This window comes from Tamandua tetradactyla, chromosome 25, assembly GCF_023851605.1.
Source record: "Tamandua tetradactyla isolate mTamTet1 chromosome 25, mTamTet1.pri, whole genome shotgun sequence".
Lineage (NCBI taxonomy): Eukaryota > Metazoa > Chordata > Mammalia > Pilosa > Myrmecophagidae > Tamandua > Tamandua tetradactyla.
The window spans coordinates 2734394-2806482 of NC_135351.1; the positions used below are offsets into that span (position 1 = coordinate 2734394).

Here is a 72089-nt window from a genome sequence, read left to right on the forward strand (position 1 = left end):
CATTTACAGTAGCAGTGACAGATATATAATACATAGGAATAAGTTTAGTTTAGGGTCAAAGATGTACAAGTTCTCTACACTGAAAATATTACTGAAAACATTTTAAGAAAATTAAATAGAAATATATGTACTATGTTCATGAATTTAAAAACTCAATATTAAGATGTCAATTCTCCCCAACTGATTTCTAAGTTCAAGGCAATAATTCCCACAGGCTTTTTGTAAATATTAACAAACTGATTCTACAAATTCTGAAGAAATTCATGAGACCTAGAATAACCAAAGCCATGTTAAAAAAGAACAAAGTTGAAAATCTTACATTACCTGACTTCAAGCTATGCTTACAAAGCTACCATAACCAAGAAAGTATGGTATCTGGAAAAGGTTTGACAGTACATAAACGGAACAGAATAGAGAGCTCAAACAGACCCACATTTATATGATTCTTTGATTTTTTCCAAAGGACCAAAGCAATTCAGTGGAGAAGAGAACAATCTTTTTAACAAACAGCACTAGATTAATTGGATATCTTTGTAGAAAAATTGCACTTTGACCCCTACTTTATTCCATCTACAAAAATTAATTCGAGATCAATCATAAACTAAAATGAAACTTTAGATCAGAGCATAGGTGAACATCTTGGGTAAGCCAAGGTTTTTCAGACAGGTCATAAAAAGAAATAACCATAAAGTAAAATAAAATAATAGTTTAGGCTTCATTGAAAAACACCACTGAAAAATGGATAGACATGAAACAGATTGGATAAAATATTTGCAAACATATATATGATAAAGGAATGGTATTCAAGTTATATAAAGGACTCCCAAAACTCAATAAAAAGACCAAAAAAGTTAAAAAGCAAGCAAAATATTTCAACAGACACTCACAAAAGAAGGAATACACATGAAAATACATTCAACAACACTTGTCATCAGGGAAATACAAACTAAAACTACAATGAGATACCACTATGCGCCAATTAGAAGAACTAAGATTAATAGTAAATACTGATCAGGGTTTGAAGGAACCAGGTCTCTCAGGCATTGTTGGTGGGACTATAAAGAGGCACAATCAGTTTGGAAAAAGTTCTAGTCGTTACTTAAAAATCCTATACCCTATAACCCAGCAATGGCACAACTAGGTATTTACCCAAGACAAATGAAAGCATATTTCTACAAAAAGATTTGTACAAGAATGTTTATAACAGCTTTATTTATAATAACCACAGAATGAAAACAGACCAGGTGTCCATCGGTAGGAGAATATATAAGTAAAATGCAGTGTATTCAACCCAGGGAACGCTACCTAGCAATAAAACTGCTGATACATACAACACGTGAAATGTAAAACCATTTTGCTGAATGAAAGAAGCCTTATCCAACAGAATGCACACTGAATAGTTGATTCCTCATGAAGTTCTACAAGCAAATTTAACGTATGGTAGGGAAAAATTCAAAGCAGTGGTTGCCTCTGTTTTGATGATGGACATGGATGTTGACGGCACCATGGAACTTTTAGGGGCAAAGTCATGCACTACATCTAAATAGAGGTCAGGTATTTATTCGTGAATATCCATCTGTCATAACCCAGAAAATGAGACACTTAAGATTTGTGTTCCACATTGTGCAAATTTTGCCTCAAAATAGAAAAACTGAACATAAATATCAAGCTTTCTAAATAGTATGTAAGCTACAGAATTTGGGGAGGAGAACCCGGTTCTTTAAATGCTTTTAAAAATAAGATAGATTTATCGATGGATAGAGAGATAGATATGCCATAAAGCAAGTAAAGTAAAATGCTAATATGTTCACTGTGAAATGTATTCAAATTTGCCCTGTCTTTAACATCTTCATAATCAAGTGAAATTTTTTTCTGGTTGGGGAAATAAATTCCCTAAAGCTGTAAGTTTTTAATAACAATAACAATTTTTGACTCCAAAAACATGTACCTGTTTTTGTTTCTTCTTCCTCCTGCATACAGCATGTTGTCCAGTGGTCTGAGTCAGAGTGACTGCCACACAAATCCCATCATCGGACTGGCCACGTCTGACCCAGTGCACACCATGTTTGTGCTTGGGGGAACTCGGGTTTCAGAAATCTTTCCAGTACTATGTTGTACAGGGAGAAACAAGTTGCCAAATTTGACCCAATAATTTATGGGTAGGAGATTTATGAGCGCCAACAGGGATTGTCAGGTTTTTCTTTTCATTGAAAGCTCAACTATCACTAGAAAACAATTGTTTGCCAAGTTTTAAGTGAGATAAAACTATGAATATTAGAAGCAATGGACCCAAACTTCAGTTATCATAAATCTAAGTTAAGTTGGATATTGAGTAGACTTCTAAGTATGCTAGTTCAGTAAAGGATGTAGAGGAAGCAAAAAGTCCAATTTCCCTTGCAAAACACATGTGATTTGTAAGAGGAATTAAGCACTTATGTGACATACTTAGGGAGCACTGAAATGTCACCTGTGAGACAGGGGCTCAGAGCTCTGCGAGGTAGGCGCCCAGGGTGGACTTGCACATCAGTAGGATTTAGGCAGAAGGGCAATCGTTTGCTTACATTACACGGTGCTTTACAGTTTTCTAAGTGCTTTCAGATGTTTTCTCTTGACTCTCATAAAACCACTGTAAGATGAGCAGGACGTCATCAGATCTGTTTTTCAGAGGCAGAGCCTGAGATCGCATAGCAGGCACGTGATGGCAGGTCCAGAATGCAGGTCCTCCATCGTGTGGGGAGTGGAGCCCAGAAGGAGGACGTCCTGGGAGTGGCTTGGGTGCAATAGAGCTTAAGCATTATAAATTCAGACCAGAGCCTGGGCGTAGCTTAATTCTGAAAGGCCACTCTTTTTTTTTTTTTCATGAGGAAAGGCTGGGATTTGGGAATCAGACTCATTGTGGTTCAGTCTCAAACCCAGCATTATTATGTGGCTTGCATGCACACACACAGTCTCCTCATGTGAGAAATAGCAATCACCATGCATTTTTTTTCTGCAAAGTGTACCCCAAATCGCCTGAGCTCCAGGCCCCAGGGAATCTGGGTCTTTTTCTGTACTCGATAAATATCAGGTATCTGATTTCGGAATGCATAACACCCTTTCACAGGGAGTGAAAGGATATTGCCACACTGCAGAGGATGAAGTATGTTTAACCAGAAGCCCCGTGGCTGGATTGGGGGGGGGGGGGGCCTGGACTGCAGAGACTGTAGCTAACCCTTGTCTCTAATACTGAACTCCCAGCCCATGCATGGTAAGTGCCCCTATTATATATACCTTGTTCTAAGCAACTAGTCCATGTTTATTTATTTAATCTTCCAAATACCCCATGAGAGAAGTACTATCACTATCTCCACTTTAATCAATGAGGAAACCAAGACAGAGGGAGGTACAGTGAATTATCTGAGGCTACTCTGCTAGTAAAGGCAGAGCTGGGATTCAAGCTCCAGAATCCGCTTTTAAACAGCTAGCCTCTATTGTCGTTCCAATTATCAACAGATGTTAGCAAGTGAAAACAGCACTCATAGTTACATAGCTTCTCGATGGAATTACTAAGAGTACAGCCCATCCCTGAGCAGATAAGCTTGATGGAAGGAAACTTCTGAAACTTTACGGGCCAGAGTTCCCCAAGATTTAAACAAAATTTTCCATGTGCCCAATCTCCCCCAGGGCACACAGACATGCCGTGTCTCCTATGAGACAGCAGTCAGAAAGCAATCTTTCAAACTGGTTTGTGAATTTGATCCTACTTAGAAGCTAAACCAGCCATTCAACCGAGTGGAAACCAAAGGTCTTCAGGACACAACCCATCCACGGTCACTTGGCTGGAGTCACCATGCAGTGTAAATGAGCTTTTAAGATGCTACAGGCACCATGCTATAGGTGTTATTGAATCCCCATAATGGTACCTGGAGAGAGATACTATTACTAACTTCTTTTTACGTGCCAGGAAACCGAGGCTCAGATAGGTTAAGACACTTGGACAAATCACACAGTAACTGAGCAGGAAAGCTGGGTCGTGACTCCAAGTCATTGGCCTGAGTCGGCACTGCCCTTTCCATTCGAGTCAGAAGGACCGTTAGCACTCACATAAGCCTAGCCTATTTTTTGCAGGTGGGGCATGTTGCATAAAATGGCAGATCGTAACAGACCGGAAAGAGTCATGTGGAAAGAAAAAACCCTCTCCACTTGGCTCTCAGCACAAGGGGCCTTTCAGACTCTTTTGTCTGAGACCCCCTTCCCACAGTCCAGGAGTTGCTCCCTTACATGACTTCTCCTGCCTGTTATAACGGTCAGAGCTGGGCAAATGTCCCTCGGAATGTCCTTGGAAAAGCCAGTGTTCAATCTCATGACCCAACCTAAGCAAGAGGATATTTCCTGAGCTCCAGGCTCTTTAAGCTAAGCATAAGAAGTGGTTGTTTATATAGGTTTCTGCTTCTGTACAAATCTGGGCAGGCTGACAGTCCATCTAGGTCAGGAGGGTCAAAACAATAAGAGAACACCCTTCAATTAAGATCATAGTAATTGCTTAATGATATAGTGCATTGTATTATTCCATGGCTGGGGTTCCAAACCTCATATAACATAGCCGATCCTCCAGTCTCTTGTGTGTGGCCCCGTGGGTCCTTACCATTTGCTGACTGATTTCTGCAAGGAGTCTGGGTTCTCCTGCATCCACAGTGGGCATGGCCAGGCAAACTGGGGTGCAGAGAAACCCAACACCTCAAAGGATGAGCAGGCTGAATCTAGAGATGGAATGTGGGGGTAAAAACATTAAAATCAAGAACGGCCTTTTCATATTCTTTCTAAACAAAACATGGTTTCTTCTGTATTGCTTGGTCACTGAACAAGGAAAAAGGAACTGTTTCTATGCCTTATCATTTGCTATTTATTTAGTGCACAAAGGTAGAACCTGATGTCATGTGGAAAATCCTGTGTGTAAACTGGAAATTCTAGCTTCTAGAATAATCTGTTCATGTAATTTTACAGTGGGATGCATAGTTTCTTTTCACTAATTGTCAAAAGGCTGTTTAATGTTGCCAAGATTTTTTTTTCTTGCAATACTGTGTTACAGCATAAGGGTTAAGGTAACTTTTTGTCTTCTCTTTTTCTGTTTCCTTTATTAGTTTAGGAAAATACTGATTTAAGGGAAAGTTAAATGCAAGACCTCTAAATAAAAATGTATTCATGAAAATTTTGGACGAAGTTGTCAGCTATGTCAATAGGGAAGGAACATCAAAAAAGAAAGAAACATCTGTTTGAAAACATGAAGTTGGTCCTAGACTTTTTAATCCTCATCCTCTAGAAACACAAAGACTGAGTGAAATGTTTCTGTATTTGCATATATTTGGGGATGAAGAATAAAAGAAGGATTAAAAAAACTCATAGAAATAATGGAAACATCTTCAAATTAAAATTATTTTCCTAGAAACTAGCCTATTGGCTAAGTAAAGTTATGAAGCTGCTTGATTTTAAATGAGAAGTATACAGTCTAGATTCAAAGAGGATTAAAAACCCAGCTTCCTAAGATTGTATGCTATGAGGAATGAAATTCCCCCACATGAGAACATTGTGACCAGCCCGTTTTTTTACCTCTTTTTTTTCAGCATGGGCAGGCACCAGGATTCGAACTCAGGTCTCCAGCATGCCAGGTGAGAACTCTGCCTGCTGATCCACTGAGGCCTAACCTGACCAGTCCATTTTTAGACATGGTCCTGGACTAGGTGTGAAGAGCCTCTTGTCCTATTTCCATTCCTTCCACTAACTCATGTGCAACTCTGACCTTGAAGTCTTCAGGCTTGAGTCTTCTCACCTATAAAAAAGAGGCAGATCAACTAAATGGTCCCTCAGCCCACTCACAGAGACACCAGCCCAGAATCCAGGGTGTAAAAAAAATGACCATCTTCAGCAGTGTCAGTTTACTTTGTGTTTGCCTTTTATTTAAACCCTGAATGCTTGAGAAGAGGTCTGATTAAGGTAGAAAAATGCATGCTATTCATTTGTCCATTCAGCAACATTTTTGATCATCTTAGCAAGCATTCCATTGTCTGGCTTTCTGCCCTCTTCTGTCTAGGCATGGGAGCCTTTCAGTGCTTTGGCTTCCCTTTAAGGTCCCATATTGCAGGAAATCGTCTACTGTTTAAGCCAGCAGAACGAAATACTCTGCACAGAAAGAGCTACAATCTGAGGACAAATGTTGCAGGGAGAGAGTCCCTACCTGATATGGGGGCTGCAAAGGATCCCTGTGAACCTGGGGACACAGTCAGCTCTCTACTCCCTGGGGACCTCCTCATACACACCTAGCCATCTGACAAGGTAACTCCTGAGCACTGCCCCTTACCAGGCATTTTATCTCAGCCACCCACTCACCTACCCACCCACCCAGTCTATTACCACCAGCCAAACCTACTCAGAGAAGCTGGGAATTGTGGAGATGGAGAGGCCTGGTTGGAGTGGAACCATGAACACCAGTCTAGCAGCAGTTTAGAATAGATGGAATTACTGGGAATGTTTGCCCAGAAAACAGTTATCTAAGCAGACATCAGAAGTGGAGGGGACATTTGAATGCTCCACAAGTGTCACTCTCTCCACGGACGGGTCACCACACTCTCTCGGTGGACTCGTCTGGTCTTTGTGAAACCTGGAGTCATTCACAGGGACCATCTGCTGCTCTCTCTCGGGGCCACAGCTCCCTCTCCCTTTTCGAAGCTTCGGTGTCCTTCTGCCTCTTGCTTTCTGAGCTACCTATCCATCCTCTCTTCAAATAACAAATCTGGGAATGTCACATGGAAGGACAAGAGGTGTTTTGGCACCAGGGAGATGCCTGTCGGATTCTTGTTACATGTGGGCTTCTAATACTTCTGGGCCAAGAAGGAGTATTTCTTGGAAGTCTGTTTCACCTTTGCCCGAAATGTGTTTTCCTCTCTAAGGATAACAACACTAGCTCACATAGGCATGGTGTTCTACAGCTTATGAAGCTTATGAACCTGAGTGATCTCACCCAACCTTTAGGACAACCCAGGAAGGTGAGTTATCTGGGTGAAGATGCCTCTTGGAACCATCACTCCATTTTGGTGTGCAGATGCTGTATCTACTCACCCATTGACAATGCACCCACCACAAATCTGCACATTATATAAACCAAATCATTTACCATGATGAATTATAACAAGACACAAAGCATTTTGAAGAGCTCATGGAACTTGTAAGAAAATCCGAGTTTTATTACCTGGGAACAAGACTGGCAATGAGGCGGCAGGACTACAACCCTCCCCCCGGCCTCATGCCTCCCCGCTGGTCCTCCAGACACTGTGAACAAGCATACCTCTCCAGCGAGGCCCGAACACGGCCTCTCCTTGCAGGGCTTCTTTGGTGAAATATTTGTTTGGGAGAATGCCCAGCCTGTTTTCATCAATTGCTAAGACATTGGTTTGTAGTTTTGGTGCTGCAGATAATTCGATGGCTTGTATTAAAGCATGCTCAGGAATGTCCAGTCTGATACCTCACCATTATCTTTTCTTATACTTGCTGAGGATTCAAGGCCAGTGGATAGCATTTTCTACCTAAAAGTCCCAAAGGAAGTCTGACCAAGCCACATCTGAGCCTGTGGCTGACACACTTGACTAAACAGAGAACTCCCCAAAGTAATCCACATGATGCTATCAGGAGTTGCTGGAAGCACTAAGGGGACAGTCAGAGCATCTCCCTGTCAAATATGCTGCACCTTTTCACAAGGCCTCCCGCATCCTGTTCTGAGAGGCACTGCCAATCACAGATGCTTCAGGGAAAGGATCTTTTTTTTTCACTTCTACATGTGAATCATGGAATGCAAAAAGCTCTAACAGTTGGGGCGCCATATGTGCACCCTTTAGCTTCGGTGTCCCATGCTGAGTTGAAGCTGTGTGCTTTCTTTGTGCCTTCTCTTGACAGAACCCAGAGAGCTGCTGAAAGCTGGTGGCATCTCAGATCGACTCTCCTGTTGGAACAGTCTTTGAAAGATGCTTTCAGTGAGCCCTTAGGACCAGTGGGAGGCCGTAAAGAATGCAAATTAGGAAGGCTGGATATCCCGCATCTAACTCCTCCAAAAGGGCCTCTTTATTCTGCACAGTGCATTAGGTCTTGAGATTAGCTACCAAAATAAAATGTTTGAGTTCTTTCAAATCAAGAACACTTTTGGTTCTGTTTCTAGCTTCATCAGCTTTCATGGTATTTTGCTTTGTTTTGCATTTGATAAAAATTGAGAGTCCTGCTCCTCCACCTGTACAAGTCAGTTCTGAATTGCTTTGCTTGCCTAGGGAATAGGATATAAAATGTCTTTCATGTTTGCTTATTTCATTCCTAATTCCTACGTAGCTGGCATTCCTTGGAAGGAGCAGAGTTTTGCAGTGAATATATGAAAGGGATTGTTCAGGGCTAATCTTGTGTCTCCAGTCCCATTAACACCATGCTCCCACCAGCTGAACCAACACCTACTCAAGTGTCTGACCTACCCTAGGCTCAGCAAACAGATGCAGCCCACCCAGGCAGTACTTCCAGCATGGGTAAAACCACCATGGGAGAACTACTCCCCACCACACACGCATGTGCACATTCACTCACACACACATGCAAGCATGTGTGCACATATGGGTGCAAATACACACTCACAGAAAAGCACATGCACACAGAGCCTTGTGTACACAGTCACCCATGCATGTGCACACACAGACACACATGCACACATACACTCACACAGCCTACTCCCATTTTGCCCATCTTCATGGGCTCTTCCTCAATCCAATTTATATTCCCTCTCTACCCCCATTTGACTATAACTCATCCATTTGATTACAACTCCTGTGATGATATCCTTGTATACAAAATGATTCTTACTTTTGAGTCTTCCAAACAATAAGGTATGAACAGCTTCAACATCAGAAAATTATTTTTTTAACTGTACTAAAGCTATCTTCTTGTGACTTTAGGAGTTGGACAGAATCTAATTTCTCTTCCACAGAACAGCCTTCAAATATTTGAAGACAAATTAGTTTTATGTCCAACCTAAATATCTTAGACCCCCCAGTTGTTCCTTCGCAGGCATTGTCCTAGATCCCCCACCATCCTGCTCTCCTCTGGACAGGAGAGAACAACTTCCCTTCGTAAAATGTGACATCCTGGTGTCCTTGTCTTCTTGAATGCAATGTCCCAAACCAAATGCCAACACCCCCAAATTGTTTAGACTACCCCGGAAAAGAGAGGGGGCAGTTTAGCCTTACAGGAACCATCCTGCCTTAAGGTAGCTGAAGATGGATCAAGTAAACATATGAAGGTTACCTTCTACCCAAAGCCAGGCCCAGCCCTAGGAGATACCTTCTCACTTCGACCAGCATCTGTTGGCTCTAGTCATTCGATCTGCTAGGGAACTACCATTCTACTGACATCTAGCTCAATTTCTCCATTTTGTACACAAAGATATCATCCCAGAAGATCAGGTCAACTCACTGTTGACTGCACTATTAGGTGCAGCACTTCCTTGACTTACCAGTCTAGTGGCCTTGTCAAAAGGAAAAAAATAAATTTGCTTTAGTGTGACTTGTCCCTGAGAACTTTCCACTACTACTCTGCCATTTAGCAAACAGTGACTACTGTACCCCATTCCCTAATTGTCAACTCTACTTTAGAAAGGTCTGAAGAGCACTACAAATAAAAAAAACAATTAGATCATTTAAATGAGGGTGTTGTGGGTGAAAGCACTGGAAACCATCAGGGTCTCTAGGCTCTGACTAACCCAAGGTTCAGCTGGGCATATTCTCAGTAAGAGAAGTTTCTCGTGCCTTTGAAGTCAGCAAGAGGAGCAGAGAGAGAGCAAAAATGCTCCAGGACTCTGCCCTTCAGTGGCCCGCAAAGCAGCCTTTCTCTAAGGGAAAAGTCTTTGGACCTTTTCCATCCTTAAGATTCCTTAACTGCTCCCTGAAATGAGCCTCTGACCCTCACCTCCCCACCCAAGTTTGCCCCCCAATCTCCAGTAGCCTCTTCTTCCTCTCACCGGGTCCCCATTCATGCTAGCAGGAAGCAGCCTCCGTGTCTCTCTGGATTGGCTTTATGAATTTATGTTGTCCCCAGCAATAATAGAATAAAGCATTCCCAACAAACCAAAGATAAAATGTACAGAGCCTACGATCTTGCCCAACTAAAGTACCACTTGTCAGTTTGGATTCCAGAGAAAAGCATTTCTGCCCAGTAACAATGACGTAAGAACCCTCTGTGTTTGCAAAGTCACACATCTTACTTATCAGAGTGCCATTTAAAATCATTACGAATAGGCCACTAATCTCTGTCTTCAGCACAGTCGAGCTCACTTCACATATTTTAAATGGCTTATTACATAAATAGTATTTTTGCCATCTTTCTTCTACGTGTAGGTACAGTCGCCAGTAAGTAGGGAGAGTGATAAACGAGCCTCCAGGTGTTACTGTACTGCTCTTTAAAAATATATACCCTTTAACAAGTACTTAGGAGGACTGAGGTCATTTTCAAAGACAGCTATTAGGAAATGCTCCTCGTGCCGAATTCTTAAGGCAGGACAGAAGGAGCCGATTTACTCTCAAGAAGACAAAACATATGCTGAATCCAATGAATTGACTTCAATACAGTCAATTCTCTGCTCTCCTCCAGCAGGTGATATTTGATACTGAGAATGCAGATAACACTTTAAATACCTTGTACTTTCCAAAGCAAGAACATATACGTGATTTAATCTGATCCAAACAATTCATGATAAGCATGGAAGCTAACTCTTACTGTTTACAATTAAAGACTCAGAGAATTTGAGGCATTTAGCCAAGGTTACCCAGCTAATGAGTAGAAAGGTCTAGAACCCAAGTTTCATTAATGCAAGTCCAAAGACCTTTCAGGAAAGAGACAGCAAAGGAAGGTGGAGAAACAGGTCTGGATTCCAATCACAGCTCAAATACATTTAAACTAGACCAGGAGTTCTAATTTCTTCTTAGGTAGAATGGAAGTATTTCCAATCACAGGATGGTAGGGGAAATGGAAACGGCAAATTAAGGTGCTTGGCATATGCTGGTTATTATCATGAGACCACATCATTTCCCCTTAACTTAGTCTTTCTGAGCGTGCAACAGCATTTTCCAAAGTGTGTTCTGCAAAACACCCATGCTGCATGATTGGCCTCTTAAATAAGGTCTCCTTGTAAAGAGGTGTGGGAAGCTTGCCCATTTTATCTCCCTCTGTGAAATTAGCATTTTAAGATCACCACCGGACTTCACCTCCAGGATAGGGTTGGCACTTGTCTTGCCTTACGTTGCATTCCCAATGCCGAATACTGAGCCTGACACAAGGTAAAAGTGTGCTTCTTAAAAATGGTTAAGGGGCTGGATGAGTGAGTGAATGAAAAGCTTGAGAAGTCCTTCAAGAAAGAAATGTAGTTAACTTTATCAAATCCAGAATTCGTAAAACTTGTATCACAGAGTCCATTTTCCTCTGAATATCTGCAAACCACCTGGGCAGTGCTGTGCTAGAGGAGTCAGTGGGTTTCCCGCCCTTCTTGGGCTGTGGGGAGATAAGGTTGAAGAGGACTCAAGGGGTCTTACGTTCAACCCCTGTGCATTTGATAAAAGGCGAGACTGCCCTTTCCCATACCTAAACATGTAGGTGGCCTGCCTTTCTCCATTCACCAGTTAACTTAGAGAATGCAAATACCAATGTCAATGATAGCCTATGGGGGAAAAAAATAATTAGGATGGTTATCTTTGATGTGTTCAAAAAGGAAACAAGAATTTTGTCTTTTAGGCTTGAATGTATTAACCAATTCCCGGCTTCCACCCATCAACCTGATGCCAAGAGTTAAAATAACATTTAATTTTTCTGTGTGAGGAAAAAAGGGTGGCATTTCTAAACTCACAAAGAAGTTCCAAATGAAGCAATTTCATTTGAACAGAAGTCTTTGTAAAAGGGATTACTGCAAAGGAAAAGCGAACTCAATAGGGACAGAGAAGGAAACGTAGGAAGGAGAAGTCTTTGTTCCCAGTTGTCTTCTTTTCTTAAAGAAGAACTGAGGAACAAAAAGACATTCTCAGTATTCCCAGGTAGTATCTGAGGTGGAAATAGTTTCTTTTCCTTGTAGGTTATGCATAGAACACATACTACCAGCAAACAGGGGCTATGCCAATTGCTTTGGAGTTATGAGAGAGACAGGAGCTGAACAAACTTGGCACAAACTACAACAGTTATTCTTGAAGGTAGTTGCTGTCCAAACACAACCGAGGCTTGGCAGTCCAGAGGCAGGAAGAAATCTGACACTAGTAGTCCCTAACAGGCCTGGCCCGGAGGCTGCATCCAGCTATAGATTTTAAAAAATAATAAGAGAATAAAAATGAGCCCCTAAAGAAGTCAAGGGCACTAGTGTAAACGGTCTCTCAAGCATCACCAACCAAGCTTCTTTCCAATCCTTGCCACCCAGCCACTGACAGCCATTAAAAATGCCGCCTTTCCTCCAGCATCTGGAATTTCTGGTGCTTTTTGAAAAGTATGAATATTTCTAAAGCAATGGTTTCTGTTTAAACCTTGAATTAGCACTCACAATGGGGTAAGTACCCTGTTGAGATAGTATGGCTGTGGAAAGCTGTTTGGCATTTCATGACACACCTTGTAACTTAAATGGCACTTTCAGTATTGTCTCTAGCTGTAAAAGCATCACATTTTGGCAGAAGTTTTTGATGACTGGCATGCTTTCACAATATTTGCTCTGCATAATGTTTTTTCTTAAGCCACCTCTGCCCATAACTGCAACACAAACAAGTTGCCTGTGAGTCACAGAAGTAGAGCACCCGCTAAGTGCATGTAATAATCTTCATGTAATTTGCACCTTAGTCATTGCCTGGCTCCATTATGTAAATATACAGCATGCATTGCTTTGAAAATGAGGGCCTCTATAAAAACTACCCTTGTAAACAGACTGAGCCATAAAGAGCTCCAGGATGAGTTTCACCAAAAGGAATTTTTAAAAAATAAAAGGAGATTTGTTTTGAAGTCATAAGCATGAACTATCAAACAGGATTTCCCAGAACCTACCTTGAGCAGTGACTGTTTTAAAAATCATATAGGAAAAAAAAATCAGATTGGGCTCTCTGAGGTTCAGGGACAAATGGTGAAGTCCCTCAACTGCTGTCAACTCTGCACAGGAAAAGGGTACTTAGGCGCAACAAAGAAATATAGAGTTGGACAATCTAGCTTCCCTTCCTAAGCTTGACCTTAGCCATGGTTACTTGGTTTCCATAATGAAAAGACTGCTAACCCCCATTGCCCTGCAGGGAAACAGGCTCACCAGAGAAGCATGCATCTTCTTGCCAGCACATACAGTAAGAAAACGATGAGCCTTTATTTTTTCTTTTGTGCAAGGAGTGGAGCCAGAAACCAACGTTGCTTCCATTCTCAACACAGAATTACTCAAAGTTTTTTCCTTATGTATAAAACGGAGAGAGTTGAACCTCGCAAAGCAAAGTGGGAGTCTATCAGGAAGGTCCAATAAGAGCTCGAGAAAAAACATGTATTACCTCCAGGACATACACACATATGCCTCTACTCTCCTATACTGGACCCAGGGTTATCATACAAGACCTAAGCCCCACCTCTCCTCCTTCTAGAGCCCATGTCCAAGCTGTAACCCATTTTGACCCCACCCTTTCCCTGGAGTCCAGAGTTGACCCTCAGTAACTGTCAGCATTTGGGACAGCATTTGCCCACGTGTCTGAGCTGGCCTTCAGGCTGAAACCTGTACCTTAAAAGATTAAATTGAACACAAATGAATTTCACATTAGCAGAATATAATTTATATTTTGCATATCTGAGAAGGAACATTAATGTAAAGAATAGGTAATGTAAGGATTTTTAAATATTAAACGGATGTCTCAATGGCTTATTATTCAATAATAGCATTACTCCTGAAATGTCTCCAAATTGTGAGACAGAATGTTCTAGTGGGGGCTCTGATTTGGGACATGGATCTGTGTGGTGTCAATCCAGACTTTATTTTCCTGGCCTTAGAATTCAATGAGTTACGTGGCTCTCGAAGGTACAAAAATGAAATTGGATAACTTTGACACCCAAGGCGTTTGCGTAGCTTCTAAATCCCTCTTCCTCCTTCAAGAAGAAAGGAAATCACTTTCTTTCCAGTTAAGCTCCAAAGAATTGAGCAGCTATTGGACATCCTCTCCTTCCTTTCCTCCTCTTTGTCTGTGTATGTGTCTACCAATGTGGGATAGATAGGTATATGTGTTTCACAAGGAAAGGAAAGGAGGACAGGAATTTTCCAGTTGGTTGATGTTCTAGAAATTAAAAAAAAAAGAACATAGGCATATCTATCTTCCACCACAAGCTTCTTCAAGATTCAGGGGCTGCATAACTCCACTGCCCCTTTTGCCCTTGACAAAAGATGGTTTTACAAGGTAGGACAAAAACTCGTGAAGAAAATCAGAACCTTCCAACAATGCATTTGTGTCAAATGCTTTAAGAAGCATCACCCACACCATTCTTTTCTACCATGCCAGAGAACTGGGACACACCCAAAGTTATCCTTAGCATGGGACAATGTGCTAAGATATTTACTTTATCCTCCTTGTGAGGTCTTCTTCAGACACAAAAAGAGCAGACAAACATGTGTGGAAGTAAAGAGGAACAGTGACCCTTCCCGCAGCTACACCTTGAAGGGGGCCAGTAGGAGGAGAGATTCTGTAATTTCAGGATCAAAGGATCAGCCCCACTGGCATACAGTCTTCCTTCTGAGAGATGATGGAATCACACCCAGTGCCCAGGTGGCCAGCTGGCACCTGTGCCTTCCCTGCATCCCTGCCGGTCCTGCCTTTGAGTAAACAGACCCGACTTTAATGAATGCAATGTAAAGAGAACGGAGATATGGATTAGAACTCATATAAAATACCCTAGTTGAAGACCCAAGAGAGGATGACTTTGGTAAACATGGCCAAAACACTAGGCTTCCCAACATACATTCTATGGCATGAAAATTACTTGAGAAAAAGTTTCAGATTTGGTACTAATTCCATCTATTGCTGGATTCTTCCTTCTTATCATTTCCCATGGTGCATCCCCAACATTCAGAACCTGTGCCTGCCCAGCCTAGGAGGAGAATGTCCTAGGACACATTGTCCGTTACTCCAAGCCACCTGAGGCTAACTCCAGTCCTAAGAGTTAGACTAAACATCATTTCAAAACATTTAAATTTGTAAGTACAGTAAACGTATAATTTCTTCCACAAAACTCATGAGCAATCCTAACTTGAAAGTAGCATAGACATGTTTGAGTTGGTGGCAGGTCTCAACAAATAAGGGGATGTCCTCTTCCATGCCAGCCTTCCATCAGGTGTGACTCAAGTTTATGGCCTAAAATTCGCACGTCCTCATGCCAGGACAGAAGGGGTGCCCTACGAATTTCACATGCCCTGAGTTTATGCTACTACCTGATCCCCCAAACACCTTCTAATCTCCACACCTTCCTGCCTGTGGGCACTGTCCCAGCCCTTCTACCTTCCTCTGGTGAACTCTGGTGTCTGCTCATCCTTTAAGACTGGATGGGCTCAGGAGTGATCTCTTCCGGATCTCTCCTCACCTGGGCTTTCTATGCCCCACGCCCAACACCTCTCCACCCAACCAGAACCTGTTTCTGTAGTACTGACTGTATCATGTTGTATTGTTGGTAAATTTTCTTTCTCCATTAGCATTTGGAAAGTCTTTAATTTTTTACCCACAGTTTAGTTCCTCGTACCCATAGAACACAGACCTGCACCAATCCATCAACAAATGTGCAGTGCTCGATGGTTAGTTTCTTGTGTCAATTTGACTAAGCTATGGTGTCCAGTTTTGTGATCAAGAAATGGTCTGCTTGTTCATGTAAGGGTATTTCAAGATGCCATTTGCATCTACAATCAGTTGATTGTATCTATAATCAACCAAGGATATTGACTTCAGCAAATGTGGGCAATCACTTTGAGGTCTTAAAAGCCAGACTTGAGGATTTCAGCAGTCAGAAGAGGAAGTTGGACTTAACTCCAGCCTTGGTTTTTGCCAGAATTTCCAGCCAGTCAATTTCCCCTGGGAAATTTGGACTAAGGACTTCAGCCTCACCTTTATCAGTTTTCAGCTTACATTCTGCCCTATAGCGTTCAGACTTGCCAACTCCCACAATCATATGAGCTGATTCCTTAAAATAAATCTCTTTATATATAGTTTTACTTCCGTGGAGAATCCTGACTTATACAAAGTGTTTGTTGAGTGTCTATCATCAGGCACCAATTTGGAATGTCACTGTTGGAAACAAAGAATAAGTTGAACATCTTCCTTTCCCTCAATAGCTTATAATTTTGTGGGTAAAATAATGCCTGTGATACTATATCAGGCAAGAAAGTATATACTCTTAGATGACAAATTGTAGACTATAGACAAATTTCTAAGGTACCTCAGGAGAGATTGATGGGGACAATATTGGTTAGAGACGCTCCATGGAAGTAGAAGGTCTTGAGCACTGGAAATGTAAATGAGGGACAGGTTTCGGGTTGAAGAGGAAAGGTGACAGGTCGAAGGCTCAGTGGGAACTGAGAAGTGCTTGAATGCAGCAGTGTCACGAGCACTTGAATGTAAGACATGGGACCATTGGTCCTACATGAAATGCTTGTGGTATCTATTTACTAATCATGCAATCTTAGCTAAGTTCCTTAGATGTTTTCTACTTCAGTCTTCTTGTAAAACAGGGGAAACAATGGTAACATCTTCAAATAGTTGTGTAAGTTTTGAATGAGTTAATGCATGGGAAGCCCTTAGTCTAAGGCAGCCCCAAAGCTCTTTTAAACATTCAGAATCCAGAGGGCTAAGCCCATCTGCTTGGCACCTGTGAGAAGACCTGCAGAACGTGGGTGTTCACCCAGAAGTGGCTGAACATCAGGGCAGAAAGATTTGGGGCTTTCAGAAACCAAGGATGAACTGAAAGCTGATGCAGGAAGATATGGGAAACCTTGGGAGAGATTGCTTTAATAAAAACGAGAATAAGGGGCTTAAGCTGCCTTTCTGCTCCAGAACATTCTCCAGGTATCATGGTCCCTGGGTGGCAGCAATGACCTGCCTGCCTTTAACAAATTGGCACCCAGCACACCAACATCGCTAATAGTTGGTTCTAACAAATTCAATGTTTTTCATTCCTCACTAAACCTTCTACAGTTTTAATTACTAGGTGGGTTTTTGTTTTGTTTCTATGAACAAGGAGTGCCAAAAATAGTCTAAAATAATGAAATTTCTTCTTATCATTAACTCTGTGCAACTTTGTAACTTCAGGCAAGTAACACCACCTGTCTCAACTCCCTCCTCTGAGGTGACAGACCTGAGACCCGAGTGTTACAAAAATTAGCATCCATCAGATCGATTTGAATCTTTGGGATCTATGGGCCTAGAAGAGTTGTACTTAATATTTTATCAAAAAGGAAAAACTAAAATGGTTCCACCTCTCCATCTTGCAACCCCTGGATTTTCCTCTTTTATATTTTCATGTGTCTGATTATCCTTTATGGAGGGGAATGGCTTCCCTCAAACACCATTATGTATGCTGTCATTTTCTCTCCTTCTGCTCCCCACAATTCTTTTCATTTATTCCAAATCTCCATCCTTCACCCAAATCAAAGAAACTACCACACGGTCTCTTGTTAGCTCCCAGAAATCTTTTTTAAAGTTCTAATAGCACCAATTGTTACATTATCAAGAATCTGCGAACTGGTCCTAAGACAACTGGTAATTTCCATGGTGGGGGCATTTATACCATGGAAATCAATAAACACTAAAAACCAGGACTGGATTTATTCCTCTGTTGATTGGACTTCAGAACTTGATTGAGAAAATATTAAGAGTACAGATTAAACCTAAAAATGTGTCTTGTCTGTAGCCACTACATTGTAAATAGAACAAAATAATTGAGGAAATACATTCCAGTATTTGAAAACTATTGTCTGATTCAGCAAAGAATTTGCTCATAATGTCTTCATTTTTACTTCTGCCTCATTCATTAATGGAAAACAAAATCTTCACCAACACCCATATTGGAACCATATTTGGAGAAACCTTTGGCAATCACTTACCAGCATGCCACTGCCTCTCCCCAGATGCTCTCCCCAACACAGGATTTCGGAGAAAAGAGGGCATTTGGTGATTTCACTTCTACAGAGGCCAAGCCAGCCAGTCCTGTTCAACCCACAAGCTGGATTCTGCCACCAACCACACAATCTACTCTTCAACTTAGAATTTCCAGAAGCAAACAGGACCGCTGAAGAGGTGCTCTTGTGAGTAGTACGTACTCCTCCCTTCTTTGTTCGCAGGCATTGGAACTTGAGAATTTCCTAACAGTGAGATGCCTCAGAGGCTGAGACATAAATAGAAATACATTAAGAAAGTCATACATACACAACTGAAAGGAAAGTAACATCATAAAATATTTAAGACAAACTTCAAGGAAATTCAACTTGGCCTCATTTTTCTACACACTCTGTTTTGCACTTTCAGAAAATGTGTATCTGAGTGCAAATTTTTACTTGGAAACTAATGATACCTGCAGTCAGTTGGCTGAAGGGGTGAGTACCCAACCTGGAATTATACTTAAACAATGACAGTTGTAATGTTTTTACTGAGGGAAATAATCATTTTGAGATGGCACTAACATTTTCCAATCCTTTATAGGCATAATTTATTTATTCTTCTCCAGTATCTCTTGTGTTATTCCCATTTCACAGATGGCAAATCGAACAGAGTGAGCAAGTGGCTGAGGCAGTAGAAATCCATTCAGGAGCTCTGACTGCCACCCTATGACCTGGAAGAGGCTGTGTTACTTTAAACACACAAGTACGGGCATACCACACCTGGACTTAAAGCCAATCATAGCTCCCCTGTCCACAAGAGCAATGCCAAATCCTTCAGGAAGACATGCAGGCTCCTTGCTGTCAGGACCAATATGTTGTAACTGTCTCGTTCCTCTTTTTGCACCTTCCCAAAGGTACCCTAATGTTCCCTGACAATGACATTCTCAAAGGCGCCAGTGAGTTTTCTCAAGGGGCCTCTGCCAGAAGCCCTTCTCCTCTTCCTCACCTGGAAAATATCTGTGTCACTGAATTCAGGAGTGAAGAACTTCAGTCTCCAGGTAAAGTCAATCAACCCAACTCTGGCAAACTGTCACACGAATTATATTAGAATGGGACTGTCCCATAGGCCTGTGTCTGCAACCAGGGCAGAGCTGGAGTCCAGCTCATCTTTGTACCAGCCCCTACCCCTAGATGAAAAACTGAGACCCACCAGTACCAGGACGGCTCTAGGCATTTAGTTCTGGTCTCTGTGTCACCATGGTGGGGCACCTAAGAAGGGGGCCTCAGGCCTCACGGCCAGGGGCAGAGACAGGGTCTGGCAGATTAACCCAAACCTGGAAGAGAGACAGGAGGAGCCCTTCCCCCACCATATGTGTAGAGTAGGGGTGCGATTTCACATCCTGGAACACCTCCTCATGCTGCTTTTGTTACTTAACTTTTAGTAGCACAGTATCTGCCAGCTACATGAGACTTCTATCCATAAGGGACTTGATAAATTTTTCACAAAATCAGTCTGTGGTTTGAAGTTGTCTACCCTGACTCAAAGCACCACTGTTGAGCTTTGAGTGGGTCTCTCCATGACTCTCACCCCAGCATCAAATGGCACACAGCACAAACCACCAACAGCACCTCCCAAGCCCTTCCTTTGTCCATCAGGCCCTCTCTACCCCAGTGAGCAGGACTTGCCTCAGGGCAGGGCCTCACCATCATTTCCCTGGGTCACCACGGCCACTCCCAAACCATCCCCATCACCATCCAGCTCCCCTAAATCAATCCAAAGCTTTCACTTGCTCCCCATTTCATACTAAATAAAGCCCAAATTCCTAGATCTGGCCTTCAAAGACTTTATGACCCTCCCCATTTACCCGCCTCCTTTTTGCCCCCCATCATTCCCTGAGACGAACCCTCCTCTGTAGCTCACCAGGAGAGCATGTGTTTTCCCAACTAACTGTGTCCTCCGGTGCCTTGTGCCCTTGTCAGTCTCTGGTCAACAGAGTGCAGCCACCACCTAAGGAGACCACACTTATGCAAGCTTACAGCTTGGATGCTTTCACGCAGGCACCTCCTGCACAAGGAAGCCCTGGCTTTTTCTAAGATTTAAGAATTGTTCACTGAGAAAAGGAGTTCTTTAAAAAATTATGGCTCATCTAAACACATGTGTCAAAAGCAATTTCTGTATAAAGACCGTAAAAATACCTTCCTCCTATCATTTTCAGGGCAAGACCATCAGTTACTTTGTCTATCCAACACCCTCACTTTCAGGGTCTGCCAAAGTCCTCAGCTCTGCCATCACATTCCAGAGGAGGCAACTCCAGGAGGTGAAACAAAAACTCCAACCACATCATGACGATTTCTACCTCTCCAAGTCTACAGAAAGATCCAAACACCTGTAAACAATGCATCAACAAGGATGGTCAATGAGCCCAAGATTCCGTGACATGTCAGATGGCATAGTAACAAAGCATAGGCATTGCCATGTCTATAGACGCAAAGGTAGCTCAAAACCTCACACTGGAGACCAGATGTTGGGCTTGGCCATGCTCTGATGACCAGCTCTCTAGTCTGACTTCTGGGGGTCCCTGACTGTCAGTTTGTACCTTTTCCTTCTGAACCACTGACATGAGTGTAAGTGTGAGTGCACAAAGGAGGAAGCCGTCTGCTAATGGAGAGAGTATAAGCCAAAGAAGAGAGGCCCATTCTCTATCAGTCCATAAGAACAGCCTGAATAAACACTGTGGTGAGCACAATAAAGAGTGCAGCTCTGCACTCTACAGGTACTAAGTGTGCACCCATTACCGCAGGAAATGAAGCGATGGCAGGTCAGAAAAGTGGCCAGCCCCTCCTCTAGCCTGATGGAGGCCTGTGGGAAGGAAGGAGGCAGTGATGGAGCCATGGAGGCATGCAAGGAGGAACAACTCAGACAGGGAAGGAGGTCCTAGCATCCTGAGGAAGACATGCCTGAGCTGATACCTGCAAGGCTATAAAGAGTTAGCCTGATAGAAGGGAATGGAAGGTGGGAAGGGAGAGCTCAAAGGAGAGAGAAATGAGAGTACAGGTTACCAGAGGAAAGTGCAGGAGGGATGGGGGTAAATGCAGAATGGGTGCAAAGTTTCAGTTTGGGGTGCTTGGAAAGTTTTAGCAATGGATGATGATGAGGGTAGCACAACAGTGCAAATTTATTAACTTCACTAAATGGTATGTTCGGGAGGTGTTGAGATAAGAAAGCTTATGTTGTATATATGTTTCCAAGATCAGAAAAAAAGAGAGAGAGAAACTAAAAGACAATGACATTTAAATGTAATATATGATCCTGGACTAGATCTAATAATGGAAGAGAAAATGCCCAAAAGACATTATTACAACAATTGAAAAAATTGGAATAGAGATGATAACGTTTTAAATCAACATTAAATTTCATGAATTTAATGAATGTACTTAATGTGGTTACATAAGTGAATATCCTTGTTCTTAGGAAATATACATGCAAATATTAAGTGTTAAAAGAATATGATGTCCGGTGTTTGCCCATGTGAAAAAAAAAGAATATGATGTATGCAATCTACTATCAAATGCTTGGAAAACAGATAGATAAGCTGACACATGTAGAATAGTATAACAAATGTGGCAAAATGTTAAAAGTTGGTAAATATGGGTATCTGGGTGGGCATAGACTGGAGTCATATGTATTATTTTTGCATTGCATTTGAAACTTTTGTGTAAGTTGGAAATTATTTCAAAATAAAACATTTTTTTGAAAACAGAGAGATTTGACAGGCGAGATAGGCAGAGGTCAGCACCAGGAAGAATCTTGCCTACTAAGCAGTTAAGGAGCTTGGCTGTAGTTGCATTTTTGTTTGGGCTACAATCAGTGAGTAGAGGGCTCTTAGGGGCAAGAAAACATGAGACCGGCCACCCAGTTAGAAAGCTGAGACTGAAAACCAGGCAGAAGAAAATGATTTCCTAAACTAGGGTATTGCTAGTGGGCCATGGAGAAGTATACAAATTAAAGATACTTAAGAGATCGCACCAAAAGTATTGGGGACCAGACTGGATTAAGTCAAGTCCACTGTTTTGAGATTTCAAGGAACCTCTCTGGGCAGCCATAACACATTTGGTCTGTTACATTTTTTCCATTCCACTTTAAGTTCTATAAAGGCAGGTCTTTTTGCTGACTTCTATACCCAGTATCAAGAGCTTTGCCTGCCATAGGGTATTCATTACACAGCCAGCAGAGTTGCTGGTGATTGGCTAAATTAAGCCATGAGAAGAGCTCACGGGAAGCAGGGCAACTGACAAAAGCTGGCCAGGGGGTCAGAGATGGCAGGTAAGAGTGGCCTAGGAAACATCCACTGGATTAGAAGCAAGAAGGAAACATTTTGAACGTTAAGGGAGTGTTAGAACCATAATTTTGAGCATCACTGGGAGAAGGAAAAAGTTGGGGATAAAGTTGGAGTGTCAACAAATCCACCCAAATCAGTAGCGTAATGGGAAATAATGGGGAAAAGCTGGAAGAAGAATGCTAGAATCAGCCATTTTCTTTAAGATTTCAATTCTAGGTAATTAGAATATGGATTGACCCCAGAAAATGGTAACTTAAGTGAGACCGAGATGAGAGTCAGTTTTGAGGAAGAGATCAAGGAACTGACAGCCCTCTGGCTATTTACATTTATGTTTGAACTAATTGACATTAACTGAAATTAAAAGTTCTCAAAACTGCATTCCAAGTGTTCAAGAGCTAAATATGGCTGTCAGCTACCATATGAGGCTGCACAGGTCCAGAACATTCTGTCATGGCAGGAAATTCTGTTAAACAACCCTACTCTGGAAATTTGCAGAAGGAGAAGACAAAGAGGCTATCTCAGCCTTTTCTTCTGTAGCACCTCCATCCAAGGAAAAGGGCTCAGATTTACCTTGCTCAATGCAGGGCTATAGAACAGCTCATCAGAACAAGAGTTCCTGAGTAGAGCAAGTGTCACTTCTCTGGGGAAGGAGGATGTGATCATAGCAGGATAGGGACAGAGGAGATTTCATTTGAGAAACTCCTCCTAGGTGTAGCTGAAGTACTGTGGCATGGAGGGATTCAGAAGACCTGAGGACTCTAGATTTACCCTGGAATGAAGTGGGAACACCATTTGGACGTGCTCAACAATTGGTCTTAGGTGTAAGAGCTGAAGCAGCTTGGGCCTGCAGTGAGATGACTATTTAACACAGAGATTCTCAACCCTGCCTACACAAGAGACTGTTTAGGGTGCCCAGGCTCCATCACAACTGAACTGGAATTCTGGAGAGGGCCCAGGCATTGATATTATTTTGTAGCTCACAAGTAATTCAAATGTGTCATTTGGACTGAGGACCACTGGTTTAGCACAGTGAGACGTTACACCTCTTTTGGTCTTCATTTCCCTTCCAAATTTCTCCACAGGCACACAATGGTAATAAAATTAGTAGAAAATCAGAATTCCTTTTTCCTAATTTAATATGCATTCTTGGTCAAGTATATTGATATAAAAATGATAATGGATTTTTACAATGTGGTACATATACACAATAGGATAGTATCCGGCCATAAAAAGAAATGAAGTTTTGATACCAGCGATTATTATGCTGAGTGAAATAATTTAGACACATAAGAACAAATACTGCATGATGTCACTCATGTGAAATATCTAGAAACAGCAAATTTGTAGTGATGGAAAGTAGATTAGAGGTTACTAGGGGATTGGAGGGAGAGGGAAAGAAGAGTTGTTGTTTAGTGTATATACAGTGTTTGCAAATGTTGGAATTTTTTCAACTGATTTGCTAAAAGTTGGTGCTGCTGATTATTCATAAATTGCTCTCAGAAACATCTTGTTGCCACATCTATAGCAATTTTCTCCAAAAGTCTCTGGAGTATAGGTGAAGAGTATCCACTTCCAGTTTCTCCCTGCTTCAAGGCCTTCCCCATGCATTCACTATTTAAAGGCTTGATTATTATTTCCTTTGTAGTCAGTTTTTGCACATATATTTGATGTGCAATTTGCACACATGGTTGACTTTATCACCAGAATTTCCCAGCAACCATTTATCAGAATTTATTCATGCTTAAAAAGCTTTACTAATTTTTATTCCTCTTTATGGAAACTATATCATTTTAAGTATAGCTGAAATGCATAACCATCAAAAAACTGACCTGTGCCCCAATATTGGGCCCATGAGCATTCAGCTGGGGAGTCATAAGTGTTTTGGAGCTTGAAGGAACCTTGGAAACCATAAGCCAATCACTTTATTTTACAGAAGAGGCCCTGGGCGATGAAGGGTTTGTTCAAGGCAAACTGACTAAGGTCAGAGCTGAGGCTAGACCACTAAGTGTCCCTACCTCCCAGTCAAGAGCTGCTGCAATGAGTGGGCCATGGTGGCTCAGCAGGCAGGAATGTTTGCCTGCAATGTCAGAGGACCCAGGTTCGATTCCTGGTGCCTTCCCATGTAAAAAAAAAAAAAAGAACTGCTGCAATGCAGGAGGAGGAGGAGACTGAATTACTGAGGAAATTTGTATTATTTCAACACTTTAATTTTTAAATTGAAATCATAAAACTTTGTACTGAGCCATTCAAATGCCCAGATCCTTTTAATGCAAATAATCATTTAGGATAGAGATATGTGTGTATATCTCCCTTTCACACTAACCAAAGCTCTGGGCTGGGACCTTGGAGCCCTTCTTTGCCCCCTGCTCAAGATCTTAGCTCTTATCCCCACAGGCCAATGAAAGGGTGATAGGCTCTCTGAATCACCTGCTGCGTCTTATTTCACCCTTCCTGTGATCCTCCAAGATGGTTACTATTATTCTGTCCATTGCACAGGGTAGGAAGCTGAAGTTAAAAAAATATCATGCAAATGTACCCAAGATCATCCAGCTTGGAAGAGGCAGAGCTGATATTTGAACTTTGACCTGCCTAATTTGAGTCCAAGCACTGAACCACCATGATGCACTGGCTTCAGGTCCATCCTAGAATGTGAACCTCCATCCTTTGGCTCGGGAGGCCTCCACTCTCCTTCACATGCTTCCGTGTACACTTACAAGCCCCAGTCACTGCCAGCAGGGCCCTCTGCTTCCCACTTGATGCCTCCTCTTCACAAAAGCCTGCCGTGTCATCCTCTGTGATCCACTTCATGTCTTATGAACTATTTAAAGCATCAAATTAAATCACTACCCAAAGAAGAATCCACAGTCCTGATTCAGAGCCAACCTACATAGTCAAGCCCATTAATTAAATGATGACGTGCCCACCTAGCTAAATTTCGTCCAAATAGCTGGGCCACATCTTGCTGCACTTCCTTGAACCTCGCAATGATTAGGTGTTCCTCTAATACAAACCCTTGTTCGCTTAACTCAAAAGCCAGCTAAGCAAATTAAGGCTCCAGTTGATCCCCTCCAGGAGAATCATCAACAATTAATTTGGAGAAGTTTCCCTTTCACCCGTCTTTGTTCCTCAAGTTCAACTCTAAGATAATCCCCAACACTCACTAGTTGTGTTTTGACAGAACTGGTTTAACGCAGTCTCGAGAAGCATGAAGGTTATTATTTTTAGTCATTGCATGGTTGTTCTCAACATGAGACAGATATTGCCCTGAATACTTTCGTTACCACAAGGAAACAAGATCCTTCCACAACAGGTCAGCAGTCTTGCTAAATATCGTTCCTTTATAGCTGTTGGGACACCGTTCCCTTAAACTCCCTTGGTAGAATAAGGAGCTAAATAATACGTCATACCTTTAAGAATGTTCCCAAAAGACTTTCTATTTCAGGTCAGAAAAATGCAAAGTGAAGCTCTCTCTAGGGATCTTGCTGGACTATTTTGAGTAGATCAGCTCCCATAACAGCTTCCATCATCAAGAATATAGCCTTTTGTTGAACAGGTCCCGTGCTGTGCTGTAGACACAAGCACATGCACACACACAGAGTGCTCCAGTTGATGCTTAAAGAGGGCATAGTCTGGCAGGGAAAGCAGACACAAATCTGATGGTGCAGTGCTAGAAGCACACAATGCAAGCATGGGTCCTATAGGAGCAAGAACAGAGATAATGGATCCAAACCATGAGAAGCTTCCCAGGGGAGAAGGTAGCTGAGTTGCACCTCTTGCAGCTAACACATGAGGGAAATAAAACCAAAATTTAGTTGGTGAAATGGATGAATGGATGACTCAGTCAATCAATCTGTCTACAGAGGAGTAATGTGCTAGGTATGCAAAAACAGTGACAATAACTATAGTAGGTTTGCCTAAGATGCTCTGGGATCATATGGTTGCCACACCCTGAGTTCTGCAGGGCGCAGAGAGGACTCCTTCAAGGTCCACCACTTAAACACAGATAGGAGGAGGAAGACCAGGAAAGGAAGGGTGTTTCAGGCTGCAGAGAGTACCTGCATAGGGGGACAGGGACAGGAAGAGCTCAGTGTGTTGGGGAGCATTGGACTTGGCTAAGCAGGGCATAAACTGGAGAGAGGGACCAGGCTGTGGAGGATGGACGTGTATCTGAGGTCACTGAGGATGGCCACATGGATGTCGGAGATTCAGAAAGGGCCATTTGGTGGTAACATGGCAGGTGGCCTGGAAGAATCTGTCCTTCAGAGTCCATTGCGTCAACTCCAAGAGAAACAACAAGGTCTGCGGTTTGAACCCTGATGTGCACAAAGAGAGACTGGGTCATGTTTCTCAGTTATCTATGTTTAAGGGAAGATTAACTTGAATGTGAGTGGTGGAGGGAGAGATGAGTCTAAGCTCTTTCTCAGTACCCTGGCTGGGTAAAGCAGGTAAGAGAGGAAATCCAGAAGTAGAAGCTGATTAGGAAGTGAGTTGGCTCAGTCTGGTACCTGCTGAGTTTGATGCTATCACTAGAAATGCCCAGTGTAGGCAGCTGGCTGTCTGGATTTGGGAGAAAGCTGTGAGCTAGAAATCCTTCTGTATAATTTTTTTCCATCCCAGAATTTAGTCACTCCCAAAGTATCCAAAGCTATCATCTTGAGTTTAGTGAAAATTTAAAATTTTAGGTAAAGAAGAATTTATTTCAAAATTCCTGAGCTATTGAACAATTCTATCTCTCTCTTCTGTCTTAGTCATATTTCACTGTTACTTTGGGAAGCCACTGCCTTCCTCTGATTTGACTGGTGATTACTGTTTCTCTCATGTCTCTCTGTTGTCTCAGTTTTATGAAATACAAACCTAAACCATAACTCTCAGAGGTGGTGACATGAAGACTTTTCCAAAAGCAGATGAAAAGACTTGGAGCCCGGAAAATAGCTGCAAATTTGAGGAGTCTTCCTTGTGGGCCCCCTCCAGCTCAGTAGGATGGCAGAACAGACCAGCAGCTGGGGCTGCTAAGACTATCCCAGCATTACCCCTTGACCAGCAGAAAGGTTTCAGCAACAGTGCCCCAATTTTTGCCCCTAGGTCATCTATTGTGAAAACGGACACCATTTTTCAAACACTTACATTTTGTCAAGTTTTGGGTTCAGTAGTTTATATACACCACCACCACCCCCAATTCTGTGCAAAAACCATGGGTAGATATTAGCATTTCCATGTGGCTGATGAAGAAATGGAGGTTTCTAGAGATCAAGTGACTTGGCCAACATCACCAAGCAAACATGGGATTCAAACACACGCTCAATATAATTCCAAAGCCTTTGTTTAACCACCACAAGATACCACTTCCCCAAATGTTGTCTTTCCGGAGTCCTGTCCCTTCATCTCTCTCTCTCTCATTCCACCTGAATGAGTGCCATAGAAGAACAAAGGACCTTGCCCAGCCACTGCCCAGTCATCCAGATTTTTGGCTCTGGGGATCAGAATCTAAGTTACTGAAATTATACTACCAGAGTTTCATATGATACCTGCCAAACCCCACTTCCTGCTGAGGCAACCAAGGTTCAGGGACAGTGTAACAGAAACTGACGTTAGACCTCTAAGATTTGATCTCCCTTATTCCTTAATAAAACTCTCAGTTTTTAATTGGTCCAAAGCTGCCCACAGTAAGACTACATTTTCCAGACTCCATGGATGAGCTGTGGGCATGTGACTAAATTCTGGTCGATGGGATTCCAGCAGCTCTGGACTGCCCAGTGGAGGTCTAACTAAACTTTTGGGGTTTAAGCTACTGTTAATTTGAGTTTTCTAACCCTAATAGTTAACTTTATTCTTGAGTTAAAAAGGCAACAAAATTGCGTCTAAACCCCATTTTCTCTAAATTAAACATTTTCACCCACTGAGTGATTCATCCTGCCTTAGAACAAAAAAAAGGCTGTGTATGCATTAGGGGACATTTATATTCATCTTCATACCATATTTTTGTCATATCATGGGGGAAAGAATAACCAGAATAGAAAATAGCACATTCCGCAGCTGAATGAGCAAACTGTCCAATCCCAACCATTTGTGCTCTGATTTCTCAACCTCTATTTTCGTCTTTTGTTCTGCATAAATACCAATGCAAACTCAACCAATCATCTGACCCACACAAAGCTTAGAACCCTTGCCCCCATTGAGGCAACAGAAGCCTTCACATCTTATATATGTCATTCAAGTAGCAAAGCTCTGGCCAACAAAGAATCTTCTTTCATTTGATGCCCTGACCATACAAGCTAGCTTTTTCCTTCCTGGTGACAGTTTCCCAAAGCTTGTCTCTTTTAAACCAGAAGAGAGAGTGCCTGGAAAGTAGGGTGGACGAAGCCCCAACTTGCCTGGCAAAGCCTCAAGGATGCAATTCAAACTATTCTAAGTTGCCCTTCTTTAAACTATGCTACAGTGTCTTTTTAACTCTTTTATTTTTCCCATGGCTACTACCTTATATAAATTGGGAGCTGCCATATTTGCAAGTGCCATTTGGTATTAATTGAGTACCTACTATGTGTTCCAAAATGTCCTGGATACTTAGGGCTATGGAAGGAAAATACAAAGTGATTTCTGCTCTGAAGTTTGCAGACAATAAGCATGTGAGTTTTCTTACGATTTTATGAAAATCATAATTTATATTTAAAACATGGGTTTTAAATATTGCTATTTATTAAACCAGAAATTGGAATCATAAACCCGTTTAAATGTGAATTAAAATCAAGGGACCCTTTTTTACCCATGGCAACAAAAAACATGGCTATAAGTGAACATGTTGACAGTGATGTTGAAGCAGCTCAGATTTACCTGAATGTCTAGAAAGATGCAGGTAAAATGATAAAGTTGACATCAAATTGTCGTTTTCCTGAAAACAGAACTTAAGGCAGTACAGTGGTATTACAGAAAGTGGACTAGACCTGGCAAGAAGACTGAGAGTCTAATTTCAGCTCTACCACTTACTTAATTAGCCACCAGCCCTGGTCAAGCCACTTAATTTTTGAATGTCCTTATTTCAGAAATGGGATTAGTAACGCTTACCCCGGGGTGCTGTTCTGAGTGTGAAGTGAGGCAGCACACGTGGAAATGTTGGGCCTAGTGCATAAGCAGGGCTTGAATCGGAGTCTAAACCAACAGTTAAGAATGAACAGTTCTGAGAAATGCAACATCGATGGTCAACCATATGCTCTAGAAATCTATACAAAGGAACCTATTCTGGCACTGAATGAAGGTTAAATAACCTACTTCAGGGACAGAGTTTCAAAGTGGAGATAGTAGCTAATAGTAACGATGAAAATAATAACAATAACATCAGTACATGCCATTGTGCACAATTTATATAAATCATCTCATATACTGTTCACAATGGCTTTATGGGAAGCCATAAATAGTCCCATCTTACAGAGATGGATAGAGATCTAGAACCAGTGCTGGCAAAGCCAGAGCATGTGGGTCTAGAAGGAAGTGAGACAAGCCCTTGGACCACGGATGGAACTGGGAGCCATCCCGTGAGAAGCCCTCCCTCCCGTGTGAATGGGAGTTTATGGATCCCTCAAATCCTGCCTTCATGCAGCATAAATCTTCATCAGCATAAAACAAAAGGAACACGTGCCAGATATTTAGGAAAGAGTATGGAAGTGAAGAAGGCTACTTTTTTATTCACACAGTGATCTAGACAAAGGCAAGTTGGCAAGGAAAAGTCTTTCAGTGTGCCCATGAATTCATTTTCTATTCCCACCTTCTTTGAATCCTCCAGATCAACACCCCATTTCAGGCTTCCGACCAGGTATGAATTTCAGTATCTGTAGAAGCAGAAACATTTTATGTGAATTTTGTGAGCATGTGCGTCAGTGTGTTTTGATGAGGGTTCACAGGTCAACACGTCTCAAAGGGATATATGACCTGGAAAGACAGAGTCCTGCTCCAGATCCATCTTGCTGAGAACCAGATGATGCTTCTGTGGGGAGGCAGCTACACATGAGGCCACCACCTTCACAGCCTGTTGAAGTTCCTTCTGACTAGGGTGCAAGGGTGCACCGAGCCATTCACCATGAAAGCAAGTCCCACCAGCTATAGAACTTACCTTCTGGGAAGCCATGAAGGAGACCAAAGGTCGACTTCAGCCTCCCCAGCATAGTCACGTACTCATTTGTAGTGAATCATCAGTGTAAGAGAAAGACAAGAAGGCCTAAACATGAATATAGCTTTTGGTCCATTGCTTTGAGGCGTTCTATCCACACCTGCCTCCCACCCCCACCCCAATCCATTCCCCCTTTCCTCTCTGGAGGTTTTCCTTGCATTGTATCTTATTCCTTCCAGTGTAGTTCCAATCTCCCTTTAGGGTCAAGCAATCTTTCTCTGTTGCACAGAGGAATCCAAAGTATACCATGCAACTAGAAAATATTCCTCTGGATATCAGGAATCAGTTTATGGAGTCATGGGAAAACCTACCCGCCCCCCACCTTTTTTTACTGAACAGGAATAGAATGGAATGGAATGGAATGGAGGGACTAGCCTAGAAGATGTGAGTCATTGTATGGTAAGGATAAGCTTTGCTTCTTGAAACTTTTGTTTCAGTCTATGTGTGTATGTGTGTGTGTTTTGTGTGTGTAAGTTCACAATAAAAAAAAAAGTGTCTCTGTCAGAAAACTTTGAAAGAGATCCAGGACAGCCCACGGAGCTCGGACAGCTTTCTACAGAACTGCAAAGTCACAGAGTAGAAAGAAAACAAACGCATGCAGAACTTGGGAATGGAGGAGCTGGATTCTAGTCCTGGATGTGCCAAACCATTACATGTCTTTGAGCCTTTAGCCCTGCTCTTCAAACCAAGTCCTGCTCTGCTTACCTCCCAGGACTGCTGTGAGCTTCCATTGGAACAATGTTTGCTAAACTCTGAAGCATCGAAGGATAAAGGCATTTTTGAAATTTTGAATTATAGTGGGAAGTTCAAACCGGGAAGGGAAGTGAGGGATGACAAGATCATTTGGAGCTATTTGGGGGTGGTACACAGGAAATTTATAGATCCCTCAAATCATTCCTTGGAGCCATCCTCCAGGTTCCCCCACAGTCTGGTTACATAAGGCAGTCCAGGCAATCCCTCAGCAGTTTTCCCACTGCAAGGATTCTAAGTAACTCCAGCAAAAGACTTTCAAGCCTGCTTTGCTTTGAAGCATCACTGGCCCTGGAGCTAGTATGTGGAAGCACTAGCATATCTAGCGCTGACCAGATATTTCTGACTAGCCTCACTTCTGTGGAGTTGTAGGAAACTCCAAGAACTTCATTATTATTGCTGAAGTAAGGAATCTTTCAGTGCACACCTCTTCCTGGAGTGAGCGTTCATGTGCTTTCCATTTCATGGAAAGGTCTTGCAAAACGTGGGTTTTAATGTCTTCTTGCACAAGCCATAGACTAAAGAATGAAGAAACTTCTGAGTGACAAACAAGGAAAAAAGAGAAGGAAGAAAGCAATGATGATGGATTCTTGGAACACAACCTTCAGTAAGTTTACAAGAGCAAAATCAACATGTAAATCTCGGTTTAGGGTATGTTTATAAAGGACAAAAAAAAAAGTCCATTCCTTTTTTTTTCTTGATCAAAAAGATAATACATGCTCACACAAAAATCAAACAGTAAAGTTAGTTCCAAAGAAGAAAAATGTTTCCTTACCCAGAGGCAACTGGTGTCAGCATTTTAAAGTACATCTTTTCAAACCTGTTTCTTTTACTGAACAAACAGGTTCATACATAAATGAGGACATCTATACATTATTTTTGCAACCAATTTTTTTCACCCATCACTATGTCAGAGAACTTTACACATGATGGTCACTAAAGACATAAAACACTGCTGTTAGTATTTGTATAGCAAATTTGTTCACCAGTCTCACCAAAGGACATTTGTTCGCAACACTTTGCTTTTATAAAAAATGCCAGGATAAACATTCTTATCTATTCATCACTGGGCACTTGTCCAATGATCTCCTGGGGTAAATTTCTAGAAGAATTATCTGTACCTTAAATGTTGACGCATATTTCCAAATTGCCCCACAGAAATGTGGTAGCAAGTTCCATCGTTCCCTGTAATACCTGAGAGAACCAGTTCTGCCCACACCTTACCAATAGCAAGTACTGTCCTTTTTTTCACCTTTTTTCAATCTGATTGGTTAACAAATAAGATTTCATTGTTGAGAGATTTCAATTTCTTTGATTTTTGCAAGATGTTAAATTATTAACATTGTACAAATGCACATATCCCTACTGAGAAGTAATAATAGCTAATGTGCATTGAAAGCTTACTATAGATTACTGTGCTAATCACTAATTATTTCTTGTAATTCTCACAACCCACCAAGGTAAGTACTATTATTATCCCCATTTTACAGAAAAAAATGACAGCTTAGAGATGTCAGATAATTTACTAAAAATCATGGAGCCAGTAAATAATTATATCCAGAATTTGAGCCAGGCTGATCTGATACCAAAGCCCATATTATTACCCATTATTATATTTCCGTGAATTATACAGGCAAGTATGGACACATGCCAATTGTGTGCTTCTTCTATGTACATTTCTATAGGTGGGTTTTAAGTGGATTTACGTCCTTTGCCCATTTTTCAATTTGAGTGTTCATCTTTAACAATAACTCTGTACACTGTATCCATGTCATTTTTTGCCACCAACATATCTTCTCCATTGAATGTATTTATACCCAATTTACATTCTCCATTTCGATCTATAATTAGTGCAATGAGTAATTTTTATAATATGCCTCTAAACCTGATATAGTATCCCTAAAGCAAAAGAATGTCAGTCAAGGTGATGGATGGTGTCAAATCACCTGAGCTGGGAGCCCAAACACAGGCACTACGGGGTTGGCTAATAAGGGCAGTGGGAGAAAGAAAAGGGATAGAGAAGCAGATTGAACTGCAAAGAAACAGTGCTCTCCTCAGTGGCTCTCTAGATGAACAGTGGTCTCTTTCTGAGCTTTTTCCCCTACAAAGACTTTTTCTGCTACTTCACTCACACTTCTGCCACCTTTCCATAAGATGTGGGTTTTATTACGTAGTACAGCTTATAAGAGGTCTAAGAGCTGTTATTCTCCTTCCCAAATCTAACCATCCTGTATCAAAGCAAAGAGCCAGCTTTATCCAGGTGTCATTTTCTGGAAAACAGGGAATCTGCAAAGGGTGTGGTGGGGCCGACCCTTGCTATATAGCCCTATGTCACTCATTCCATCGGTTTCCACACTAGCAAAATGGGGATAACAATAATGAGGTCATAAAGCCTCTCAGAAAGTTCATAAGAAATCCTTTAGAAAGTGCCAGTGCCAGTAGGGTGCTGCGTACTCAATAGCTGACCATCCGCGCTGCCCCAAGGTTCTTAGTGAAAATGCCCCGGTGCCTTTCCCTGCAGAAACGTCCACATTGTTGTGACTGCCCTGCCCTGCTATCGAACTAGAACATCAGTTTATATCTCCTCAGAATGATCCAGGAGATACGGCCAGTCCTAAACCACAAGAAAAAAGGGCCCTATCACCTGAATTTAGTCTGCTCCCCCTTTCCTGTGTTCAGGTATCGGAAGCATGTCGTTCCCTGCCAAATCCCGTAACCTACTCTTATGTGCCTTGAACGGTTATTTCTGAGATATCTCAAGGGCCCAGAGCCGCTACTTTTGATGTTGACTATCCAGGAGGGCAGAGCTATAATTTAATGGAAATAATACTAGTATTTACGTTGAGAAAACTCCCCAGAACATCAGAACTTCTTGGAAGTAACAGGTAAGGAAGTCGATCCTCTTAATGTATTACAAGGACATAAAAACAATCCCCTCGTGAACTATTTATTTGGTAGTTCAAGGCCACTCCTGGCCATCTCCACCCTGCCCCTCCTGTGGCCTCAGGTCAGCTTGTTATAATAATGCTGTTCCTTTGTAAAGCATTGTAGGCTTAAAGGAAGGGGGCCTGTCATGGGTTGAGCCTTTCTCTTGGCCAAGCACTTTCAGGGCCATCTCCTCCCCATAACAACCCAATGAGGTCAGTGTTATTATTACTATTTAACAAAGGAGGAAACTGAGAGTGGAGAGGTTGAGAAGTTCCCAAAACCGCATAACTGGCCAGTGACCAAGATGCAATTCAACCCTCTGTGTCTGCTCCTCTAAAGCAGCACAGGCTTCAAGAAGCTACAGAATTCGTGACCAGCACCACAAATGTGACAAGTAGGGGCTTTGGACCAGAAACCCAGGTTCCAGCTTGACGTATCTCTGGGAAGACACCCATCCAACTCAGTCCTCTTTCAAAAGAAGACAAAAATATTCCATTTGGAAATACTTCTGGCTATTTCAGTGAGCTCCAAATCAAAGCTGGCCAACTCCTGGGAGGACTTAAGACCAGAGGCTCTGGGCTGCCCATGTTCTCAACCCCACTGCGGTGACTTTGGCTTCAAGAAGAGCTGCTACTCCTGCAGCCCTTTAGCCTCTGCTTACTGTAAAAATTTATCAATATAGCCAGCCCCAAGGGTCATATAATAAGAAGGCCAAGTTCAGCTCTGAAGGGAGAAACATAGAAATGCAGCCAAAACAAAATCTGCCTGAGCTGAAGGATTAGAATCAAACGACAACAAGAGCCAACTTCATAACACACTTGCAGCATGGTTTCCAAGGGCATGAGGTGCAAGGACCGCCCATGGAGAGAGAATGCATCAGAGTGATGTATGCTAACACTTTTGAGCATCCACACTGGAATCACAGACTTTTTAAGTTGAAAAGAATCTTTGGGATAATCCAGTCCAATCCCTATTTTTTGGCTGACAGACCTAATGTCCAAAACAGTTAAGTGACTTGCTCAAAATACCATAGTTGGTCAGTGGTGGAAACATGCCCCCAAGCATTTTTGAGCACTTGAGTTAACTTTCTTCCACTTCTACCTCCAATCTCTCCAGCAATGCACACACATGCACACACACACACGCAAAGTTCTCACCCTAAGTCTCAGACTATATAAACCATATTCTTATTACGTTCTTTTGGCCATTAAAGTAGGATTATAATTAAATAACAGGGCCGATCATGGAACTTACTGAGTGGGAAATTGTGTACCAGAAGAAATGTTTCACTTCAGCTTTGTTTAAACCTACTGTTTAATTGAAAATCAGGTCAATAACAGTATTTACCAATAGTACTGTTGAAATGACTGAGTACAAAAATGTTCACAAAAAGCTTAGCACAGTGTCTGGTGCATTACGGGCCCTTGCTAATGTCATACCCAGACCTGTGTCATTGCTTAGAAGACTTTGGTGGAAAGAACGGTGGCTGCTGGGTTAGACTGATCTGGGCAGAAAATCCTCACCCTGCCCTTGACGCTCAAAGTTGTTTAACCTCACTCAGCTTTGGCATCATATGGACTTGAGCTGTGGTAAGGAATAAACGAAATGATGCATGTAAGCCACTAAACTCCATGCCAAGCAAACAGCAAGTGCCTATAAACAGAAAGGCAACCAGGTTTGTGATTTGCATGATGTGGAGAAATGCACAGCCCTGACTTTTCCTTTCCAAAAATCCAGAGCTACAGTTTCCTCCTGGAGGGGAAAGTCTCATAATTTTCAGAGCACAGAAGCATTAGGTGGCTCATAGTAAGTCCTCAGTCCACCTCTGAATAAGGGAAGTTCCTCCAAAAACTTTTCAGAGCTCACCTCATTGGGAGGTCTTCGCCAGGTGACTCTGAGCAGACTTAGATGGGGCCATACTTGTAGAAATTCAAGACTGACCTCCCCAGTATATCTTGGTGCTTGTTGTGAATGCTTTCTAAGCATTCTCAAGTCATTTTCATCTCCCCAACTAGACCATAATGCCCTCGAGGGAAATAATTACTTCCTGTCAGCTGAGAGAACATTTTGACTCAGCAGGAACATAAGCTCCCATAGCTGGGATAACTTTTCTTCCACCCCTTGAGTTCCAAGAACTTTTGAGAGCTTCTACAAAAGTCATTGCTTCCCAGAGGCTCCATTCAACGTGCAGTTAGTAGCCCAGGAAAAGGAACCACGAGATCATTATTTCCCCCCTTTTCACACATTCAGCACAGCTTCTTTTCAAGTCCCAGTGTGTGAGGTGAGCGCTTCACCATGAAGAATGGGACAGCGCCTCAGCGCGGCCTGGTCTCACGGGCTCTGAATCACAATGACCGACCTAGCAAAGCGGCACATCTCTACAATCAGCCCTTACATCTGGTAATATTAGAAGCCTGGAGATGGGAGGAGGAGCCATAACTTGAGAGAGTCAAATGCGGGAGGCGTTAGTGCCCAAAAGACACCCCACCTCCATCCCACCTGTCACTGTTCACACACATGTCCTTTGCTGGTGTGAAACACACTGGGTCCATCCTGAGCATGTCCGAGCGCAAATCACGAATTTGACAGAAATGGCCTTAACTCACATGAGGGCTCTGGTCTCAGCAAATGACAGCTACTTGCTCAAAATCACAGCCCACTTACTCAGTGGGGAAAATACAGGAAGCTGCCAAGGATTCGACACACCCAACAATAGATGGCTTCCATATGTTACTCTTACTTCTGAAATCATCATTTATTGAACAGTTTATTCTAAACTGATTGTTATAGGAATATTGTCATATTTAATTTAATTCTCACTATAACTATTATTTTCCCAGTGAGAAAACTGCTGCAGAGAGATTAAACAACTTGACAAGATTTCCCTGCTGGAAAGGATAGAAGCCCGTGCTTGGATATCAGCTAGACCTAAACTCAAATGTCCCTGTTTTAGCTTCCTTAGCTGCTCAAGTACATATCATGCAATGGGTTGGTTTAAATGATGGGAAATTATTAGCCTATAGTTTTGAGGCTGGAAATCAAGTGCAAATCAAGTCATCATCAAGGTGATGCTTTGTTCTGGAGCTGGCTGCTGGTGATCCTTAGTTCTGGGCCTTCACATGACAACGCATATGGCAGCCTGGTCTCTCCCTTCTCCTGCTCTTCCTAGTTCTGTTGACCCTCAGTTTCTTGCTTCCTGTGGCTTTCTCTGTCTCTTTCTGGATTTTATTTTGCCTATAAAGGACTCCAGTAAATTAGACCCCACCTGAATGGAAGTAACATCATCAAGAGTTCTTATTTACAATGCATTCACACCCACAGAAATGGATTAAGTTTAAGAATATGCTTTTCTGGAGTACATACCTCCAAACCATCATAGGCCCCTTTGCCTCTCATTAGCTGAGTCACTTTGAACCACCTCTATGAGCATTCTTCTACCCATTTGTAAAATGATGAGTAATAAAATATTCCTCCACAGGACAGTATGAGTATTAAATATATCCAAATATATAAATAGCCTAACCTATTGACTGGTGCACAGTAGCTACTCAGTAAAGGTAGCTTCCATGATACTGGTTGTTTTCTGATACCCCATTCTACCTGTGCGGGCCTGTACTTCCTCCTCCCGATGGTGAGAAAACAGGAGACAGTTCTCAGTTCACACAATCCCCATACCTGATAGTTCCGGATACTCGTGGGCCAGTTTCCATCACACAGGTAAGTTGTCTTCCTGAGGTGTGTGAGAATGCTGCTCCTTTTGCTGGGACACGATCTTGATTGCTGGTTAGTTATTGGGCATAACTGACTGAATACATTTTAGTTTGAACAAGTCCTTCCATACAATTCTAGTAATCCTTTAGTAGTCACTTTTAAAAAAAGAGAGAGAGAGAAAGAGAATATTGAAAAGGGCACACAAACTGCCCGAATTGATATCAGTCCTGGGGTAAACCAGGCAGCCCCTGACAAGTGTCTTGTCTGAATGTTGACTCACCACATGTTCCCGTGGCCATGACCAGGTTTACACTCAAAATGCAAACCATCTATGTGGAATGCTTGAGAGAGCATTAACTGCAGTCCCAGAAATGCACACCCTCTTTTTTTGTCTTTTCTCAGGTGCCAGTGTGAATTGAAAGCTGGCAAACACGTAAGAAGATACTTTCATTTTCATTTAGAGGCACATAGGTTGACTTTTGTTTCCTCCACCTCTCCCCCAATAAAGCATCTGATGCTCTCGGCAGGCACCAGTGCCACCCTCTGGACCCCACCCCTCACTCCGACTTCTGCCCCAGGACCAGTTTCAAGCTTGTTCTGACCAGCTCTGAACAGGGCTGGCTGGGCAGCAGTTCACCCCCAGCCCATCCTGAGGATGGTGGAAGGCAATGCCTGCTTGGACCTCTGGGCACTCATACAAGTACAACCTAGAAGCACAGGGGTTTTCCACACTCATCCTGACCAGTAGAAGATGAAGCCACTGGACAAATGCTTCAGCCTTTAGGGGGAAAGCAAGCAGTTCCAAGATACGGTACATTTCTCAAACTCCTCAGGAGGTCTCTGCAAGATGAGACGGTCCCCAGCTAGGAGCAGACCTCTTCACAAGGTGCCCTCAAGGGCACTTTCCTGCCCTGGCTCACTCCCCTGCTCCCTGGGGTCAAATAAACAACCTATGTGCAAGCCTCTCACTCATGCTCTGTTTCAGGGAGCCCAAGCTAAGTCAAATAATTTCCCACAATAAAATTCCATGTTCATATTTTTTTTAAGATCAACCATCAGGACACATGTTTTCACAAAACATACTTGTTTGTCATTTCTTCTTCCAAGGAGGCAGTCTTAAGGACGTAGATCGAACACTGCAAAAGTGCAGAATTCCAGGGCATCTCAGTGGTTTGTGTGGATAATCAGTCAGGAAATCTGATATAAGGCCATTCCCCAAATCTAGCTGTTTGGTAGCCATACATCCATAACAAGGGCGAAAATTAAATTTAGCTTTACTTCTCTCAAAAAGGCAAGACAAAGAAATGAAGAATACCAATTTTAACTTGGCAATAAGCCAAGGACAAAACACGTCAATGCTAAAAGGTTGCCATGATACCTGAGTTTAGATGGCTGAAGTATTTGGGTCTCTTTAAAATGTATTTTCCAGAAATTAAGACCAAGAAGTCTCACATCATATAATTATTTTAACCTAAAAAGGAAAAGATTACTCTCAAGATATGCCTGGAATGTGGCAGACGAGGGAATACTAATATCACAACACTCTGAAAGCAAACAAGATAGAGCTTGAGAAACCAATGTTGTGTTTTACCAAATGTACAAGAGTTCCAAGAGCATTCCAGAAAGACAAGGGTTAAATTAGAAGGAGGAACCAAAACAGCTGCCCACGTAGCTCAGAACCGCTTTGGGGAATGCGCCTGCATGCATGACACAGTGGCCAGACCCGTGAAGACCAACCAACACACCTGAAAAATGTTCCAGAGTTTCCAAGGCACTGCAGGAAAATGAAACTCACAGCAAGAAACCACATGCAGGGCTGACATACAGTAACTAGTAAAAGGAAAATAACGATGCTGGGTCCTTTGCACAAGTGTAGTGAGTAGGGGGGCTAAAGAACTTTCCCACGCACAGTATTCTGTGAGTATGGAGCAAAGGGTGAAACTATCAGTTGACCAAGGTGAGAAGCCCTGGCTAACTAAGCTTCTCTAAGTCCCTGAGTCCTTCCATATCTTTGAAACTTAAGCTGATAAAATCAGAGAAAATCCTGAGGAAGAATAAAGGCAAGAGTATAACAGGAACTGCATTGCAAAAATAAAAACTCTACACCTACTAGTGTGATGGCTAGGGCAGACATTCACCTTTTCATTGAAAATCCTTATGTTCATAGCTAAGATATCATCCCCATAAATAAGCACAGAAGAAAATATTTAAACAAATTTAGACTACAAACGGCTACAGAAGCATCCTCATCTTAGGGCTGATATGAGAAGCCATTCTTATCTCTCGTTGATGGAGATGTAAAGGTATCTTCTCCCCTGGCAGCACCATCTGAGCTCGGCTTCAGTTAGAGATTAACCTTGAAAGTAACATGTATCAGATTGCTTTTAAGCCAAATTATAATTCAGACTGGCCTCCTTCCAGCTTTAAAAATTGGTCACTTTTTCCTTTATAATGGAGCTCTGATCTATCATTGTAACAAATATTTTGAAAACAAGTTCATGAATTTGCATTTGTGAAGTCTAAGAATTCAACTTAGAGGTCCAGTCTCTATCATAAATGAGCAAATTAAAAGAAGTGTTTTGTTCTAGCTATTGAGCAACAACTGCTGTTAACATTACAGAAAGGGAAACAATTAAATATTATGCACTTCTTGATGGAAAACACACCAGTGTCTTTAAATTAGTATTGAGAAAAAAAAGAATGAAAATCTGGTCAAACTTTCTAAACCCAATTATCAATTACCAGGAAATATATATGGATGAACATGTTAAAAGATACCATAGGAATGCAATAGGTAAAATTCAAAATGTGGGAAACAAATAATTCAGTTTTTTCAACAAATGAAAATATAAGGAAAAGAGATAGAAAAAAGAGAGGTAAAGGATAGCCTTAATAATTAAATGAAGATCAAATGACACATCAACCAATAGAAATGTATAGACTTCATTTGAATCCTGAGTCAAATACATAAATTGTTTAAAATTTTATGACTTCATATATGCAATGAAATGCAGTAGCATTTGATTATTCTGACATTAACCCGTTCACTCTTCTGGTAATTACTAAATCATTTTCAAGGGAAGGGAAGCAGGAATAAAATAACTGTGATGGAAAGAAACTTCCTGAGATGTGGTGAGGAATTGCTAAAATGAACTTCCATGATAGCATCTGCTTTATCGCAATTATTATACTGAGAGCTATCAGGAGTTAAGGCTTCTGGTTTTAAGCAAAAATAAAGTATTCTGATTGGAAGAAAAGACCGTACCTGTAAAATAGAAATATATATATATTTGTGTGTGTGTGAAATAAAGTAAGTCTGCATAATTCAAAAAATATTTGTGGCTTCCGCTTCTGGCCATGAAGAAAAAATTAGTATAGAATTTTATTCTACCCTTAAACAACTAGAAAATTGTATAATATACACAAAAATTTTCTTCACACTTAGGGTATTAAGTAATGCAAGACTGTGACCCCTGAGAGGAGGAAACACGAACTGAGTCCTACAATGGCCTTGAATTTCTGCCTGAAAACAACTTTAAAATGGCAGCAAAGGAAGAGGGGAAGCAGAAAGCACACCACAATCTCACTGAGTGGGGCTAAAACAGATCAGAATTCTGGGAATCCGAGCCAGCCAGAATTTGTGGGTCAAGGTACCAAAGAGAATTGAACTATGCAAAGAGTTCCCGAAGTCTGTGTTGACAGCTTCTTGAATCTTTGGCTTGAATATTAATCTATGCATTCTTAGGGTAAATATTCACAAGTCTGGACAAATAACTGAAGAACCAGAATCATAACATTTTACACGGGGCTGGGAGACATGTAATTCTACCCCGTCTGAGTAGACACACCTTCCTGACCATTCAGGGCAATCTGTAGAGATGCCAGAGGGTCACACCTCAGTAGTAGAGCTAAATTAGCCATAAATTACAGACTATTGTAAACCTTCCCTAAAAATTTCAAAAACAAGTCTGGTAAAAGATCAGCCTGGAACACATATAACTTAACTGTCTGCCAAAACACATTTCAACATTCTTTAAGGAAGACAACAAAACCAAATACTAAACTTTACGATGTCTTGCCTCTAATAAAAAATTACTGGACATGAAAAAGCCACAAATTATTACCTATAACATGAAGGAAAATCAATCAAAAGGAACACATCTATAAACGACAGAGATGTTGGAAAAAGCAGAGAATGATTTTTTTAAAACTACTATGAATATGTTTAGTATTTCAAAAGGAAAAATAAATGCAATGAAGAGAGAAATGAAAAATATAAAAAAGAATAAAATGGAAATCCTAGAGAAGAAAAATACTATATCTATATGGAAACTTTCATTGGATAATAATAACAGCTGAGCAGATGTTAAACAAAAGAAAGCTCAGTGAAGATGAAGGCATTGCAATAGAAAATACTCAAATAATGGACAGAGAGAAAAAGACCAAAGGAAAAAAAGCACAGAAACTCAGTAACTTGTGGGACAATACCAAGCAGTCAACCATACTAGTAATTAGAGTCCCAAAAGAAGGTAGACAGTAGGTGGCTGTTCTAGTTTGCTAGCTGCCGGAATGCAATAGACCAGAAACAGAACGGCTTTTGAAAAGGGGAATTTAATAAATTGCTAGTTTACAGTTCTAAGGCTGAGAAAATGTCCCAGTTAAAACAAGTCTATAGAAATGTCCAACAAAAGGCATCCAGGGAAAGATACCTTGGTTCAAGAAGGCCGATGAAGTTCAGGGTTTCTCTCTCAAGTGAGAAGGCACATGGTAAACATGGTGCCATCTGCTAGCTTCTTCTCCTAGCTTCCTGTTTCATGAAGCTCCCTGGGAGGCACATTCCTTCTTCATCTCCAAAGGTCACTGGCTGGTGGACCCTGCTTCTCATGGCTATGTCATTCTGCTCTGGTCTCTTTCAATCGCCTTCTTTCTCCAAAATGTTTCCTCTTTTACAGGACTCCAGAAACTAATCAAGACCCACCCAAATGGGTGGAGACATGCCTCTACGTAATCCAGCTTAACAACCACTCTTAATTAAATCACATCTCCAGGGAGATGATCTGATTACAGTTTCAAATATACAATACTGAATAGGGATTAGAAGAAACGGCTGCCTTTACAAAATAGGATTAGGATTAAAACATGGCTTTTCTAGGGTACACACATCATTTCAAACCAGCACAGTGGAAAAAATAAAATTTATTTCAAGAAATAGTGACAGAAAAATTTTCAACTCTAATACACAATAAATCCACAGATGCCAAGAAGTTTACTCATCCCCAATGGATAAGCACAAGCAACAGCAAGGCACATCATAATCGAATTGCTGAAAATCAGTAACAAGCAGAAAATGTCTTAAATGTCCAGAAAAAAAAAATTCATATAGGGGAAAAAAGAGACTAATTACCAACTTCTTGTAAAAACTATATAAGCCAAAAAACAGTGGAATTTTATCTTTTAGGTGCTAAAGGAAAATTTAGTCAACCTAGAATTCTGTATCCAAAGAATAATAACTTTCAAAAATGAAAATGAAATACCCTTTTAGAAAAATATAAGCTTGAGAATTTATAACCCACAGATATGCACTGCAAAAAAAAATGTTAAAGAAAGTTCGGTAGGCTGAAGGAACATGACACCAGATAGAAATGTGTATGTACAAAACAGAATAAAGAATAAAAGAAATAGGTGGGAAAATACTGGGGGGCTTCCCTTGTTTTCTACTTTCCCTAAGAAACTAGAAGCAAATATCATTCTTATTATAGATATCATATAGATGTCAAGCAAAATACCCTAAGAACAAAACTATTACCAGAGATAAAAAAAGGACATTACATCGTGTTCACCAAGAAGATAAAACAGTCCTAAATTTGAATCCACCTAACATTGGTAATGGAATAAATGCCTATTCAGACGGAAAAAGTAAAGCTCCACTCTTATGTCACAACATATACAACAAGTTAACTCAAAATGGGTCAGAGACTTAAACATGAACACTAAATCTAGGGCTGGCCACGGTGGCTCAGTGGCAGAGTTCTTGCCTCCCATGCCGGAGACCCGGGTTCGATTTCCAGAGCCTGCCCATGCCAAAAAGAGAAAAAGAAAGCTAAATCTATAAAGTTCCTAGAAGAAATCATAGGCAGAACATCTTTGCAACCTTGAGGTAGGCCATGATTTCTTCGATAGGATACAGAGAGCACAAATAGTAAAAGAAAAAAAATCACTGAATTGGACTTCCTTGAAATGGAGTTTCTACTCTTTGACAGATACCATTAGAAAAATGAAAGGGTAAGCCATAGACTACAGGAAAATATTTGCAATAATACAGTCAACAAAAGATTTGTATCCTGAATCTCTAAAGAACTACCAGAACTCAATAATAAACAGGCAGAAATCTAATAAAAATGGTGAAAATATTCAAACAGACCCTTCAAATAGAAGATAGGAATGACCAATTAGCACATGAAAAGGTGCTCAGAATGGGTAATCATCAGGACAACACAAACAAAAACCACAGTAATATACTATCACATGCCTACAAGAAGTGCTAAAATGAAAAGATTCTTAATACAAAGTGTCAGTGAAGCCACAGAGTAACTGGAATTTGGATATGCTGTCAGTGAATACTCACTCTGGAAAAAGACTTTGGCAGTTTCTTATAAAATTAAATAAGCACTTGCCACATAATCCAGCAATTCCATTCCTAGGCATTTACCCGAGGGAACTGAAAACATGCCCAGGCAAAACTCATACAAGAATGTTCACAGTAGCTGAAAATGAACCGCATGTCCATCAACCTGGATAAACAGTGGTATTCATACAATGGAATATTACTCACCAATAAAAAGGAATGAACTACTGATACAAGTTACAACCTGAATGAATCTCAAAAACATGTTCACTGAAAGAAGTCACATACCAAATACAGTATGATCCCGTTTATATGAATTTCTAGAAACAGCAAAATTAATTTATAGTGACAGAAGGCAGATTAGCTATTGCCTGGTGCTGTGGGGGTAAATAACACAACATTTTGTGTTGGTGGAAATGTTTTATACCTTCATTATCATGGTGGATAATTATAATTTACTCATATGAGTATATAATATTTGTCAAAACTCATTTCATTGTATGCTTAAAATACATATATTTCATTGTATGTAAAACATACCTCAATAAAATTGATCCTAAAACATTATGATATCATTGACATAATTGAAAGTTTGAACACTTACTGGGTATTTGATGATATTAAAGAATTATAGTTAATTATGTAGGCATGATAATGGTATTGTTACTTTTTTAAAGAAAAGAATTTTTAGAAACACATAGAGAAGTATTTACAGATGAAATAATATGATGTCTGAAACTTGTCTTAGAAAATTTTGGTGGCAGAGGATGGAAAGGAACATAGATTAAACAATACTGGCCAAAGTTCTTAGCTGTTGAATTTGGGTATTGAGTACATAGGGGTCTTTTATGCTATTTTCTCTACTTTTTTTTATTTTTGCACAGACAAGTACCGGGAACCAAACCTGGGTCTGCGGCACAGCAGGCGAGAACTCTGCCTGCTGAGCCACCGTGGCCCACCCTATTTCCTCTACTTTTAAAACTGTTTTAAACTCTCCATAATAAAAATATTTATAAGTGAATGATGTCATGTGAACCAAGCAACTATTTTCAGTAACATGCTATGGGACATACAAAAGAAGAAAAAATAATGGTCTCTACCCTCAAGGAACACATGATTTAATTCAGAATTATCAAACGCCAATTAATAGAAAGACATATGATGAGAGCTGTGTCAGAGCTGATATTAATGAGAGTTAAATACGGTTCCAAGTGGAAGAAATCGCCCAATAACAGAGATTTAAATAAGATGGGATTTTCATTTGTGTCTCGCATAAAAACCTGGAAAGAGGACATCAGAACTGGGAACTCTACCAGAATCATCAGAGCTGGTGGAACCCAATAGACAGTACCACTGTTCACAAGCGTTTATTCAACCTAAGAAAGCTCTACCTAAGGTCATATATGAAGGTCAGGGTCTGACCCTGAATCTGGAAGGTTTCCCAAGAAAAGTACTGTAAAGCAACATTCTTGTAGTTTCCTTATCATTGCTTTATTATCAAATACTCCATTAATTAGCTAGGATTAAGGAATTAAATGGAGGCTTTGTGGCAATTTTGAAAGGCATTTTTGAACACTTTAAGAACATCACCATTTTTCATTAAGCCCAATTGCATACATTAACTTGAGCATTCTTCTCTTTTAATAGAACATCATCAGTATTAATCTGATATTTATTAAGCATGATTTTAAGATAATTTTCTAGTCACCGATATAGGACTTAAGCTGAAAGAAAAGGAGAAGAGAAACAATCCAAACTCCCTGATAGAAAACTGAAATGGAAAAACTGCATATTGGGTTCCAACAGTTGCCTCAGAGGGAACTTTTGAAGGTTAGATGAGAATTGTTTGGTTATCATCTGGCTGAAGAGTAAAGCTGGTCCCACAGACTTTAAGTGAATAGGTAGAGTAGTGCGCAGACACAGGACTTTAAAGGTTAAGAATAAAAACCTCAAGTGAAATTCTATCTGTATATGAAAGTCATGGTAAAGATAGATCAAAGTTTCCCCTCCTGTGACTTGGAAAGTACTTGGTAAAGAAGTTACAGAAATTGCAGTAAGCTCAAAAGGGAGAATTACAGCAAATCATTATCACTATTATGCAAGACAAGTTATTTTCATTTTTGCAAGCAAATATAATGCTGATTCATTCTGTCTGCATTGTTGGCATGGTTTCTGAACATTATTTACAGTGTTAACATTTCTGCATAACATTTCATGAAGTAGGCTCATATATAATTCCAGGTAGTCAGACTACATTACAGAGTATACACACAGACTGGCATCCAGTCTACTTTGAGTAATAATCGCAGAACTCATCAGAAAGTAGCTAACAACTTCTCGAATGTACCAATCTGTCCTTGGAAAGATGAGATCAAACCCTACCCAGGCCAAAGCTGAACCTCAGCATCCCAGGATGATTCACAGGGTCATTTATGAAAGGGATAAAAGAAGTCCTCAGAACAGGTGGATTCTGGCTTAATACCAGAAACTACTGAAGAATTAATTGGCGATAATATAGGATTCAGATTTAAAACCATGCCTGGAAAGTAAGAGCCCTAGTGGTTTTAATGCACATATAGAAAATGTACTATTATTGTTATTGGTCCTCTAGTACCAGGGTGCCCATAGAATTTATTACCCAAACTCAGAACATTCTAAAGAGGGAAATGAACCCTACTAATGATGACACAGGGACAACAAGCAGAAACTGGGGCTTTCCTGGGCAAGGAAGATATGCGGTCAGAACATACATATGTGGTCTAAAACCAGTGTGTTCTAATGAACAATGAGTCCCACCATTTTATAAGGACCCACCAGTCCTTGCAACCCACACCATACATAGTCTTAATCCTCACTGGCTGGCTTCTTAATGCTGTGATGCCACATGTCCTTATAACATGTGTCTTCTGATAATGATAAAATAATATTCTACTTCATATGTGCATGCCATGTCTCTCAGTTTTGCTATTTTTACATATTTCCTTGCTTCTATTTTGTATGGAATAGCTAGGCAGTTTAACAAGACAGCTGGCTCTCCAAAGCCACTGACTCAAAAGACAAGGACATATGAGGGCCTCTATCCCAGCCTGTTTTTATGGCCCGAATTCCTCTTCTACCATGTTTGAAGTCATAAAGTAGAATGACAAATAAATACAGTTCCTTTAATGTTAGAATAGTCTGAGCTCAACAGTCAAAATACGACCTTCCAAATAGTAGCATCTCTTTAGGTTGCATGGAGTGACTGCCAAGAGATGATGTTAAATTTAGTAGAGTAAGCACAGAGAATACTCGTTGGTTGAATTGTGTCCCCAAAAAGACATGCTTAAGTCCTAACTTCTGGTCCTGTGAATGGGAACTTACTTGTAGACAGAGTATTTGAAGAAATTAGTTAAGAGGAGGAAATCTGGGCTCAGAGAGAGAGAGAGAGAGAGAGACAGCCATGTGGCACAAGCAGAGACTAAATTACGCCACCATAAGCTGGGAATACCATGGATTGATGGCCACTCATCAGGACCAGGGAAGACACAGGGAATGGATTCTCCCCTTTAAGAAGAAGCAAGACCCAGGTGACACCCTGATTTTGGACTTCTAGTCACTAGAACCATGAGACAATAAACGTGTGTTGTTCAAGTCAACTCATCTGGGATACTGTATTTCAGCAACCCTGAGAAACTGAGTCAAGGACTAACTGCAGAGAGTATTGCTGAATACGTGTGTGTTGGCTTCGTTACATTAAATTGAAGTACAATTTTTAAAGTTTTCTGAAAGTTACCTCTATGATAGCAAAGGGAATAAGGTAGAAGAAACAAGTATAAAAACTGAATTCTCCTGAATATACCACAGGTTAAAGCTTTGACTGTGAAATCATGTAAATACTACATAATTATGAAACAAACTGAAAACAAATGAAAGAAACAAAAAGCAAAATGTACATGATGCTAACTGAATAGCCAGTAGATGATTTAATCACTCACAGAGCAATATTTCAAGTGAGTTTAAAACTCAGTAATCTGAATATATAACTAGTGGGATATATCCCTGAGGGCAAAACAAACAAACAAAAAAAAGTAAAACCCAAACTGTTTCAGGAATCACATTATCAGTAATAAAATTGGAACTGATATTTTAAATAATAGTTTGCTATACATGTACATGCACACACACCCAAAAGATAAAGCAAAGGTGTAATTAAGTCAAAGTCGTATTTAGCATAAAAAAAGAGATACAGATAAGAAATCAAGAAAGGTTAAGCAAAAACCTTATAATACTATAGTTGAATTGTAAATATCATGTATTTTCTCTAAGAAACTTTTTTCTTCCAAACATTGTTTTGCCCCAACTGAAAAAGTTCTAGAAACAACAATATCAAAAAGACCTAGAAACAATGACCAATTCAAGAGCCATGAGTATCCCTAGAATCCAGATTTTCTTATCTCAAGAAAACAATCCAATTTAGTTAACAAATAAGTTGTGATGCAAAATTTAAATAGGGAAGGAATATCTTGTACTTATAAAAAACAAGGGCTCCTTGGAAAAAATAGATAATTCTGGATCTGAGACAAGAAATATAAAGATGAGCCTAGATTATCTTCTCATAGTAGAAAGCCAAAGAAGCTATGAATGACAGCTAGAATTGTTTCCAAAAGAATCAAGAGACTCAATTGAAGAAACTCCCTTGATCCAAAAAAGAGACAATTTGATCACTACCATCTTCATCTTCATCAAATACCACAATGGGTTTCAATACACCAAATATGTTAAAAATCTAACAGTTCATTATAACACTTTGGATGTGTGTACTTGTATCTTCTTTGGAGGATCCTAGGAGAACCAGCAAATTATTTTGCAAACAGGTAGATTCAGGGGATTAATTGAGCCTTCCTTTCTGCACAGTTGTATTCCCAAGTAACAAATAGTTAATAAGGCAAAGTTTTCCTTTCTGTAAGCATTCCAGTTTATAAATAAAGAAGGAATGATGGAATGAAAACATCACATGTTGCAAACCCTTAAGGAAATGAGAGCTGTAGGTAACTATCATCAGTGGCTGCTGTCTTATTTTGCAAGGCTGCCATAACAAAGTACCATAAACTGAGGACTTACAACAGAAGCGTATTCTCTCGCAATCCGAATCAAGGTGTCAAGAGAACACGCTCCCTCTGAAATGTTGTGGTTCTGGCAGTAACTTGCCTGCAATCCATGGCATTCACTGGCTTGAGACGTAACTCCATCTCTCTTCTCTGTCTTGTCTGGGCACAATTCTCCCCTTCTTACAAGGACTCCAGTCATTTCGGATAAGGGCCCACCCTAATCCAGTTTGGCGTCACCTTAACCAATAACAACCTCAAAGATCCTATTTCCAGAGGGGGTCACATTCAAGGGAACAGGGGTTAGGACCTGAACTTTTCTTTTTGGGGGATAAAATTCATTTCATAACAGCCACTGAAACTGTGAGGCGGAAAGTCAAGGGGGAATTTTATAACAGATGAACCGAGCTAACACTCAAATTCACTGATCAGCCTTAAAATATCACAAAAAAAGAGCGACAACCAGTCGTTATGAGCCTCCTGACAGAATGCACACCACCACCTCTGCCGTATGTGTGTATATCACATCCAAATACGGCAAAGCCTCCAAATTCACCAGAAATATGGGGGAGAGAAGAACACGTCAACCAACACCACGTATACAATCAACAAAATCCAAACTGTAGGAAAATTCTACAGGATGAACAATCCAATCTATTTAACAAATACGTTGCGATGCGAAATTTAAATAGGGAAGGAATATCTGCAGATTTAAGTTGTTAAAATAGGAAAGGAAAATCTATAGATTTAACAAGTTATATCTATCAGCCCAACGCAGTAATAGTTCCTTGTTTCGAGTTTGGTTCAATCAATCCCATAAAGAGACAATCCCACGTCTCTTTAAAAACAGAACAATCAGAGAAATTTAAATACTGGCAACTAGGAATTTGGTAATATTATGAAGACACTGATAATTTCCTGAAGTTCGATAATGGTATTGTGGTTATATTTCTACTTAAAGAAAAAAATCCATATCTTTTAGAGATATTAAAGTAATTGCTTAAGAAATAGTATAATGTCCTCAACTTGCTTCACAAATACCAAGTGGAAAGTGGGAAGTTTTGGGAGAATAAAGATATACTGGAAGCAATATTGTCCATAAACTGATAATTGTTGAACTGGACGATGGTAACCTGTGGCTTTATTATATTATTCTCTTTACTTTGATATATGTTTGAAATTTTCCATAATTGATGATAAGATAGATAGATAGCCTCTCTACCAAACTCTATCACAGTCTTTTTTATATGACTTGTTTATCTGGGTTTTACTCTCTCTAGGCAACCCAACTGTGCAATCAATTCCAGCTCACATTTCCAGAAAACGAAAAGAGGTTCCTGATTTTTTCTTCTTTCCAAGAATTATGGCTAAGGGATTAGCCATATAATAGAGTTAAATGTTCTCAAGAAGCTTCCCATTCACTCACGGACTTGAATGCACTTTTCTTGGGAAAGGAAGCCAGTTTTACCTGGAAATTTTGCTTTGTTAACTGGGCACTAGGGAATTTGCCCAGCTGGATTCACGGCGTTGGTCTAGCCCTACAAGATAAATGTGTGCACATGTGTGACCTCTCCACAGACGAAAGGGAATGGAAGCGACAAAGAGCACTTAATCTGGCTATGCACAAAGCTAGGTCCTGGGGCCGGGAACTGGGACTGCTGGCCAAGGTAGGAATGGTGCAGCCTTCCCTGGCTCCACCAGGAGGGCTGGGTCAGAGCCCTGCCAAGTGTCTCTTTTGTCTGTCCATCTGTATGACTGTTTATACAACCTGATATTTTATATCCAAAGATGCTAACTTAATCTCCTTTGTCACCTGTCCCTCTTTTGCCCAGATTTTTGTGACACTAGCAACAATGGAGCAATCCAAGGGCACAGAAGTCAGAGACACAAAGCTCAGCTCCCTTCCCAGAAACAGTGTCCTTCCATTAACAAACATAGGGTCAGGGTCTGGTTTTTAATTTACTATGGACATGGATAGCCTCAAAGGTAAAAAGGGGGGATTGGATACTTGACTGCAATGGAAAACTAAATTTTTCTGGTTCTTATTTTAAAATTCAAAGAACTGCTGGCAGTAGTGGGAGCTGGACTAACCCTGGGTGATGAGGGTCCCCAGCCTTGGTCAGCTCTGAAGGGACAGACTCCATTATCCCAATACCAAAGCCACCAGCTTGTTATAATGAGTCACCCTTGGGCTTTCTTCCTTCATTGTTAATTTTTTCATACCCAATTCTAGAGTGTTCAGGGTTTTGTCTCTGATACACAGAATCAGGCAACTTCCTCAATGATCTCTAGCCCTTCTTCTGCTGTATTCTATTTTGGATCTGCACATCTTCTCACCTCTCCTTTATCCTTCCCCAATTTGTCGTTTTGCCTTCTCTCTTCTCCATCACTGTTAGGTCTGTGCCCTTCCCCTACTCCGTCCTCAGGATGTATTAGCTACAGGCAGCATTTACACAGGTGCAATAATTCCACCAGTCAATGGACGCTCAATGGGTTTCTTGCTGGTTAAGGCTTCTGGACTCTCAAAAGGAAACTTTAAGCACAACCCTCGAGTCTGCCTCTGATCAATAATGCTGTGTTAAAACCAGCAAACTTTTCATCAAACCATCTCCAGGGGCTGGAGAACCAAAAGGAGACCACTCACATAAAGGTGGCAAACAGCAAACAGACCCAGTTCTATTAAAACATCCGCGGAAAGAGGCGGTAAAATTATGCAGGCTCTATCTATGGACTCCCACCTGTGCCCTCAATCTCTGCAGGATTTCTGCAAAGTGTCCAGGAACTACAAAACAGTCAGCCCAGCTGTGAAAATGTGAGCTAAGAACACAAGGTACCCTTCTCTTCCCACGAGCTTTCGTTAAGAGAAGGCTGGAAGACAAAGGGGACTGTGCTTTATCTTTTAAAAGCTCCTCATCACCACCTGACTTCCAGTTCCCAAGTCAGGACCCTTTCTGTCCCCCACTGAGAAGCTTTGCACTCATATAACTATGCCCTGTGGCTCTTGACAATGTCCCATCTCTGTGCCTTAACAGCATTATAACATAAAGGTATCCAGAGCCCCAAGTGCCCACTGGGGAGGCAGTTGTAAGTTTACCTTCTCTTTGGATCCAGAGGCCAAAAGCACAGCCACCAGCAGAGGTTAACATGGCAAGAAACTCAAAGCTGCTCCTAAGTTGCCTGGGTGAAAGGCTTAAGGTTGTCTGCACTCCCTCTGAGCTAGAAGTCTTTGTGTGCTTTGGATGCATAGAGCAAATAATCAGTAGTCGATGTGCAGGCTGCCAAGTTGCCTTAGTATTTTAGAAAATAAAATATTTCCTTCCCAAATCAGTTTTTGGGAAGGGGGGCAATCAAACACTATCAAATAAGGTCAAGACTTAAATTGGTAGCTGATTTCATAGTTAACTTAGTTCTTGATGTCTGCAGATAGATGCATTATCTTCCTCTGCCTCAAATTACTGCAGAGAGGTCACAAAGTCATGGAAATGTGGACTCATCCTTTGCCACAGTTTATTCACTTATCTCCACGGTGATTTAAGTGCAAGGGGAAAAACATAGTCTTGGGCTAGTAATACCTGCAAATATCTGGTCAGACTCAAAATAGCACACATTTTTGGAAAAAAGTGGCAATATTATTAACTCTTCTATTGCATACTCCCAGAGGATTAAGAATTAGGTAGCAGAAATCTCTAAGCATTCCTTGGATTCCTTGGAACTAACCAAATAGTATAAGTGATTTTTTTTTTTTCAGTGCTTGAGCTCTTAAACTGGACATGGCATTGAGGATGGTGTGGCTGGAGGTGCAGAGGATGAGAGCTAGCTGTCCATTCCCACTTTTTGTTACAGAGCCAGAAATGAATTTCCTGGCTGTACAACCACAAAGAAAATAACCCGAGCAACATCAACCACAAAGAGCAAGAGGAGCTTTATTTCTGAGTTTTACCTGAAGATAAATGCAATGTGTCCTCAGCAAACGGCACAACATGGCATATCCACTAACAGGTGTTGTCTACCTATGATGCAACAAGTATGAGGGATACAGCCGTGAACAAAACAGATGAGAACTCTGCCCTCACGGAGCTTACATTCTAGTTTCCAGGATCTTTCTACCCTGCCCGGGTGGCCATACTCCCACCGTACTCACGCTCTGGGTTTCCTTCCCAAAGTCCACCTAGGTTGTTGCGGGCAGCTCTTCACCTGTCCATTCCGATCTCCAAACGCCCTGAGTCACTCTGAAAACAGAGAAGCTTTACCTGCCAAGAACTGTCCCTCCTCTACCCCACTCCTTTTCCCCCAAACCTTCCCAGGCTCTGAGCCCTGAGAAAAGCAGCCACCCTCTTGCCTGCCTCTGTGGGGGGAGAAGGACTGCTGATGGCTGCCCACCTGAGATCACATCTCCAGAAACAGTCTGTTGGCAGGTGCAGATGCGGTGAGGAGACAAAAAAAAAAGTGGAACATGGGCATGGGCAGGCCAGAATCTACTTTCACCCCAGCAACAAACACTCCTCTTTCCGCAGGAGGTGAAAGGTTGGGTATCAAGCCTCCAGCTGTTGCCAGGGAGAGCAGAGCTCCCACCCCACCCAGGCCTGGCAGGGAGCAAGAACAGGGGTTCCCGAGAGTTAACACCTTCGGCTAGGCTGGGGCAGCAGCTGAAAGAACTTAAGAGTTCATTCTCACCAACCTCTTTTCAAAGAGGAGGAAATCGAGTAAAGAAGGTTGAAAGGGCAGCCCCAAGGGCACGTAACACACTGATGGCAGTGGGGCCCAGTGGGGCCCACAGCCTTCTCTCATTTCCAGTCTTCTCCAGTCCACTCCAGTTCTCTCCCATCAACAGGCTGCAGCTCACTGGAATGTCCAGACTAACGCAGTGATCCCGGGAGCCCCACTGTGGGTACTGCAGGCAGAGGCTAGGCGAAGCTGCAAGGGGGGCGGGATAGGAGAGGGCTGTGGGACAGGAGCCACCCAAACACCAAAGGCCTGCAGGCCACAGAGCAGGAACAGAGGACCAAGTGGGGAGGAGGAGGGGAGGCGGGACTGCAAGCCCAGGTCCAGGGGAGGGGGTCTACCACAAGCGGGTGTTACTGCAAGATGGGGAGGGCAGTAAGCTTCAGTAAGCTGCAGGAGAGTTGCAGGTGAGCAGTGGGGTTGCTGCAGGCCAGAGTAGGGGGCTGCAGTCTGGTGTGCCGTGTAGTGGCAGCGGATGGTTTCAGACCTGCAGGGCAACTCACCTGTGCAGTTTCTCAAATGGAAACTGCTGTCAGCAGCAAACCTGGGCCCTGGGGCAGCAACCAGAGACCTCCTTTATACCCTGGGTCACATCCCAACCGTCCTGGGCTGATCTCACCTGTAAGCTAGGTATGTCTTCCTGCCCTGCCGACATCTAGAGTTCAGGTGAGGATAGCATTCATTGCAAATGTTTCCTATTGCTGGCCAAATGGATACTTATCGTCCCCACCCACTCCCGCTCTCCAGGTCCAGCCACCAGCTTCCTACTGCACATCTCCCAAAGAGAAGATACTCCCTACCCTGCTGAATACACACACACACACACACACACACACACACACACGGATCGAATCTGTAAACTTTCCCGAACACAAAAAAATAAGAGAGCCGACAACCGGACCCTCACTCTCTGCCCACACCATTCGGAATGCCTTTTAAATTCCCTGAATAAAGATAAGAGGGGATTGTGTACATTTTCTACACAAATGGTGGAAAAGTAATAAAATAAACATCAAAGGTGAGTGCCCACGTACTCGCGGCTCGGCCGCTATTTGCAACAAAGGCAGGAAAAAGGAAGACCCCTCGGCCTGGTAGGAAGGCTGGCTGGAGGTGCACCCTTCCAGGGCAGCCGGGCGCCGCTCCCGGGGCGTCCTGGGGGCGGGGAAAGAGCCCCTCCTTTTCGAACCATCAGATCTCAGTGCCACCAAAACCCCAGCAATGAGAGTCCCAAAGGAGCAGGGCTAGGAGGACAGAGCTGTGATCAAGCCACGCTCCTGGTCCCTGCCCGCCCAGGGGGACACCCTCTCCCTGTGTTCGCGTTGACTGGCTGGACCCTGGCAAAGCGCTCCGCCGCGATGGGGGGTGAGCAGAAGCGGGAGAAGCACCGCCGCCTATTCCCAAGAGCTGCGCGCCAGGTAAGGATAGAGGTAAGGTTAGGCAAAAGAAAAAATGAAAGTCAGAGACGACTTAGAAAGACTCAAGGTCATCCAAAAAGGCGCCCACAATGTCAAGAGCAGTATTTCGCTCAATAAAAAAAAAGGAACGGAAAAAATAACCAGTCCCTGCAAGGACGTCCTGGAAGAAGCACACCTCGGGGACTCCCGGTAAAAAGTCACCGCAAAGGACGGCCCACGCAGTGTCTGCTGTTCAGCACTTCGCCAGCGACAGGAGGGCTGGTTTTCCGCAGAGGCACCGATTTTTACTACCGGGAAAGCAAACCCACATCGCGTGCGGTATAGGACGGTCTCAGGCGCCAGCAAGTTTCCTGCTACCCTCGGGGTGTTAGCGGGGTCGCCCTCCCCGTCCTTGCCGCCACGCGCCCTTACTAATTCGCCTCCTAGCAAAGCAGCGCGCCCGGGACTCCTCGCCCGCAGCCGGAGCCCGCGGGCTCCCACCTGGGCACAGGAGCGCGCGGGGCGGGGCCGCCACTACGCGCACCACACGCACACCCTCGCCGCGCGCAAGGCCCCATTGGCGAGAGGGGGAGGACGGGCGGGACAGGTCCCAAATCAACCACCTGTGGGAGCGCCGCGCGGCCGCGGGCCCAGGAGGGGGAGCGCGCCGCCTGGCCGCCCGGAGCCGCGTCCACCTTGGCCCGCGCGTCCCACCCCACCCCTCTGTCGACGCAGGCCCCGCCCCCGCCGAGCTGTCGCGGGCTTATAGGGGCCGGGCCGAAGGTGGAGGCGACACGGCGCGCTGCCGGCCAGCTCCGAGATGCATCCCGCCAGGCCGGAGCCGGGAAGGCGGCTGCCGGCTCCGCGACCTCGGACACTAGGCTCCGAGGGCGCTCGAGGCTAAGGCGGGGACACACGTTCCCCAAGGCGGCGCGCGCCCCGGGCCACCACAACCCCTGGGCCCGGAGGACGCCTGCCCGCCAACTGGGCCAAACCTGTGTCCATAACGCAGAGCAGATGCGAGCACGTCCTTCCCGCGGCGAGCAGACTTCCCGGATCCGCGCAGTCTCGGCACCAGGGTGTCACCGCAGCCCGCACGCATCCTCCAAAATTCTGTCACCTCTAAACTGAAGACAGCGTCCACCCAACTCCTCCTCTCCGCCCCACTTAGCCCACCACCACACGCCACAGCCTTCCCCAAACCACCCCCATCGGGAAGCGGAATCTACTACGGAAAAGTGACCGTCCTGCAAGAGGAGGCGAACCCCTGGGAGAGGAAGGACGGCCACCGGTCCCGGGTCGTCACCCGTGCTCTGGCACCGGCTTCCCAAGACGACGGGTACGACGCCGGCGGGGACGGTTCCGGGAAGACGCGGGATGAAGCTGGACGGGTTCGCGCCCCGTGCGCCCGGCGGGGACAAGCCGGGCAGTGACCTGGAGGGCGCGGGCGGCGGCGACGCGCCGTCCCCGCTGTCTGCCGGTGGCGACGACTCCTTGGGCTCGGACGGCGACTGCGCAGCCAACAGCCCAGCGGCCGCGGGCGGCGAGGGGGCCGCGGGCGGCACTGAGGGCGCTGAGGAAGGGGCCGCGGAGGCGGGCCGCGCGGCGGGGCCCGGCGGGGCCGCGGTCGCAGGCGGTCGCGGTAAGCCTTACACTAGGCGGCCCAAGCCCCCATACTCGTACATCGCGCTCATCGCCATGGCCATCCGCGACTCGGCGGGCGGGCGCCTGACGCTGGCCGAGATCAACGAGTACCTCATGGGCAAGTTCCCCTTCTTCCGCGGCAGCTACACGGGCTGGCGGAACTCGGTGCGCCACAACCTCTCGCTCAATGACTGCTTCATTAAGGTGCTGCGCGACCCCTCGCGGCCCTGGGGCAAGGACAACTACTGGATGCTCAACCCCAACAGCGAGTACACCTTCGCCGACGGGGTCTTCCGCCGCCGCCGCAAGCGCCTAGGGCATCGCGCGCCCGCCCCGCCGCCGGAGGAGGATGCGGTCCGCCCGCCCGCGCCGCCCGCCCCCGCCTCCCCCGGCGCGCCTCCGCCAGCCCGCGCCGACCCGGGCGCCGCCAGCCCCGCGCGCAAGTTCTCCAGCCCCTTCGCCATCGACAGCATCCTCAGCACGCCCTTCCGCGGCCGCCGCGACGTGCCCGCAGGAGCCCAGGCGCGGCCCTCGGCAATGTGGGGTGTCAGCTGCGCGCCCTCCGGCCACGCAGTCCCAGCACCCTGCCCCGCGACCCCTACGCTCTTTCCCGGCGCGGGCGCGGCCCTGCTGCCGCTCTACGCTTACGGGCCCCCGGAGCCCGCCGCCGGCCCCGCGCCTCGGGCCGAGCCTCCACGCGCGCAGCCGCTGCTGCTAGCCTCCTTCGCCGCAGCCGCCGAGCCTTTCGGCCGCCCGCCTCTGTACTGCCCCCTGCGGCTGCCCGCGACCCTGCAGCCGGCCCCGGCCCGCGGCCTCCGCGCGCACCCGCCGCACCCGGGGGAGACGCTCCTAGCCTGAGGGAGGGCTTCGGGCCGGATGGGGTGGGAGCCCTGGGAAAAGGGGGAGCCTCTGGGGCTTGCACTTTCTGTTCGCAAGAAAAGAGAGAAAACAAAATCGCCGTCAAGCGTGCCTTAAAGCTGAAGCATTTTTTACAGAAGTGTTTTAACTTAGTCCAGGATATTTTCTTTCGTCTTTTATAGGACTTTTGCAGAGGACCAAAGCAATGCTTGATGATTGTTTTAGTTCCTTGACCGAACTTGCCCGCCTCTTCACTTTAGCAGGCTCCTATCACTCCTGCCCAGACTCCTACTATTTTTGTGGCACCTTCCATTCCATTGATTTACCCCTCAGCAAAAAAGAAAAAAGAAAAGGACAAAAAAGGAGCACATCAGGGAACCGCCCACAAGATAAATGGCACAACTACTGTCGGGGTTGGTGGCCCCCCGTGTTTGTATGTGGCATTTCTAGTATGACAGTGCGAGACAGGCGTCAGGGAGTCTTGCCAAGAGAGAAAAAAATGTTGTTGGGTTTTTATAATTAAATTATTTATATATTTTTAAAACCTGAATTGAAAATGTTGCAGGCAACGGTCTACAGCTTTATTAAAGGTTCACTGGTCTGTAAGTGTGGTCTCCTTGGGCCAAGCAATTTCCTTAAAAAAAAAAAAAAAGTTATGAATGTGGGGTGCCAGGACCACTGCCACGCAGAAGCAAGTGTAATTTTTTTAATTTTTAATATTATTTTATTTGTGACTGTGTACATATTCAGGTAGAAATTTTATGAAATCCAGGCATAGTGCTCATTTTTTAATAAAACTCACAACTGACTTAAGTAAGGATTTTGTGGTTATGAGTTGGGGAGGTAGAATTTTTTATTCCCTAAAATGGGTTCAGGGTTGGGTCCCCAGACACCTCCTGAGGGATGAGAATATTTTTTGGATAATCCATTAAAGGAAAGGGTGGGTTGTAGATTTCCTTACTTTACACATTGCTTTACAAATCTCCAAAGTGGAACTTCATCAACTGAATTTCTTAAACTGGGACACAGTTAACTCTGTAAGAATTCACTTTAAGAGTTACCGGGGTGGGGGTGGGGGTGGGGGTGGGGGGGAACACTGATGTCCCCTGGCAGGGACATTGACCAGGAACAAGTTTATAGTTAGCAAGACATTTTCAGGTAAATTGCTTCTGGTTTGGGCTCAAAAAAACTTGAAGCTTAATCTTGGGATAAGATTATTTTAACACACGAAAGATGTCTTCAGGGCAGTTTTAAGAGCAACGTGAACGTCAAAAGTTTTTGTCAAAACAAAACCACCTTTTTTAGGAATGCAAAAGTTCATTTGGGTGTGAATCCGTCATTCTTCTTTCTTTCCTTGTTTTTTTTTTTTTTTTCTTTTTTTTTTTTTCACTCTCCCCTCATTTGTGAAGATATCAATTGTGGCGGTAGGTGTGCCAGGCCTATTTTAGCTATATTCTGAAAAGATCACCTGCAGGTGGGTGGAGGGGAGACATAGGCAAAATGTAAGCAAGTTTTAACAGGTGGATGTGCCAGAAAAACACTGTAAACATTTGTTTCTCTATAAATTCAAAGGCAATGTTGCTCTAACAATTAATGGGTTGACATTTTCTGAAAGGCAATAGACCGAGAAATTCAGAGACTGGAAATTTAGGTCTCCTCGTTGTCTTTGCTCTTCTCAGATGGAGACCATCTTATTCAAGACAGGAGAATGATTTGGAATCAACATACCCTGATGTAGGGAAAGAAATGGATTTATTTCCAAATGCTGTCTTTCGGTACTAATGGGAAGGTTAAATGAGCCATCCCGAAGATAAAGAGCCTTGACAGATGTTTGGTTATATCTACTTAGTAGTTGTAAGTAGTAATAACCTTATGGTTGAATTATGACCAAAAGTTAGATATTTAAGTGGTGTTTTCACCAAGGACAATAATTAAGCCAGGAAATTAAACTGAAACAGACGAGCATCTGGGGGAAGGAGGGAAAGCAGGTTCACTGGGTTGAAATTATCAGGGTCCATACTTCCACTACTTTGCTTTTCTCTTCTCTACACCCTTTAAATCGGAAAGACCAGGAGACGACAGGAAGCCGGTTTTCCACCTCCGTTCCAGGAGACCCTGTCTCTCTAACTACGTTCCTCCGGGGGCACGGCGCTGCCTATTTATAAGTCATTTCAATAAGACTACCATCCTCATTTCTACATCGATAGGTAAAGATAATTCTGCAAACGGAAATTTAAAATCCACTGCTGGGGGCAGGCCACGGTGGCTCAGCAGGCAAAGTTCTCGCCTGCCATGCCGGACACCCGGGTTAGATTCCCGGTGCCTGCTAATGCAAAAATATATATATATATCCACCGCTGAGTTATGTATTTTAAAGCGCACAGGGAAGGCGCTTTAAAGTGTCTTAAAACCAAGGTGTTCCCTCTGCCCAGGTACTGTCAGAGACTCCTTTACCAAGAGGCCTGCGCCTGCCTCTCGCTCGCACTCGGACGCTGATCCCCTCGCAGGTGGCGGGTTCCGAGCTACCTCCTCCCCGCCGGTCCTTGTCGCCGACTCCCGACTTCACGAGCCCTGCCCGGTCGAATGAACCCAGGAAGAGAGGGCGCGCCGCAGCTGCCATTTCCAAAGGAGCCGCCACTTCTCGCTCCAGAGGGGCTGTGCGTCCTGGCCGCCTCGCCCTCCACGGCTCTGGGAACCCTCCTCGGGCTTCAGCCCGCGGGAATGGTCCCTTCCAGAGTCCTCCGGGAAAGCTGGGTTCCTCGGAGGCTCCCGGAGGAGCAGCCGCGGGGCGATCGGGGCGAGTGGGGAGGCTCTGGGCCTGGCTTCCCCGAGTTAGCCCGGCTCGCGGCCCAGGGCCCAGCTCCCGGGACCCCCTCCCCAGACGCCCGCAGGGGCCGCGGCCCACCTGTGCAAACACAGGCTGTGGAGCGCCCCGCTGACCCTTGTTCGCGGCAGGGCCCGGGACTGAGTGTGTGTGCGTGTGTGTGTGTGTGTGTGTGTGTGTGTAGGGGGGTGTCTGTTTGGCTTGGGAGACGCCCTTTGACACCTGCCAGGCCTGCAAGGAGCCCGCGGGCCGGGGACGCGGGCGGGTGGGGGGTGCGAAGGCTCCACGGGTCCGTTTTCAAAGAGCCTCCGGCGTGGCCCCCTCGGCTCTTGGCCGCTCGCTTCTCCACGCGCCCTCGAGGAAACCTCCGGACTGCGCGGACAAATGGGTGAAAAAGAAACGCCCACCGCCCGCGTTCCAGCTGCGCCTCGGCCTGGGACACCCGCCCGGGGCCGGCCCGCAGGCCAGCCTTCCTCCGCAGCCGAGGGTCAAGGCGCCTGCCTTGGAGACTTGCAAATAGTGCTTTGAAACCACACGCCCGTTCCGACCCAGTTCATCCAACATCCTCAATCTAGAACTCCCTTCTTGCTTTAGAAAACTGTTTGTGCAAACCACTGGAAACCCAGTCTGGATGGCGACCATCCCTGGAAATAGACGCGGGGAGACCCGCTTTCCCCCCTCCGCAGCCTGTTGGTGAGCCCGGACCAGCGAATGGCCCATCGCTGGACGTGATTTAATCCAATTTCCTTATTTTATGAATAAGGAACTTAATTAAGGTCCCTTCTAGCATTGTGATTGCCATTTGTCACCCCATATGAATCAGTCACACACACACACACACACACACACACACACACACACACAAATGAATTTAGAGAAATTCTCACCCTCCCCCCTCCTCCCTCCCCCCGCCAGCTTATCAAAGTGGCTTTCCTCTAGAGGACCCCACCCTTGACCTTGTTAATCTGGACGCATCTATAAATGTCCATTCTGGTTCCACTGTTCCACAATTTCACAAATTCGACGGGTTTTTTTTGCCTGAGGGAATGGGTTTTTGCACACAAAACACACAAACTTACTGACTTACCTGAACAGACACACATGCTTTCCAGCGAAGTAAGAACCCTAATATTATGAAAAAGAAATCGGGCCCTCACAGAGCAGGCTTCACGTTCTCTAGTGGAAGGCTTGAGTAGCAACCAGAGATCCCAACTTCCAGTTCAGAGTTCTTTCTGCCAAAACACAATTATCTGCAACAGGAAGACATAGTTTGGCCTCCTGAATAGTTGAGCTATTCAGATAATTATCTCATTCAGTTTGTACCACAATAGTCAGTGATTCCCCAAACTGGTGAATGGTTGTGTCATTACTAAGAACTTACCCTCACCCCATAACTGTTCTTTTGTGGAGGCAGCAGTGTTTACCCTTTGAAGGGAGAGCTGGATGCAGGCATCTCAGATACTTTAGCTTGGGTATATTAAGCAGTGTTTCTTCCCACTTCTGCAGAGTGCCCAATGTATACCTCTCAGGAGGACAGCAAGCAAAATCTGTGCCTGGAAGGAGGGGTCTTCTAGAAGGTTCTGGGTGTGATTCAAAGTCCCTTGTCTCTGGTGTCAAGCATTCCCTCCACCGACTCACATAATGACTCCTGGCCTGGCAGAGAGTTCAATACCAGGCCCAACGCAATAAAACGACCTCTTTCCCACTTTGACAAAAAAAGTAGAATTTCTTGAAATAATAAGCTTCCCATTTTTAGCTTAAAAAAGAAAAGCCAACCCAATGCATTCACAAGACTGATGACTTTCTTAGGTATTGGGGGATGCTGTTGACATTGAACATATAAAAATTTTTCTCCTCCATTTTACTGTTTCTTAATTATTTTGATCACAGTTGCTGAGCTTTGCCTCAGTTCTAGAAATTAGACCCTGAAGAATCTTTCAGTAATTATTTCCTCCTTCCAAACACCACAATATTTCTCTTAAGTAAGAGATTTTATAGTTCTGTAATGAAAGCATTGAACTTTTGTTATGCTTTAACAACATAATTTGTTAATTCTTAATATTGTCAACAAACAGCTCTAATAAATATCTTCTAAGAAGATCATGATCAAAAACATAAAAATGTACCTCCCCCTGGATTCAAGATCTTCTTTGAAATTGGCAAAGAGTACAATGTCAGGAAATGCTGGCCATTGTGCAATAGATTCTGTACTGTATCTGTTCGACATTATTAAGATGGATGAGTGATTAGAAGCAAATGTTGTTCTTGTCATCTGCCAACTTACACACATTCTGGAAGAGAGAACTGGATCAACCTTCATTTCTACTGAGCTACAGACAAACATAAATATTAACATAATACCACATTTCCCTCACCACCCCCGGACTCTCTTTGCCACTCTTTTCAGGAACCATTTAATGTAGGAGACATGCCATAATTTAACCTTTTAATCACATCTGTTTGGAACCCAAAATCATATACATATTCAACATCTTTGACGTGTATTTGTTGTTTCTGATCACCAATTTCTAACCATTAAGGGGAAAGGTGGAAAAGTTTCTCAACCTTTGGCTACCTCTGCCCACTGTAGTTAAATGTCTGGTAAGGCTCAAAAGCATAGAAGTGGTTCCATTCAAGAAAGAACTCAGAATAAAAGCACAAGAGACCTGGGTCTACAACTGTGTCTGTAGCAGGTGGGTAACCTTAGGGACTTAGGTTGTCTCTGCTGGACAAAGGGCATCAGGCAAGAATCTACCTGCTCAGGCAGATATAATGTCAAAGATGACATGCTAATGAATGTTTTTCCTTTTCCCTAAATTCAATCAATTTGGCATCAAATATGTATTTCGGGGACCAATTTCACTATAACATTATTCAGCATATTTAAAACACTCACAGACACAGCAAAGTACCCTGGAGACCATTAATGCACAATGGATATACACAACTTGTCCTACTGATGGATCGCATTTCCAGTAACAATTTTCCTGTGTGTGTTCTAGACAGCTTCAATTTTACATAAAATTTCAGCTTTCAGAATTAGATGTAAAATATTAGAATGCTTATTTCACAAGCAGGAAAACTGAGCTGAGAGAGGTTAGGCTCCACTCAAGAGATTTAATCATACTCATGAGCATCCCAGGGCTGCTTTCCCAACTCTCATGGGAGCTTCCTGGCCAGTGCTCAGACTCGGGGATAAGAAAATCAAATCAGCTCTTCATTTGTTTGCCTAGACATATGAAAGGCAATTTTCTGGGTAGCGGTGTCAAAACCTAAAAATGTAAGCAGCACCGAGGCAATCAAAGCACATCACAAATCTGCACGTGTGTGTATAAACATAATGTAAAAATACTAATACTGATTAATCACATGAAACAAGTGTAGAGACACTGGAGGAAAACCGCTGGAGAAAAGCCCTGAAAATATCAACCCAAATAATAATATATAGGATTTATTTCATTTATTTTATTATTAATATTATTATTTAATAAAGTATATTCCAAGCAAGTTCTTAGCTGGGGAAAACATGGGCACAGACTTACATCATCCCTGCAGACTGACCCACTCCAGTTTGGAGGGAGCTTGTATTTCTCTGGGGAAGATGACATTTGTTACTTGGCAGCCCAGCCCTGTCTCCCTCCCTCTGGTCCTTTAGTGGAATAACGTGGTCTTCCCAGGACTCTTAATTCTGAGCCTCAGGACTCAGTAGATGATGTATTTCTGGTACCCAGTGAAGTGGTCCATCACTACGTGCTATTCAGCCCTGGCTCCTAGCCTTTCTGGGAAGAGCTTTCCAAGAACATCCTCCCTGGCTTACAGTAGTCAGGGTCTGCTTCCGTTATTGGTAAAACAGAACCCTCTTCTCCATCACCACTCATGCCAGCCCAGGCACATCTGTGAGGCACACAGGGCTGCCATGCTCTTGCTCCTTGTCCTTTCTGACCATCTCCCTTCTTACTGACCTTCTCCCCTGCACACATTCACTTCTCCCATTGGAGGACATGGGGGAAGTAAGAGCCACAGGGAGAGTGGAAGGGCCAGGTAGTCAGCACAGCAGAGCTCTTTTGGCCCTTCGGGGCAGGCTTCTGAGAACTCACTCACAGCAAGCAGACTGGAGCGTCTGTACTGCGGAGTTCTGCTCAGGAGCCAGAGGAACAACCCACGGTGTGAGCAACGACATGGTGACACTCCAAAGCTTCTTGCTGGGGTAACAGAAGCCAGTTGCAAAAGGTCACCTAACACGTGGTTCCATTTACATGACATTCTGAAAACAAGTGAAAGGGACAGAAATCAACTTGATGTGTCCAGGGGCTCAGAGGGGGGCCAGTTGACTCTCAGCGCAGGGGTGTTATCAAGTATGGAAATACTCGATACTTAGATTGTGATGGTAGTTTCATACTGTACACATTTGTCAAAACTCATAGTACTGTATATTTAAAAAGTGTAAGTTTTGCTACGTGTAAATGATACTTCAATAAACTTAACGTAAAAAATAAATAAATAAACTCATGGAGTGTAAACTCTATTGCCTAAGCCAGGAATATTTGACAATAATAGCTTAAGTTACAGAGAATCAAAGCTTTATTTATGGAGCTTATTTATTTAACTGTAAATAGTTAGGGGGATATTTTAGGAGAAAAGGTAAAGCTGGGCAAAGCTGTGTCTTGTCCAATCCACTCCAAAATGGAAACTGCCTAAAGGATTACTTTCTAGAGTGGAAATGGGGCCAGTACTTACCCTGTGTCCATTCTTCCCAAATTCAGACACATTTTCTTTGACTAGCAAGTTGGCTGAGAAAGGATTGAGAGAAAAGAATGAACAGTCTAAGAGGAAAACGAACAGCGTGACTGCAGTTTCCTGCACTTCCTGAAGCTTATCTTCGTCCCAAAGTCAATCTTGGTGGATGCTGACAACTCCTTAAGCCAGGATCCATGCCCACCACCCTGCAATGGAAGGGTCCCCAGAAGAGAGACCCAAGATTGGCTTACAAAGACTATGAAGTGTTGCCAAAACACGCACATGTGCTCATACCGCACCACATTTCAAAGAGCACCCAATATGAAAGAGAACTCAAACACCACTCCTTTGTTCTCTGACCCCCGCCTGCACCCTGATCCGGTCATCACAAGGTTAGGACGTGCTGGGAAGACCTTGAGCAAACTAGGACCTTCTGACCCCTCTCAGCAGCTACACAGAGTCAGCAATTGGAACAAGATAATTACTATTTCTCATTTACTAGCTGAGCCCTTTTGAGTAATAGCCTCTGGGTCCATTTATAAATGCAATAAAAGACATCATCATTGTAAAGTGCAAAATAACAGTGGCTCACCCTAGATCCTGGCTGAAGCAGAGTTGCAAGCTCATTTAGTGGATGCTGCCTGGATCCATGAGAAGCAAGTCTGTGCCTTAGACCTTCCCCATCCTCTGCACAATTTCAGCATGCTGGACACACAGCCTCTGCTGGATAAAAGTCTTCTGAACAACTCAGAGGTTCCTAATCAGTTAAACATATCAACCAATTTGGGTACAGTAAGGATGAAGTGGAGTCCCTATTCCCCAAAATATCACCCCACAATGACTTGTGACTAAAAAGACATATCCGGTGCTCTGGGTCAGCCTCTGCTTGCTGAGTTCATCAGCAGAACCAAGGTGCTTCTGCTGAAAGAGTCAGCCTGCGAAACAAGCCTTGCCCAATAGGACTTTCTTAATGAGTCACAGGAAATTAAGACTACTGTATCTTTTAGTCACGGTTGATTCAACAGAATCAAGATCCAGCCCACATCTAGGACAGTAGCTGGCTGCTTGTGCAGAGTGATTCATAAGGGGGCAAATGCACGCCTGAGAAATCCCCCACCACGCTTTCTGCTTGTCTCCTCCCTCTCTCCACAAGCCCCACTCCTCACGTCCCTGTTCCCCAACCCAAGCCCACTCTGTTGCCCGAAACACAACCATTTAGGTCCTTCTGTTGAGTTACAGAATAAACATGAGGCATGGATTCTGCTAAAAGGAAAAGGGGGACATCAGAGGTCATCATTGTTCCATTACAGACAGAACCTCCCCTTCCTCATATCTGTGCTGATTGCACTGCCCAATTACTCCAATGTCAGATGGCCAGCATCGGGGGACACTCTGCCAATGTAGCAAGTGTCCCCAAAACAGCACAGATGACAGTTTTCATAGAGCTCTAGTGCCAATCATAAGCTATGAGCATGTATGTACGAGTGAACCAATCCATAATACTTCTGGGGACCAGCAGTGAATTAAATCCTTTCACAATCAGCTTCCCCTCTTGGTGGCCACTTTCCTTTCATTCCAATAAGTGACATAATGTCACATTGTGTTTTTGGATAAATTTGTTTTTAAATTTCTTCAACAGATCACTTTGCTCCTGCCTACAGCTTTTTTCTCCAAAGGTAAAAAGCAAATGCAGACCCTAATACAGGACTTATTTTTAGAACACAGAAGAAAAGGAGGGTTTGGGAGGCTCTAGACAGGATTTGGAATGAGCTAGGAAGGAGCCATCCCCTACCTGCCCTCCAGCTCAGTTCCTGGATTAGCTCCTGAGGTCCTGGCCAATCAATTCCAAACCTCCATTTCCTCTCTTCCCCCGTGTTGGAGAGTGCAAACAAGTTGTTAACTGTGAGCACACCCAATAGCCAAAGTCAGGCTTACTTCTAAGTCAGAAGCAATCTAAAGGATAAACTAGATCCCGGTAATGAAATATATCAGCTCAAAATCTCAGTTCCCAGACAGCCCCAGGGAACCGGGAATAGACCAGTTCAAACAGACTGCTTCCCTGAAAGGTTCTGCTACGCAAGTCTGTTAACTGCGGATAAGAGCCTCACAGTTGCATCCAAGTGAATATGTGGATTCCTCCAGCCAAGTTCACATTGCCTTCCTGGAGACCAGTGATATCTCCTCTGGGGTTTAGGGCTGAGCCCCTCTCAGCCAGCATTAGACTTATGATGATGAGCTTGGCTCAATCCTTTCTTTGAGGAAAACTCTTTCAGACTCTACATCTTCCTTGGAGAAGCAGGGTGGCAGTGCTGGGTGGAGCAGGCATGGTTGCTTCTGAGAGGGTGGGGGAAGACAAGAGTATGGTGGGGCAGCAAGGTCACTGGCTAGGAAACCAGTCAATAGGGTGATCAAACCCACAGGATCAAGTCTCTGAAATAATGACCAACCCCTGGCTCTGGTGGCCAGGCTATGGCCACAGAGCTTCCTAGTCTAGGTGGTGGAGATCCAAGTGCAATCACACCCTCATCCTGAGAACCTACCCCCTCAGCCCTTGTCTTGGTTTCAGTGCCTCCAGAAGCAAACTTTCAGAAAAGAATTTGAGTATGAGTTTATTTGGTAGGTGTCAGGGGGAGGGCAGGGACTTAATAGACAGCAGAAGGTAGAGAATAAAGGGTGTGGCATCAAGACAGTTCAGTGAGTAACTTGAGTTTCAGGCCATAGGGAAGCTCTGGGAACAGGGTCAAATGCCTGCCTCAGAATCATTCCACAAGCAGCCAGGGGACATGGCATCATCATTTAGGAGGACCTGGGATTGGAGAGGAGATGTTGACTCCTTGGTTCCCTTGGGCTGCCATACCCTTTGCTGAGGGACTTTCCATGCCTTCAAAGAAGGCTTCAAGCAGATGCTAGCATTTGAGAGCATCTAATAGTCCTCCCCTAAAGTCTGCCAGCCCCAACCCAACTAGTCTTCGTGAAAGTGAAAAGATGGTATCCCCTAGGATCCTCCAGCAAGAATACTGTTTCAGGATACCATCCCTGATTTGTAGCAACAGTCAATTTCCATTATGCAAATTCTCTCACCATGGCCAACTTCAAGATACTAACAGTGGAACACTGGATATGTCATTCTTAAATGTTTAACAACTACCTCTCATGAGCTAGTCAAAGCCAGTTTCAGTACACCTCCAAAACTATGATGGGAACCCCAAAGCCTTGGGGCTTGTGGCTGGGTCACCTACCTTAGCCTCAACATTTATTGTCACGTGGAGACAAGGCTTTTCATTTCAGTGGATCATACACATGGGTCCTCAACCCAGTAGGGACTCTGGTGCCTAAAGCTGCATTTTCAGTCCAAGGATGGACGTTAGGGTTAAGAGGTAAATGGCATAGTTGTTAAGAGCCTGGTCTCTGAAGCCAGGATGCCTGGGTTTGAATCTTAGCTCTGACATGTATTATCTGTTGTCACCCTGGGTCAATGACTGAACTTTTCTGTTTCTCATTTTCCTCACCTATAAAATGGGGCTAATAATGAAAATAATAGTAATTACCTCCTAGGGTTCTTGTAAAGATTAATGAGTTATTACACGTAAAGTTCCCAGGATAATATCCAACACCATATAAGCATTAGCTGTTACAATTTAAGGATAGGACTGAGCAGTTAGTAAACCAGGGCCCTGAGATTCATGGAAGAAGGATGAAAAGGTTACATCTCCATCAGCGGGAGTTATACAGAGATAGATGGGGAGAAACTGTGCATGAGAGAAAGAAAGGAGAATAGGCTAATACTCTTCTTTATGAGATAAACTTTTTACTGTCACCATAAATGAAGCAGTCCTTATAAACCCAAGGGTCTTAGAAAAACAGACCCATCATGGGGGGGTCTTGTCCAGCTCCGCGTTCAGGTTAAAGCTATTTTTAATAATGGAGGTCGTACCTTTCTTTTATATCTACGGCTGTTTGGTCTGCCAATGGTGGTTACATTTGCAGTAAGATGAGGAGGTTCTGGTTGATTTAAAGGATAGGAAATTCAAGGGTAAGATTAGTTCTGTGAAAATGAGAAGACCTCCTTGCAGGGACTCTGGCTCAATTCAGAACCTTTGTGGATAATCTTACAAGGTGTTAGCACCATAGGCTCTGAAGAAAAGGAAGAGCTGCCTGCGAGGTCTAAGAGAGGAGGTGCCCTGTAAATAGGTGGCTACAACACTACATGGTAAGTGCTGGAATAGGTGCAGGACTGGACACTCAGTGTGCATTTAGCAAGGCATCACTTCCAAGCTCAGGGACTGGAGAAGACTTCCTAGGCACTTACACTGGAACCTCAACCATGGATAAGCTGGAGTTAAAGGGCTGGTAAATGAGAGGGAAATTTTTCTGCTGGAGGAAACAGCATGTTTCAGGTAGAGGGAACAAAAGCATGGAGCCAAGAGAGCACATAGCAAATCCAGGGAATAGCAAGTTGGTTTGCATACCTGTACTGCAGAATCTGTGGCATGTGGGAAGAAGAGGAAGAAAGAAAGGTGGATATAGCCTCATCATGAGGGACCTCTGTTTTCATCTGGTAGATAACTGGGAACAAATGAAGTATTTTTAGCAAAAGACTGACATTGTTCCCCATAAAGATAACTCTTGTTGTTCATGAAGAATAGAATGGAGGGTCACAGCCAGAGGCTTTGCAGGTGGGAAAAGATTCACACTGTCAGAATCAGAGTTAACAGTGGGTCAGGGAGGAGATAGATCCAAGTGGCCTGTGGGGACAGACCCATAGAATCTGGGGCCTGAGTGAAAGAGGACAGTGGAGGGTCAGTAAAACCATTCAGAGAGTGAGAGCACTGAGCAAGAACCAAGTCTGATTATGTATCCCAGGGAGTTCAGGTTCTGCATGTAGTGCATTCATAATGTAGTTGCTATCACACTTATATCAATTTTTCACCTACAGAAGTCAAATATTTTGAAAAGACTGCATTTTTCTAATTTGTTTTCCAAAGACACTGTAGGATCTAAGGACGGTTCTAGGTGCAGCTCAGAATCAGGCCCTAGAGACACTGAGTTTGAGTTGCGTGCAGGACATCTAAATGCAGCTATCAGGAAGGCAGTTGACTATACAAGTCCATAGTTCAGGAAAGAGCTGGTCTGGAGATTTAGATGGGAAAACATCAGCACAGAGATCCCTTCTAAAACCAGGGGAATTGATGACATCATCAGGGGAGTAAGAGCTGGGTAGGGGTTCCTAATTCTGGGGTAATAGATTTGTTTGGGAATCAACTGAAAGAAATACACAAAAATACTAAATTAAAGCATATGTATATTTGGGAGGTAGGATGGGGCACGGAGAATATCACAGTCCTTGGAGCTAACTGTGAAGTGTCCCTGAACAAAGAGAAGATAAGAAAGGAATCAAGGAAATGGAAAAGGACAAACCTAGGAACAAGTGCATTGTGAAAACTAGGAGAAGTGGATGTCCCAGAAGGCCAAATCCAGCAGCGAAGTCGAGGATAAAAGGGTTTGAGTTAGCAGCGATTTGGCTTAGCTGCGAGAGCAGTGGAAACACTGGTTGAAAAATAGGGGTAGGTGGAAATGGCAACAGAGGACAAGGGTTCTCAAGAAAGTGAACTATGAAGGGAAGAAGATTGCAAAAAGATCTGGAAAAAGACAGATGGTCTAGGAAGGATCTCTCTTTCTGTTTTAATTTTTTACTGTAGTGACATTTCTACAACTCAAAATTTCCCATTTCAACCACTTTTGACTCCATGGTATCAATTATGTCCACACAATTTTGTCACCATCCATTAACCCAATTTTTCATCACCTCTAAAAGAATCTGCTCTCTGAAATTACTCTTCCTCCCGTGCCCCCACTCCCAGCCCATGGTAACCGATAATCTACTTTCTGTCTCTAAGAAATTTGCTCCTTCTAGGTATTTCATATAAGCGAGATCATACACTAAGTGTCTATGTCTGGCTTATTTTACTCAATATGATATCTTCAAGGCTCATCCAATGTTGAAACATATATCAGAACTTCATTCTTTTTATGACTAAATAAAATTCCATTGTGTGCCTAAACCTTATTTTGTATATCCATTCATCTATTGATGGGCACTTGAGTTGCTTCCCTTGGGCTTCTGTGAACATGCCAATATGAATATCGATGTACAAATATCTTACAAGGGATACTAGAGAGCCATTTCTTTTTTTAA

General features: G+C 43.2%; 1 protein-coding gene and 1 long non-coding RNA gene across 2 annotated transcripts; one reads left to right on the plus strand and one right to left on the minus strand.

Annotated features, from left to right (window-relative positions):
- Positions 1-3282: 3282 nt before the first annotated feature.
- LOC143668799 (uncharacterized) lies at positions 3283-55174 on the minus strand. Its single transcript, XR_013168557.1, has 4 exons — positions 53655-55174; positions 37970-38160; positions 5587-5806; positions 3283-4739 (listed from the first exon to the last, which is right to left on the minus strand). It is a non-coding gene; the product is annotated as an uncharacterized LOC143668799 (long non-coding RNA).
- Positions 55175-56638: 1464 nt separating this feature from the next.
- Positions 56639-59384, plus strand: FOXQ1 (forkhead box Q1). Its single transcript, XM_077143972.1, has one exon. The coding sequence runs from the start codon at positions 57208-57210 to the stop codon at positions 58330-58332; it is 1125 nt and encodes a 374-aa protein (XP_077000087.1). The 5' UTR covers positions 56639-57207; the 3' UTR covers positions 58333-59384.
- Positions 59385-72089: the final 12705 nt, after the last annotated feature.

Excerpts from the sequence above, each read along its gene's own strand:
- FOXQ1 (XM_077143972.1), top strand. The coding sequence starts at position 57,208 with ATGAAGCTGGACGGGTTCGCGCCCCGTGCGCCCGGCGGGGACAAGCCG.